The following is a 72,089-nucleotide window of genomic DNA, read 5'->3' as shown; positions in this document are numbered from 1 at the left end:
AATGTCAGCCTTTGACAGGAAATGGAAGTTTTTTCCTGTGGTTAACAATGATTTTACTGCTGATACTGCAGCTTAAAATGTGACTCTATTAGCACAGATGGCTTTGTGTGAGGGCTGTCAAACCATTAAAAAAATCACCATTAATCACAATTTTAATTGCACTGTTAAACAATAAGAAAATACCGTTTATTTAAATATTTGTGGATGTTGGGGGGAAGTGCGTGTGTGTGTCTGTAGTGGGGTGGAAGTGTGTTTGAGAGAAACCCTGTGTGTGTTGGAGGAGTGTGTGAGAGAGACAGAGTATGTGAGAATGTGGGTGAGAGAGAGAGAGAGAGTGTGTGTGTGTGGGGGGGGGGTGGAAGGGCGGGAGACAAGAGTGTGTGTTGGGGTTGGGTGAGAGACAGTGCGCTGTTTCTTTAAGCAGAGCACTCACCAGCCTGAAGGCTTGTTCAATCAGCAGCAGCCACAGGCTCACTGTCCCTCCACCCCAGCTCAGCGGAGATCCTGTACGTGGGTGGCGGGGGGGAGACACTGATAGGGTGACCAGCTGTCCTGATTTTATAGGGAGTATCCCGATTTTGGGGTCTTTTTCTTATAGGCTCCTATTACCTGCCACCCCCATCCCAATTTTTCACACTTGCTGTCTGGTCACCCTACACACTGATATCAGTCCCCCCACTCTGCACTGCAGACAGGTTCCAGGTCCCGAGCACCTTGGCCAGGGGCAGCTCCAAGGTGTGTGTGTGGGGGGGTGGGCGCACACGGGTAGGAGCAGCAGCGGCTGCAGAGGGCAGCAGAGCAGAGCAGTGGGGGCGAGGAAGGGCTCCCCTGCTCCAGAGGCATCCCCCTGAGCATGGCACCCTAGGTGGTGGCCCAGTCCACCCACCCCTAAGCCTGGCTCTCCTGAGCCAGCAGCAGCAGCAGGCAGGCTCCCCCTGTTCCCCGACCCCAGCTCAGGGTGACCAGGTACATGATCGGTCTGGAGCAGCTTGGCCCAGGGCAGCTCCATGGGAGAGGGGCGGGGGGCACCTCTTCCCCAGCGGCACACGGTGGTGCCCCCCTGAGCACGGCACCCTGGTGTGCAATTAGCGCTCTTAAAAATATAATGTGTTAATTTGTTTTGCATTAATCACATGCATTGACTGCGATTAATTGACAGCAGCTCTACTTTGTACCCAAGTTCCTCCCTCCTGGGCAGAGCAGCTCTGTTAGATTCACACAGTCAGGGCTTCCAGCTGGTGGCTGCTCCTAGCACCTCTCATCCTCACTGCGGAGAGGATCCATGGTAAGATGATACAGCCAAAGACTGTATCCACGGACTAGTGGGAGGATGGTGAGAGTCATGTTCAAGGCCACCAAACCTTCCGGTCTCTGCAGCTCCCTAGAGTTCTTTGGGGGGTCAGAAGGAAGGATACTACCATGGAGGAGGCTGATCCTCCATTTCACACAGGATGGGAGATCTCTCTGCAGAGGGTATCCTCCCATTTGCCAATCTTGGGAGCATGGTTGGACTTCCAGTTATTAAGTCCTTATCCCAGAAAAACACTCCTCACTTACAGCAGTGCAATCCCATTGATTATGGTCCAGTCGCACTTCTTCTTAGCGTATGTGCAAAGTGCCTCAGATCCACCGCTGGTTGGGTCATTAGCTTCCCTGACTTGGTGCTGATGGGGAGTGCAACGTGAATGCTGACCCACGCCTCCCCCACACTGAAGTACCAGGGTAGGAGAATGTGGCTAAATGAGAGTTTTAGCAAAGAAAAGGCTGAGTAAGAATTTGGTACATTCTGATTAAGGAATCAGATTTAAAATGAAGTTCTCACAAGATTTCAGCCCCTTCAGTCTAGGAACAGAAACTAGCCCCTGTCCATTTGAAATCAAAGCAAACATCACAGGGTGGGCACAGATATGGGGATTTGAATTTGAACCCCCACCAGCTCCCAAAATTCAAAACGGTTCAGATTTGAGGTTTCATTTTATGTACTGCAGGCTGAATTAAGAATCCTGCTGCTGCTATGAAGGGCTTGGCGATTACTGCATCTTTGTGCTCACCTGAGTGGGGCTAGCTGTGCTGGCCACCCTAAAGGGGGCAGGGAAGAATGAGGAGGTGGGGCAATGGCCCTGCACCCTCTGTGCTGGCCAATGGAGATGAGTGCATGCTTTAGGGGTGAAGCAACAGGCACATGCCCCCCGCACATCAGAGATCCCAAAGAGGTACTGGGCAAGCCTGCTGCCTGCTCTACACTTAAAACTTAAGTCAACATAGCTACAGCGCTCAGGACTGTGAAAAATACACATCCTTGAGTGCCAGAGCAATGTTGACCTAACCCTCATTGTAGGCACAGCTAGACTGACAAAAGAATGCTCCCACTCTACACTACAAAGTTAGGTTGATGTAAGTCCATTTGTGTTGACCTAGTTATGCATGTGTCTACACTTAAAATTTGTCTCCCACAAGTACAAGTGGCATACTATACTTCCCTGAGCAGTGCAGAGCCAGGGTTGACCTACAGAGGTCAATGCAATGCAAGTATAGATACTATATTAGTTGTGTAAACTCTAACCGTCCTCCAACATGTAGTCCACAATGCTGCTGTTTTTCCATGACAGTGACTGCTATGGGCACAATTTTGAACTGCACTGCCCTGGGGTCACAGAGACCACAAGCCCATGCCCTCCTCCCCCTTTAAAACTGAGACAATAAGGGTAAAACAGAGATGGTTAAAGGATCAAGGAACCCCACGCTATGGGCATGGAGACACTGAACAATAGTCTCTGGAACTCAAGAAAATTCAGTCTATTCCTTACACATCCAGCCTCCTTCCCAGGCCTGGATGTGCTGTGGTGATACCATGGGTAAGACACATGCTCTCATGGTGGCCACATGCTCTCAGTTTCTCGGTGGCAGTGATCCTACTCACCACTATCATCCCCTCCATCAGGTTTACATCACCCCTCTGAGTCCAGTGTTCAAGGCCCTCTTGCCTGGCCACATCTCCCTCTGTTGGGCCCGCTCTGCCCAGGATCCCCATCTCCTCCTTCCTAGCTGCTCATTGTGCTTGGTTTCAGTTTACTTGCTGCATGGAGGGCCTTCCACTATCCTGGTTCTGGTCCCGTGGCTCTCCACTGTAGCTCAGTTCTGGCTCACTATCGATGTAGCTGGTCTCCAATGCTCCTGCTCCCCCAGCTCTGGGCTGCTGTTCCAGCTCCCCTAACTCAGCTCTACTTTGGCCTGGCAGCTCCAGCTCACATGGAGGACGGGCCCTGGGCTCTCAACTCCCTCATTGGCTTGCCACAGAATATCAGGGTTGGAAGGGATCTCAGGAGGTCCAACCCCCTGCTCAGTCCAACTAAGAGCAGGACCAATCTCCAACTAAATCATCCCAGCCAGGGCTGTCAAGCCTGACCTTAAAAACTTCAAAGGAAAGAGAGTCTACCACCTCCCTAGGTAACAAATTCCAGCCCTTGACCACCCTCCTAGTGAAAGTTTTTCCTAATACCCAACCTAAACCTCCCCCACTGCAACTTGAGACCATTACTCCTTGTTCTGTCATCAGCTACCACTGAGAATAGTCTAGATCCATCCTCTTTGGAACCCCCTTTCAGGTAGTTGAAAGCAGCTATCAAATCCCCCCTCATTCTTCTCTTCCGCAGACTAAACTATCCCAGTTCCCTCAGCCTCTCCTCATAACTCATGTGTTCCAGTCCCCTAATTATTTTTGTTGCCCTCTGCTGGATGCTTTCCAATATTTTCACATCCTTCTTGTAGGTTGGGGCCCAAAAAACTGGACATGGTACTCCAGAGGAAGCCTCACAGATGTCAAATAGAGGGGAATGATCACGTCACTTGATCTGCTGGCAATGCCCCTACTTATACAGCCCAAAATGCCATTGGCCTTCTTGGCAACAAGGGCGCACTGTTGACTCATATCCAGCTTCTCGTCCACTGTAACCCATAGGTCCTTTTCTTCAGAACTGCTGCCTAGCCATTTGGTCCCTAGTCTGTAGCAGTGCATGGGATTCTTCTGTCCTAAGTGCAGGACTCTGCACTTGTCCTTGTTGAACCTCAGATTTCTTTTGGCCCAATCCCCCAATTTGTCTAGGTCCCTCTGTATCCTATCCCTACCCTCCAGCATATCTACCTCTCCTCCCAGTTTAGTGTCATCTGCAAACTTGCTGAGGGTGCAATCCATGCGATTCTCCAGATCATTAATGAAGATATTGAACAAAACTGGCCCCAGGACCGACCCTTGGGGCACTCCGCTTGATACCAGCTGCCAACTAGACATGGAGCCAATAATCAGTACCCGTTGAGCCCAATGATCTAGCCAGCTTTCTATCCACCTTAGAGTCCATTCATCCAGCCTATACTTCTTGAACTTGCTGGCAAGAATACTGTGGGAGACAGTGTCAAAAGCTTTACTAAAGTCAAGGAATAACACGTCCACTGTTTTCCCCTCATCCACAGAGCCAGTTCTCATCATAGAAGGCAATTAGATTAGTCAGGCATGACTTGCCCTTGGTGAATCCATGCTGACTGTTCCTGATCACTTTCCTCTCAGTGCTTCAGAATTGATTCCTTGAGGATCTGCTCCATGATTTTTCCAGGGACTGAGGTGAGGCTGACTGGCCTGTAGTTCCCCGGTCCTCCTCCTTCCCTTTTTTAAAGATGGGCACTACATTAGCCTTTTTCCAGTCATCCTGGACCACCCCCGATCACCATGAGTTTTAAAAGATAATGGCCAATGGCTCTGCAATCACATCAGCTAACTCCTTTAGCACTCTCAGATGCAGTGCATCTGGCTCCATGGACTTATGCTCATCCAGTTTTTCTAAATAGTCCCAAACCACTTCTTCCTCCATAGAGGGCTGGTCACCTCCTCCCCATGCTGTGCTGCCCAGTGCTGACCTTGTTCGTGAAGACAGAGGCAAAAAAGCATTGAGTACATTAGCTTTTTCCACATCCTCTGTCACTAGGTTGCCTCCCTCATTCAGTAAGGGGCCCACACTTTCCTTGACTTTCTTCTTGTTGCTAACATACCTGAAGAAACCCTTCTTGTTACTCTTAACATCTCTTGCTAGCTGCAACTCCAAGTGTTATTTGGCCTTCCTGATTTCACTCCTGCATCCCTGAGCAATATTTGAACAAATGACCAGGGAGGAGTATACAATCTTCCACTTCTTGTAAGCTTCTTTTTTGTGTTCAAGATCAGCGAGGATTTCACTGTTAAGCCAAGCTGGTCGCCTGCCATATTTACTATTCTTTCTACACATGGGGATGGTTTGTTCCTGTAACCTCAATAAGGATTCTTTAAAATACAGCCAGCTCTCCTGGACTCCTTTCCCCCTCATGTTATTCTCCCAGGGGATCCTGCCCATCAGTTCCCTGAGGGAGTCAAAGTCTGCTTTTCTGAAGTCCAGGGTCTATATTCTGCTGCTCTCCTTTCTGTCTTGTGTCAGGATCCTGAACTCAACCATCTCATGGTCACTGCCTCCCAGGTTCCCATCCACTTTTGCTTCCCCTACTAATTCTTCCCAGTTTGGGAGCAGCAGGTCAAGAAGAGCTCTGCCCTTAGTTGGCTCCTCCAGCACTTGCACCAGGATATTGTCCTCTACACTTTCCAAAAAGTTCTTGGATTGTCTGTGCACCACTGTATTGCTCTCCCTGCAGATATCAGGGCGATTAAAGTCTCCCATGAGAACCACAGCCTGCGATCTAACTTCTGTTATTTGCTGGAAGAAAGCCTTGTCCACCTCATCCCCCTGGTCCAGTGGTCTATAGCAGACTCCCACCACGACATCACCCTTGTTGCTCACACTTCTAAACTTAATCCAGAGACTCAGGTTTTTCTGGAGTTTCATACTGGAGCTCTGAGCAGTCATACTGCTCTTACATAGAATGCAACTCTCACCTTTTCTGCCCTGCCTGTCCTTCCTGAAGAGTTTATATCCATCCATGACAGTACTCCAGTCATATGAGTTATCCCACCAAGTCTGTTATTCCAATCACATCATAATTCCTTGACTGTGCCAGGACTTCGAGTTCTCCCTGCTTGTTTCCCAGGCTTTATGCATTTGTGTATCGGCACTTAAGATAACTTGCTGATTGTCCCGCTTTCTCAGTATGAGGTAGGAGCCCTCCCCTCTCAGGCTGTCCTGCTTGTGCTTCCTCCCGGTATCCCACTTCCCCACTTACCTCAGGGCTTTGGTCTCCTTCCCCCAGTGACCCTAGTTTAAAGCCCTCCTCACTAGGTTAGCCAGCCTGCTTGCGAAGATGCTCTTCCCTCTCTTCGTTCAGTGGAGCCCGTCAGTGGGTGTTCTTGGAACACCATCCCATGGTCAAAGAATCCAAAGCCTTCTCTCCGACACCACCTGCGTAGCCATTTGTTGACTTCCACAATTCGATGGTCTTGTCCATCCTCCCTGTGGAAGGAAAAGGCCTGGGTAGAGAACAGCACTTGCGCCTCAAACTCCTTTATCCTTCTTCCCAGAGCCACAGTCTGCAGTGATCTGCTCAAGGTCATTCTTGGCAGTATCATTTGTGCCCACGTGGAGAAGCAGGAAGGGGTAGCAATCTGAGGGTTTGATGAGTCTCTGCAGTCTCTCCGTCACATCATGAATCCTGGCAAGCAGCAGACTTCTTGGTTTTCCCAGTTGGAGTGCTGGCCTCTCTCTGTTGGCCCTGGGGACCAGTCAGTCCCAGGATCCTGGCTCCTCTTTGACCCTTTGTCTTTCTCCTGGAATTTGGAGATGCCCATCCAAAAAACCAATTAAGTTTCAGTAAGGGGCCAACAGCCCCATTACATACGCGAGGCACACCACAGAAATGGGAGAGGGCAACAAGAGAGCTGGTGTTCCTCTGCGGATCTCCTGCTTTTACAGTGACCCCACTAACACCCCAAAAACCACTGGAGGAGCCCAAGATGGAGACCCCTGCTGTGAACAGTGGAGGAGGAGGAAGAAGGGGGAGATGCAGCAGAGGACTCAAACCATGCCAAGAGCCAGGAACTGTTTGAAACTCCACAGAAGGCTAGCTAGTGCCCTCAGGTGAGCACAGAGGAGCCTGCTGATGAAGGAGAAGGAAGCATGGGTAAGTGTGTACATGCATTCTTCCTTGCAATTATTTTTTTTGCTTTTCCTCCCTCAAACTTCACTGCCCTTCCTACCTCCCCCCTCACCTTTGTGAGGTGCTGGTAGATGTCCTAAGGCAGCAAGCTTGCACCTATTCCTTTCCTGGTTTGGCATTTGTTTACATGGGTCCAGAAACTCCTGACAGAGGAGTTTTGTAACCATTATGTACAGGATTATTAGGCAAGGGAACAGGTACAAACCAATGGGCTGGAATGGAGCTGGGAAATTTAAGGGCATTCCACAACAGTGAAACAATAATGCAATCCCTTCCCCCACCTCCAGATGTGCCTAAAACGTTAACCCCCTTCCCCAAGGCCAAACCCCATTGGTGGTGCACATCAAGCTGAGATGCGCCAGCCTGGTGAGTTGTGCTGCTCCTCTGATGGCTGCTCACTTTGGACCTTTGGCCTGGTGGGGAACATTGCTCTTCAGCTACTTGGCCTTCACCTTTAACCTAAAGATCATTCTAAACTTCAAGGGTGAACTCCAAACACTTTTGGCTTGGAAAAAACATTTGAGGAGCATCTAGACTAGTGGTGGACAACCTGTGGCCTGTCAGGGTAATCCACTGGCAAGCTGCGAGACAGTTTGTTTACACTGACCATCCGCAGGCACGGCCGCCTGCGGCTCCCAGTGGCCACAGTTTGCCATTCCAAGCCAATGGAAACTGTGGGAAGCGGCACGGTCTGGCCGCCGCTTCCCGCAGCTCCTATTGGCCAGGAACGGTGAACCATGGCTGCTGGGAGCTGCAGGCGGCCATGCTTGCAGACGGTCAACGTAAACAAAGTATCTTCTGGCCCACTGCAGGTTGCCCACCACTGATCTAGACCACCCATTATACAATCAGTTTACTCAAGGTAAAATACTCTAGTGAAGTCCAGCCCTACAAGGCATGATAGAGCCATGGAAAAGCCAACATAGTGAACTTTAGTTAATAAATAAACTCAGCAGTACAAGAAGACTTGTGTATTCACAAAGTATTGGAACATCAGTTTCCAACAAGAGAACACTTCTGGCATTAGTAAGAGACTGTAGAATTAATTCTGCTGCTCCTGCAGCCTTTCAGGCAGGGGCAGTGAATCAAGCCATTCAACTATCACTACATTCATTTAAAAAATAGTTTAGGACTCCCACATTCTTGGCCTCCTTCCCCAACATGCTTCATTTGAGGTGATGTTCTTTCACACATGGAAAATATTAGGTTTATCTAAGATATGAAAGTCATGGGCAGTTTTAAGCCCACTCCAGTAGGAGGCGAATGTGGTTGACCACCAATACAGAAAAAAGTCAGTGATTCATGTCTATTTAGGGACTTTGAACAGATGGAGTAATTGTGGCTATGTCAGGGTGGGCTGATTTAAATCAAAGTGATTTAAGTCAACTATTTTAATCATGATTTAAATCAGCAAGTAGGAAGCCTTGATTTAAATGATCAAATTTAATCATCTTTTGCATCTGTACTTTAGTTGTTCACCTACAGAAAGGTTGATTTGCACTGGTTGGTAACCATTAAAGCATGTTGATTTGCAACTAAGCATTGCCTTTATGTAACCCACACATCTCCTGGCGGTGGTGTTCTTTCCCCTGGAGTGGCACTGAGACCACTTAGAGATTAATGAGTCTGCTACAACCTTTGCTAAGAGCCATGTGGCTTTTAGCTCATGCAGTAGAGGCTCATACACTAAACTCCAGAGATCCCAGGTTTGATCCCGCTGGCCAATAACCAGGGTTTGTTGCTGTTACATTTACACTAAATTTGGTGCTTCCTTTTGCTAACCTGGAAGATACACTCTATCACATGTATTTAAGACTTGCTTAAAATAGCTTAACTTTCATTTATTCAGATTCTTAATCTTATTATGTTTTAGAAGATGGTAAATGATTAATTTCTTATTTACTAGATGATTTTCTTTATTATGATTTGTATCACATTTTATTGGGATAGAAACTCATTCAATTAAAATGCAGAAAAACATCATTTTAATTTTTATATTTAATAAAACTACCTTAGAAGTGCTTGATGCATAAGAAAAAGAGTTTATCAAAGCTTCTTTTGCATTTAAAATTAACCAATTTAATAAACAAAGGAAGTGTTATGTATGGTTAATGAATTGAAAAGATTGTTTCTGGTCACCATGTCCTGGAAGATTTTAGAACTAGTAGATCTCACCCTCTCATCTAGTTTTTTTTATTCATAGATTGGAAGAGGAAAACAAGCTCTCCTGCTTTTTCAATTCCGGATCGCTGTCTCAACTTTGACTGCACTAGACATTGAACTGAACTAGTTGAATAAACTGAAATAAAGAAAATATTCTTGTCGAAGGAGCTACTGCTGTCAAAAGCTGGTTTTGCACTTAAACTCTGCTTCCAAGCGGTTAGCCAGTGACTTCCATCAGTTCAGTGGTTTGACTTTCTTTAAAACTGAGCAGCAAGCACGTACTGCTTAATATTATTTTCTGTATTAAATTTAAATGATTAATAGATTAGAGTAAATTTAGGCCTAACCTTAATTTAATTTTAAATAGGTTTATTAAAAAACAACCCTGTATTTGATTTAAATTAAAAAAACCCAATTAAGTAAAATAAAACTGATTCTTTGTTTAAATCATTGATTTTTATCCACCCTGGGTTGTATGGGCTTCTTAGGACCTCGAAGAATCAAACTGGACCTCAAAACTGTGTTTTAGCCATGTCAGTCCTAAACAAAGGGAAACAAAGTGGGTGAGGTAATATCTTATATCGAACCAACTTCTGTTGGGGAGAGACAACCAACAGAAGTTGGTCCAATAAAAGATATTACCTCACCCACCTTGTCTCTCAAGAGCGAGTAACACTTTAACCTCCAGTTGGTGAGATGATTTAAATGATGGTCAAAGCAATATTTTCAGGTAGTTCATCCAAATGCTTTCCCTAATGCCAACATCACTTTCCTTTTGCCTGGATTAGGCCACTGCCACAGTAGCTTTAGGCCACTGCTTTTTATCCATGTTCCTACTTCATTCAAGCAATGTGTCAGGAAGGGACTCACCATTTCCATGTACTTTCAGGTGGTGATAAAGCTGAGTGTCATCTGTAAATTGCTGCATGTAAGCCTGTATTAGCTCCCAGTCTCCCCAAAGTCTTCGTGTGGATCCTGAATAAGGGAGAGGATATGCTAAATTCCCTGTGTGACTCTGCATAGATGGGTCCTTGTAGAAGCAAAGTTGTCTTTTGGGGTCTGCCAACAAGAAATGAGCAGAGTCCATTTAATGCAACTCCATCTAAACTTGACAGCAGTAGTAAGAGAGTGAGCATCATATCATGGTCCATGGTGTCAAAGGCTGCTAAAAGATCCAGCAGAACGAGTATTGACATTTGACATCATTATCCATCATTCAAATTTGACATTGTCAGCTCAGGATTAAACAGAGACTGTGAATGGCTAGCCAACTACAAAAGCAGTTTCTCCTCCCTTGGTGTTCACACCTCAACTGCTAGAAGAGGGCCTCATCCTCCCTGATTGAACTAACCTCGTTATCCCTAGCCTGATTCTTGCTTGCATATTTATAACTGCCTCTGGAAATTTCCACTACATGCATCTGACGAAGTGGGTATTCACCCACAAAAGCTTCTGCTTCAATACGTCTGTTAGTCTATAAGGTGCCACAGGACTCTTTGCCGCTTTTTCTTGATTGGAAGGGATACAAATTACTTAGCAGACCTGGCTGGTGGCAACTTGCCACTTTCAGTTCTAGGAAGAGAGAACTTAATAAAAATGAATGTCTTGCTGAGAATTTTGAACTGTCTCCAAATCCCTCCATCATACACACTTTATGCTGTTCTTTTCAATATAACGGGATATTTTACATGACTTTATATGGACAGGGAAAGGAACTCAGGATCAGTTAGACAATTTATGTCCAAATAACTGATGAGCATCCAACTGAAACAATTGGTTGCAAAAGCGTATGACTGGAGCAGCCTATTGCTTATAGTTTTACATGCAACTGTCCACTCTTGAAAGAGTAAGTAACTGGGAGCTATACGTGCTCAGCACCTTTGCAAATCTGGCCACTCAGTTAGATGCTTCTCAGGATCAAGGCCTCTACTACAAACAAACACCAACCAACCAGCTAAAACACAACTTTCAAGAGTTGACAGTTGTATGTACAACTATAAGCAACAGGTTGCTTCAGCCATGTGCTTTTGTAACCAATTGTTTCAATTGGATGCTTGTCAGTTTCAGTAATTGATGGTGGTTGCTATCTGCCTTGTGCATTTCACATGCTTGGCCAAGTTCTCTGCCAGATCTGATCCAAACCTCAGAAATTTTCATTCTGACAGGAGTTCCAACAGTTTGAAAATTTCTTAGCTCACATTGAAATGAAAAATTAAAATTTCCCCAAGATAAAAATTCCCCAATATTTTTAGTAGAAATAGCAAAAACATTGTTCCAATAATTCAAAATACTTTGTTTTGACCTTATCAAAATGAAGCATTTCCGTAATTTTTCATCAGCAATTTTGACAAAATTGATACATTCCTGTGAACTATTTCAGGTTAGTTGGATTGGCATTTTTTGGATGGAAAACTGTTCTGCTGGAAAACAGTTGACCAGCTGTCTTCTGTGCATCTGCCTCTTCTGCACACAGGAGCTGAGGGTTATGGCTCCTTGATTCTCTGCCAGGCCTAAAATTAGGGCAAATGTGGGGCTATAGCAGCTAGCTATAATCTAACAAAGGGAGCCAATCTGGAAACAGCCAATGTATGTCTGCATTTCTGTCCAGCAGAAGCAAAAAGGAAGAAATAGTTAAAAGGTTCCTGAATAATATCAGAGAGAAAAATCAAGATAGCTGACAAAATACATTTAAAGGGATTTTACTTTGCAATGGAACTCACTACACCTGACTAAATGATTTCACTGGGAAGGGCAAAAATCAGAGATAGGGATGCATATGGTGTTTCTGATCCAAAATCTTGAACAGAATGTAGATGGCAGTTTTGAGCTTAATTTATCATGAAGGACATCTCATGGAATAAAAAAAACACTGGAATGACTGGCTTAGGCACATTGCTTAAATACATTATAAGCAATCTGGATCATCTCTGACAGCTTTCATCTTGCCTCTACCATTCACTTCCTATATTATTTAGTTTCAAAGACTCTGCGGAACAAAACAAGGAAAACAATTCTTTTATGGAGCCCAAAATGCAGATGAGCTCTCATTGTTCTTTTCAAAATCTTGTACAGACTATGGTACAAGAACCACCAAATCTTAGAACATTTCATGAAAAGATACATAGTAATATCAGGGAATGGACACAACTCTAGGTTTCAGTATATCGGAGTCTGGTGTGCTCACAAGAATAATTTCAATCTTCCCTCCATGTAGCATGGCCCCTTTTTGGTCCTTCCACAATCTGGCCCATTTTCTTCTTCATCTGACTGCTTTCACACCACAAACAGATAGATGATCTCAAAGGAGTTGTACTGGAAACATGCAGCTTCCCAAGAACACAGCTGTAATGTCACGTGATGGTCACCCTTGTGGTAAAGCTGCTTTTAAGAAGCTCAAACCAGGAATTGATGGCAGAGATTCTCACAGAAAAACAAATCAAGGACACGGTTAAAAAAGCCTAGTGGATCAAGTATGTCTATAGTGTAGTTCCATGGAAGTGAATGGAATGACATCAGGGACGGATGTGGTCAAATAGCTGGAGTTAACAATTTGATATAATTTTTTTTGAACAAATGAGAGATGTGCCCATTTAGTTCATCTGGGATATTAATAAGGAAATACGGGCCCAGGACCAGCATAGAATAAAAAATAAAATTAGCAGTCTCCTAGTTACTCATCTGAAATGCCTCATAAAGAAAAGTGCCTATAAATCTGTTTAGCACGTTCATATAAGAAAGGAAGTAATAACCATACTGTACATGCAATAAAAATATATTTTCATGGTGAAAAAGATGAATTCTTAGCTGAACATCCATCTCCCTAGCAAAGTTTGATTCTTTTAAGAGACATATTAACTACCCTCAAAAATGGGATTCCCAAGGAGGGCACAGTTCTGCCCTTAATCAAAACTTATTAAACTCAACGGGGTTATACAGGTGTAAAGGAGGGCAAAATATGACTAAGAATGTTTGTAACAAATGCACGTGTAAATGTTCCTTGAAAGATTTTTAAATGAATTGAAATATGCCTTGCAAATATCACCATTTACACCAAATGGAGGTGTGTTTTTAAATAAATACATGCAAATATAAGGTTCATATCCTACTTTTTTATGGCAGGCACAAGTGAGCCTCTTTTCAGATTTTCCAGGAGTCCTTTTTCCTAGTCCCCAACTTGGGCTGATTCTAGTGTCTTAAGCACTTTTCAGTTACAACAGCTGCAGATAAATCCCACGTACATTTTTTATGCCATCCACCCCCAAATTAATTGTGTTCAAATTTTTGTTTGTGTTTTAAACTCAAAGGCTTTCTAAGTGTTTCAATTAATCGTTTCTGGCAGACTAATCTGGATGCATGGATAGACTGGCTAATAGATTATTAATATCCTTACAGTCCTAAAGTTGGGAGCACAGTGGGTGTGATGGGGTTGGGACTCACCACTGCAGTGCCTCCCACCAGCACATCTGGGAATTAGCTCTGTCCTCTGCAGGGCACCCTCTGCTGGTGGTGTCCCATCCATCTCTCACTCTGCTGGCATCTGGACCCACATTGCTCCTCACTCAGCAGCGTCCTCTTCAGGACGCTGCCCTCCAGCAGTGCCCATTGCTCCAGTCTAGCCCCCTTCCAGGGGTTTGGTGTTATCAGCAGTCCACCATCTGCACCTGCCGTAGTGGCCAGCTGCAGCCTCAGAGTCTAGCCCCTTTGTTGCAGGGGCCAGTGACAGCCTGGATCAGGCCACGCTCCTCTTCAGCCCAGTGTAGCACAAGGGGGATGGGGGGGGTCCCACCCCAGGGACCCTCTAGCGGCAGCCTCTCTGCCCTCCATCCCTTCCCTTGCCCTGCTATTGTCCTTGAGCTGCTTCCCCTGTGGCCCTATGCACCTGCCTGGCCCTTAGTAGCTAGGCCAGCAGCCTGGGGTTTTCCTTGGCCAGAGCTCCCCAGCTCCTTCTGCCCTTCCCCAGCACTGCTCTAGCCTAGGTATTACCTTTCAGCTCAGGAGCCAGTCCTCCTCCCTTGCCCACCAGGGAGAGACTACCTTGCTCTTTGCTAGGCAGCCTTTATATAGGGCCTGTGCCGGCTCTGATTGGCTGCCTCTCCCCCTGCCCTGATTGGCTCTCCCCAGGCATTCTCTGATTGGCTGCGGGTCTGCACAGCCTCTCTGGCCTGGTTCAGCCCTTCTTCTCAGAGGGGTGGGGCACCGCCCTACCACAGTAGGACAGGGGTTTTTTGTCCTACTTAACCTCAGCAGTGTACTTTTATATGAATACAAGCAGTGGAATTTTTTGATGAAGAAAGATAGTTAATTCGTTAAGCATTAGTTAATAATTGAATCCTGATTTCTTTATTAATTTTCACATATTTTGCTTTTCCATGGGAATCACAAATTTTGTTAACAAGTGCCAAGAGAAATATCTTCAGCTTGTAGGCTGCAGAACATGTTTTACCATTCAGTTAATTCATGACAATAATTTGGAAGGAGTCTAAGATGGACACAGCTGGTGTGCAATCAGTGCCTCATTATTAACTGAGCAAAATATGACAGTAATCCCAAATTAATTTCTGAGAACTATCCATGCAAATTGCTTTGCAATAACCCATAATAATAATGTAAAAAGGAATTGCTACTAATATACATATTTGTAATCTTTCGTGTACCGTAGTGCATATTGAATTTAATAAATATGTACAAAATATTATGGACATGTACAATAGAAGTAGAAATTCGCATTGGAAAAGTGACAGTTCTTATAGATTGTGATTGGAGCCCTGCAAATATTAGGATTAATTTCTCTATTCCTAGGGCCCAATCATACAAAGATTCATATAAAAGCTTACTTTAAGCACGTGTGTAGCCGTGTTGAGTTCAATAGGATTTCTTCCATGTGTTATGTTCACACCATACGCACAGAGAAGTTTGATAAAAACTTGGAGTGACAAAGCTTCACTTTCTCACCTATTATTGTTTGTATTCTGGTGGTTTTTAAAGGACTCTCAACCAAGATCAAGGCCCCATTACACTATGCCCTCCTAAGATCTGGCACAGCAGCTGTATTCTGCTCTCTGTATCAGCAAGATCTCTGGCCTTGTTTTCGTTAGGGAAAAAACCCATAAAAACATAAATCCTCTTGCTGCAAGATTACAACATAACTCTGTTTTATTTCTTAGAATTCACAATGATAACACAGAAGAACCCAAATGCAGAGAGAGAAAAAACAGGTTGCTCCCTAAGGCAGTGAGGCACAACTCACCCACCCTTGCTTTAAGCTGGCTCTTTCCAGACTGGCTATCTGCTGACTGACTTTCCAGACTGGCTATCTGCTGACTGACTCAGATGACCCAGATCACATGTCTTCCCTAAGAGCTCTTTAGCCTGCAAGCAGGACCACGAAATCCATCACACTTAAAATGATAGCTCATTAACTTATCAATTTTTAACCAGCTTCCAGTATACCACAACGGGCTTAACGTTTAAGCATATTCTTAAACCTTTGCAGGATTGGAGCACTAGGGTGTGATCTAAAACCCACTGAAATCAATGGCAAGCCTTCCATTGACCTTGATAGTCATCAGATTGGATTATGCCCTTAACGAGCATTCTGTTGGATGGCTCTGAAACGATTTGAATAACTCAAATGAAAACAAGGGTAGGCCCCGGCATTCCTTACTTCAGCATAGGCCCCACAACCTGTGTAGAGGAGGAAGAAGGCCTCAAAGGTAACGGACTGGTACAAGAAGAACCCAATTACCAATGACTGTGCAGACCAGGGTTTAACCATCACTTCTGAAATGGAGCTGACCATAGTTTGTTCTGTCTTCATTTGAAGTTAAACTCTGCTCAGGACTAGTTCCGTTACAGCCATTGCTGACACCCATTGTCAGCAACGGGTAATTCTCCTAATGCAGGCAAGATCTTTGTGAACTGCAGAACAGTGAAGCACAGTGCCTCTGTCTCTCTACCTTCTCAAGAGTTGATGGAAGCAGGGACGCAGCTACTGGATCTGCAACCAGATGGATCCACTGACCTCCTCCACTAGGGAGGAAAGCAAAGGAGGTACAGATAATCTTGCATCTCGAGGCTGCAAGAACTCCCATGGAGCAGCAGGGGAGCCATGCCAAACCTATGAGAAGGATTCCTTTCCCAATCCCCCAGCTCCTGCATGGGATTTCTGCACTAAAACTCTTTATTCAGTCTTTTCACAGTGTTCAGGATTTGCTACTCAGTCCTTAGTCACAACAACCTTTCATTGAAGTCAGATAATATTTAGAAGGCATTTTGAACAAGAAAAGCACAATATGAATATGATTATTAACTAAAACTAAGATTGCTATTTTTAAAAGCAAATTTCATATAAGCTTGCAAGTAGTATAGGTTTGTCCTACACTAGTATATACATGTAAAAGTGTAAAAATATAATTCGGCAAGCCCAAAAAGAATTTGAAGAGCAACTAGCAAAAGATACAAAAACTCATGCTAAACATTTTTAGGTACATCAGAAGCAGGAAGCCTGCCAGATGATCTGGAAAAGAGAGTAATAACTGTCTTGCAGATAATAACTATAATAACTAATTTGCAGATAATAACTATCTTGAGTAATTTTGTAAGTCCAAAGCTGACTGCAAAGCGTTACAAGGGGCTCTCTCAAAACGGGGTGACAGGGTAACAAAATGGCAGATGAAATTTAATGTTGATAAATGCAAAGTAAATGCACATTGAAAAGCACAATACCAACTATACATTTAAAATTATGGGGTCTAAATTCGCTGTTACCACTCAAGAAAAAGATCATGGAGTCATTGTGGATAGTTCTCTGAAAACATCCATTTCATGTGCAGTGGCAATCAAAAAAGTGATGTTAGGTGCCATTAGGAAAGGGTTCGATCAGTGGTACTCATACTGAGGCTGGCGAGCTGCAAATGTGATTTAATGATCAACCAACCAGAATGCTTTTACTATGTTCTTAAACAATTGTAGTTGATAAAATAATAATACTTGGTCAGTCATTTTGCTGTGAGAATAATAGATAGATAGATAGATAGATAGATAGATAGATAGATAGATAGATAGATAGATAGATAGATAGATAGTAAATGAAACAATGAATTTACACTGCTGTGTCTCTTTTGGGTAACACTGATCACTAATTTGGCTCCTGAACCACTGAGATCTGAGTATCACTGGGACAGAAAATAAGACAGTAAATATCATAATACCATTATATAAATCCATGGTACACCCACATCTTGAATATTGCACACAGTTCTGGTCACCCTCTCTCAGAAAAGATATATTAGAATTGGAAAAAGTACAGAGAAGGGCTACAAAAATGATTAGGGGTATGGAACAGCTTCCATATACAGAGAGATTAAAAAGACTGGGACTGTTCAATTTAGAAAAGACACAACTAGTAAAGGTCTATAAACCCATGACTGGTGTGGAGAAAGTGAATAAGAAAGTGTTCTTTACCCCTTCACATAATACAAGAACCAGGGATCACCCAATGAATTTCATAGGCAGCAGGTTTAAAACAAACATAAGGAAGTATTTCTTCACACAATGCACAGTCAACTTGTGGAACTCATTTCCAGGGGATATGTGTGAAGGCTAAAAGAATAACTGGATATAAAAAAGAATTAGATAAGTTTATGGAGGATAGGTCCTCAATGGCAATTAGCCAAGATGATCAGGGACACAACCCCGTGCTCTGGGTCTCTCTAAACCTCTGACTACAAGTAGCTGAGACTGGATGACAGAGCATGGATCACTCAATAATTGCCCTGTTCTGTTCATTCCCTCTGAAGCATAGGGCACCAGCCACTGTCAGAAAACAGGATAGTGGACTAGATGGACCATTGGTCTGGTCCAGTATGGCCATTCTTACATTCTTATATAACCAAATGGTGCATATGCAAAGATAACTTGGAAAACCAACAAAATTTTCAATAGCAAATGTAAGTTCCAACAGCAAAATACTGTATTAAGCACTGTTAAGACTTATTCTCTCCTTGAGCCATGCCTGTGTACTGAGATTCACATCAACATTCATGAGAACAACATGGACATTGAATAATAAATGATACTTATAAATAAACAACAATAATAATATATAATACATTTAATAATAAGTAATACCCCTACTTAGCATTTTACATTTTCAAACCATTTAAATAACTTGGGGGTCAAATTCTGCTCTGCTTTGTGCCTTGTATTATCATTTACAGTTGTCTGCCCTCCTAAGATCTGGCACAGCAGCTATACTCTGCTCTCTGTATCAGCAAGATCTCTGGCCTTGTTTTCGTTAGGGAAAAAACCCAACTTTCTGTAACAAAAAAAAAAAAGTTTGACAGAAATTTTTTGACTAGCCCTACTTAGAAGCATAAGTCTCAGTGAAAGCCCATGTGACTCGTGCTCCTAAGTCTCTTAGGTTCTATTGAAAATTCTACCTAATATCTCTTGTTTTTTCCACTAGTGTCACCCAACCTTGCATCATCCCCTACCCAAGGTTGTGACTTTATGGCACAAGCTCAATCTGAATCTAATTGGGATGTGTTGACCTAAATACTCCTTGGGTGATCTCTGCAGGAGGATGAACCTCCTATGTGATAAGTGTTACTTTCAAATTTGAAAATGTGTACAGAACAAAATCACAGAAGTCTGTCCCCTGATACTGCTGTAATGTCCAGCTACTGTAAGTTAATTGGTCTCCCCGATCCCAGTGGAAACCTACATTTGGTGAAACTTTCCTCTAGATATGCAATTTTCTCTGTTTACTAAATATAACTCATGATGGCAAGAACATGAAAATAAAGTGTTATTTATTTTGCAAGTCCTGGCTGAATAGTGTATACCTTGCATTGCTCTTAGGAAAATGCCACCATGCAATTTGATGTTAAAATGCCATTTTATTCTGGTAAGCGACCGTAGGGTTGGCACTCTGATGTTCCATTTTCACGGTCTCACAATGATTTCCATGCATGCTGTGTACAGGTAAAAAGGTATTGTTTCTGCCTGCCAGCCCTGCAAACTCAGCATGGGATCTGACAGTGAAGCTGTTCTTTCCTTCTTGTCTACCATCATGGCTAATTACACCCAGAGTTACCCCTGTGCAACCCTTTGGGTATGTCTGCACTTGGAGCTGGGGGTGTAATTCCAAGCTTGAGGAGACCTACTTGGGCTAGTTTTAGTCAAGTTAGCACACTAAAAATAGTAGTGTAGCCATGATAGCATGGGCAGCAGGGAACCATGGGAGGAACTAGCAACCCCGCATACAAATCTGCCCAGATCCTACACGTAGTCGAGTGGCTAGCCTGAGCTGCTGCCCGTGCAACCACAGCCACATTACTATTTTTAGCATGTTAGCTCAATGAGAGCAAGAACAAGTATGTCTCCTCAAGCTGGGAATCACCCCCCCCCCCCCGCTCTGAGTGTAGGCATACCCTTAGTCTTCAGATTCCACCCTCAGTAACATCTGGCAACCACCGGCCTTCAGGGGGTTTGCCCAGATGTGGCTGATTGAAAATTTACAAAATATTCTACTATGAGAGAAGAAGGAAGGAAATCCAGCTCACTCTCTTTTCTTTCTGTTTGTGGTGCTCGTGCTGTTAAAAGGGAGCCCTATAATTCCTTAAGGTATAGTGCTAGAGAGAGATAAAGATGGATCTAATTCCTCAGTTAGAGTTGACTGAATTGTATAGAATAAATTATTAATTACCAATCCGTTGACCAGCTTTCTAGAAGCTACATTGTACCTTTAGGCTCAGCTTTGAGCAAAGGGTGGTATGTAAATTACACCCCCACAAGGAATAGCCCCTGGAACCATTGTACTTCAGAGACATCCCTCTGAGATACAATTCCCTTCCTGCTTTTCCCTCACTCTGAGGGGGTAGTAATTTGCTGCTATCTTATACCAACAGCAAATTATGGACACCCCTCATACCGAGCTTAGCTGCATTTGCTGGTGTGTTGGAGTGGGACCCAAAACTCAAGCCATTCCCTTCTACTAACTACCTACATACTTCAGGGGGTGGGGGATGGGGGTGGGGGGCAGGGCACACTGGTGGAATGACAAATAAGCAGTTCTCTTACTCCTGTGTTCCTGGACCCAAGATTCAAGAAGGCTGTGTGTCGGCATAAACTGGCTCCGACTTCCTCTTACTCCCCTCTATATGCATGCAGACCAAGTCACAATCTATTCTTTTTGTGTATTCTTTGTGCCGTAGCACCTAGGGGCCCCAGTCTTGACTCATAGATTCTCAAAGGTTATAAAGCCAGAGGAACCATTGTGATGATCTAGTCTGACCTCCTGTATAACACAGGCCAGAGAACTTCCCTGGATTAATTCCTCTTTGAACTAGATTAGAGCACATGTTTAAGAAAAACATCCAATCTTGATTTAAAAATAGACAAGGACCCTATTGTGCTAGGTGCTGTACAACCACACTGTTTGTGGAGTAAAGTACCTGAGTACCCTTCCTGGTTTTATTACTGTGTATTGGTTATTTATTTGTATAGTGCCACTATGTCCTTTCACTGAACAGTTTGACTGCATCCTCCTCCTTCAGTTACTCCACAGTGATAGTTTTTGGAGTAGCAGCCGTGTTAGTCTGTATCCGCAAAAAGAAAAGGAGGACTGTAACAGAGAAAGAAAATAAATTATTGGCAGCTATAACAAGGCTCTAATCCTGTCGCAGTGCTGTTGTGCTCTCAAACAATAACAGCAAAGGAGTCTGGGGAGTCACCAGAGCCTAGTGATTGAGTGGTAGCCCCATAAAATCAAAATTCTCTTAGTTTTTATTTTATCTAATTTGTGGATCTGACAAAATCTAGCTGAGAAAAAAATTAAATGGAAAAAAAGAAGAAAGTGCTGAACCACATCCTCCATGGTAGCTCAGGTGCACTTGATGCTTTTTATGTCTGGGGTTGCTCTGAGCTGGTCCATTCCCCCAACACTGGTTAGAGAAGCTGGAAGGTTACTCTAATCTGCACTAGCTGACAATTTTAATAGCTCCAGCCATGACCCCTTTGACCGATCGTGCCCCCTGTTCCAGCCATAGGGAGGGAGTGCATAGGTGGCTTTTCAACACAGAAGAATCTTTACACACAGGAGAAATCACGTTCAAGAGCTGGATCCACAGGGTTTAGGGCTGTTTCCTGCCTCCGCAGTGATGTAGAGTGGCTAGAGGATGGTCCAGGATCGGTGCCAAACCATGCGCATTTGCATGTGTAGACGTCACACATTTTATGGAGATTACGTTGTTTTGCACATTTTCAAACTCAGCTCACAATGTGAATGCAGAACAAGTTTAAAGGAGAATCGTTTGAATATTTTTATATTTTTCCACTATGTAATTGCAGAAATTCGGATAGTTTTCAGGTAGGTGGCATTCTTCTAGGCACAATAACAAGCATTTTGCAATGAAAGAAATTGCTGCTTCACCTTGTTTTTCAACAGATTGCACCTGTAAGAGGTAATGGTGGTGGCTGTACATCCCGCTAGATGCTGTGCTGCACTGCAGATAATGTCTCATCTTTTGCAATGTATTCAGTTGCAATGCAATGCAATGCAGTTGGATGCCCTGCATCTTGATTCATTTCAGATGCTACAGAAATCTATGTATTAATCATTTTTAGGGCTGTCGATTAATCACAATTAACTCACACAATTAACTCAAAAAATTAACTATGATTAAAAAAATTAATTGTGATTAATCACAGTTTTAATTGCATTGTTAAACAATAGAATACCAATTGAAATTTATTAAATATTTTGGATGTTTTTCTACATTTTCATATATATTATATTCTGTGTTCTTACTTTCAGGAGCCATTGTAAACAAGAAGCCGGTAGCATTATCTCCTGCAAATGTAAACAAACTTGTTTGAGCAATTGGCTGAAGAAGAAGTAGGACTGAGTGGACTTGCAGGCTCTAAAATTTTACATTGTTTTATATTTGAATGCAAGTTTTTTTGAACATAATTCTACATTTGTTAGTTCAACTTTCATGATAAAGAGATTGCACTACAGTACTCATATTAGGTGAATTGAAAAATACTATTTCTTTTGGTTTTTTACAGTGCAAATACTTGTAATCAAAAATAAATATTAAGTGAGCACTATATACTTTGTATTCTGTGTTGTAACTGAAATCAGTATATTTGAAAATGTAGAAAACATCCAAAAATATTTAAATAAATGGTATTCTATTATTGTTTAACAGTGCGATTAATCACGCTTAATTTTTTTAATCATGCAATTAATCGTGATTAATTTTTTAATTGCTTGACTGCCCTAATAATTGCTATTTCCCCTAGATTGTTAGCTGCAGCTTCTTTTCATTATTTCAAGAAGAGTAAGTGATGAGCTAATCTATAGTACAGTTACAACTTAACATGGGAAATTAAAACAAAGACCTAAGGCTCTATGGGCACACATGGAGTACACCAATTATCTGTACTAAACAACCGTTTTCAAACCACTTCTTCCAGTTTTGTTCTGAATATCCCAGCAGATAAAGCTGTGTCTTGGGGGTGAAACATATTGAGCTTTCCACTCTGTATTAATTTCCTTTGTCATAGCGACAGGTCTCATCACTGGTCAAAAGTAGAACATGCATGCCAAAGACAGCAAAATACTAAGCAGTGGTCATTTCCTTCACCCAGGTTACTGTTCAGCAGTTCAGAATTCTTTTTAACATGAACATGGAGACAGAGGAATGAGAACAGCATGAATAAGAAGCCAGAGTTGCCTTAATATAAGGCTGTTCTTAATTCTCATACCGTATGAGCCTGATATTGAAAGTTGCTGAAAACTGACTGCTTCACTGAAGTCACTGAAAGCTGTAGGTGCTCACCACCTCTCAAAAGCAGACCCTCTAAGACTATGTTGCTCTTCTGGGGGGACTTGGGGTAAGAAAGAAACTATGTTTCACGTCAGTCCTGTTTGCTTATTGTACACCCCTGTTTTGTAAGTCTGAAGTTAAGAAGTTTTTGATTTTCTAGCATCTAATTCATCAAAGTTTTATTGTGGACTAGGACCTACAAGCCTTTGGGAAGAATTTTTTTTTAAAGGAGAGGCCAGGACAGGGAGAAGGTGGAAGCATGGCAGACTAGGTAAAGGGGATCCAGTCAATCACAAGATCAGGGCCTCAGAAGACAAGTGAAATATGAAAGACTGGCAGAGAAGAATACAGTCAAGTATACACATACTCGTTACAATGTGTGGACACAAAGGGTAATGAGGATAAGTCATATGGCTTGGGCAGAGCAAAAAGGGTAGTATCAAGAGGTGAAAGCAGAGAATTAAGCAGCAGCTAAATTGTGCAGGGCCTTGAAGACCTTAAATTTGAGGCAAACAGTGAAGAGGAAGTCTATGACGGTATTTGCAGAGCGGATGGACACGATCCAAGCAGCAGGAAAGGTAGAAGAGTTTTGCAGCAGAATTACGTTGCAGAGTACAATCTGCCAGGAGCCTCTACCTCTACCTCTTCCCTCTCCCGCCCCCCGCTCCCCACCCAGGCACTCTCTCTTCTGCCCAGAACTTTTGAACTCCATTGTCAGTACTGGCAGTCCTGTTAAATAATAACAACATCACCTTCCCTCGCTTTCTCCTTTGTAAAGAAAAGAGGTGTATTTAAAAAAAAAATCACAACCTTAATTCATGGCATCCATTAGCATTTGCACCCAAAGCATAACAAAGCACTTGATTCTTCCTTTCAATTGCTTAACTGGAATTTATTACCAATTATGACTGCTGCTGGGAAGTGAAATAAGCAGCTAATTTAACTGCGATAATGCTTTCATCAGCTGTACTAGCATCTCTGCCCTTGCACTTTCGACACTATTAAAAATCACAGCTGCAGTTAAATCAATTGAAGCCATCTGCTCATAAGCCTAGTCTCAGCTTCCTATTGGTGAAGCCGAAACTCAATTAGCATTGCAGCTTCTGTTTGAATTTATCTTCCAATGGCTGAATACGCTAGTTCTATTTTTTTCATATAAATTATGGTAAATTGTCAAAATGTCAACATGACACAAACATCTAATACAAATCTCCAGAGCCAACATTTTCGCCTCGAAACAAGAGGAAACTATGCCAGAGCTGACCAGTGGCCGAGTGATACTGCTCCACGCTACCATGTGGCAGGTATGTACAGTAATATTATTAAGGCTGTCCCTCCAACTTCCAGAAGGCAAACTGAATGATGTGACATCTGCTATGCTGTCCAGCAGAGAATAGTAGTGAACACTGTGGAAAGACAGGCAAACGTAGGTGTGGGCCACGTGCACCACTGAAGTGAATGGGAGTTTTGCCATTAACTTCCAGAAAGCCAGGATGTCATGCATAGCTTATTTTTTGGAGCATCATCAATTTCAACTAAACCTAATGGAGGTGCAGGCATTCAGCATAGGAGTCTATTACAGGAGAGGGTGGGCGAGGTTCTGTGGCCTGCAATGGGCAGAAGGTCAGACTAGGTGATCATGATGGTCCCTTCTGACCTTAAAGCCTATGAGTCTATGAGCATCTCTGAAAATTAGGGCCATACAAAAAGCAGCTATGCACAGAATCATAGGACTGGAATGGACTTTTAGTTCGGTCATCTAGTCCATTCCCCTGCACTCATGGCAGGATTAAGTATTATCTAGACCATCCCTGACAGGTGTTTGTCTAACCTGCTTTTTAAAATGTCCAGTGATGGAGATTTCCAGCCTTCCTAAGCAATTTATTCCAGTGCTTAGTCACCCTGACAGTTAGGAATTTTTTCCTAATGTCCAACTGAAACCTTCCTTGCTGCAATTTAAGCTCATTGCTTCTTGTCCTATTCTCAGAGGTTAAGAAGAACAATTTTTCTTCCTCCTCCTTGTAATAACCTTATACATACTTGAAAACTGTTATCATGTCTTCTCTTTTCCAGACTAAACAAACCCAATTTTTTCAATCTTCCCACATAGGACATGTTTTAATCATTTGTGTTGCTCTTCTCTGGACTTTCTCCAATTTTGTCCACATCTTTCCTGAAATGTGGCGCCCAGAATGGGACAAAAAGTTGAGGCCTAATCAGTGCGGAGTAGAGTGGAAGAATTACTTCTCCTGTCTTGCTTATAACATTCCTGCTAATACATCCCAGAAGGATGTTGGGTTTTTTTGCAACTGTGTTACACTGTTGATTCATATGTAGCTTGTGGTCCACCATAACCCCCTGATCCCTTTCCGCAGTACTCCTTCCCATTTTGTATGTGTGCAACTGATTGTTCCTTCCTAAGTGGAGTACTTTGCATTTGTCCTTATTGAATTTCATCCTATTTACTTGAGGCCATTTCTCCAGTTTGTCCAGATCATTTTGAACTATAATCCTATCCTCCTAAGCACTTGCAGCGCCTCCCAGCTTGGTATTGTCTGCGAACTTTATAAGTGTACTCTCTATGCCATTATCTAAATCATTAATGAAGATATTGAACAGAACTGGACCCAGAACCAATCCCTGCAGGACCCCATTCATTATGCCCTTCCAGCATGACTGTGAACCACTGATAACTACTCTCTGAGAATGGTTTTCCAGCTAGTTATGCACCCACCTTATAGTAGCTCCATCTAGGCTGCATGCAGCAAAAGGGAGTGTAACTCCATGGGAGTTTAGGAGTTCTAAGCTCTACAGTAATTCATTAATTATGTTCCAACTCCATAGGAAAAGAACTTAGTGTTTATTACAAGATCCAAATATACTTCCTGCTTACTTGTTTTAAAAACAAGAACAAATGACATTCATTGTGTTGTAAAAATCCTCAGGAAAAGGTAGAACACAGCAGATCTTCTGTACCACAAAAACAACGAGGAGTCCAGGGGCACCAGGCTCCTCATTGTTTTTGTGGATACAGACTAACACGGCTGATACTCTGATACTTCTGTACCTCAGTTACTGTAAAGAGTGAGGCAAACAATTATATAACAATAGTTTACGTGTATTTCCTGTTTTTTTAACAGTTCCCCCCTCCTCCCCACACACACCTCCACCGCCTTTTGCAAATTAAGTCTGTCTATCACAAAACAAACTGTGAACAGGAAAAGTGTTATAAGTTCAAACAGTAAGTCCCCATGTTTACAGGGATCTTCCTGAGACTGCACAATCACTGAATCAAGAAAAAATCCAGAATCTGTACATGGCAATGAGAACCAGGAGGGCTGCTCTGAGAGAAAGATAAAGAGTTGATCAACTAAAGCCAAAAGGTGAGCAAGGTTCATTTGTAGTTGAGAGAAGTTGTTTAGTTTCATATTAAATAACATGCTCAGTCTTGCAGTTCTGACACAGGCAAAAGTCCTATTGTTTGCAACGTCCATCTGGTTTTTTAGATGTGGCAGAAGTTCTCAAACTTGAGCAACCCCCATTTTGATTTAAACATTTTTGCAGACTCCCAAGCCGGCTTCTAATTTTCCCTGGAGGTGCTCAACCCCCCCACTCAGCCCCTGCCCCCACTCTACCCCTTCCCACAAGGCCCCACCCCTGCCCCACCTTTTCCCACCCCCACTCCACCTTGGCCCCTCTTCTTCCCTACCGCTTTCCACCCCCTCCCTTGAACGTGTCCCGTCCCCACTCCTCCCCCTCCCTCCCAGTGCCTCCTGTTCCCTGGCATGTAGGAGGCACTGGGAGGTAGGGGGGAGGAGTTGATCAGCTTGGCCGATGGCCCCAGACGTGATTTGTGGACCCCCAGAGTACCCTCGTGGACCCCCAGGAGTCTACTGACCCCAGTTTGAGAACCACTGAGATACGGTATTTTTCTAAAACTGATTTTTCCATGATCTTTTCATTCTTAAACAAAACAATTCAATGTCCCTATATGTGACCCCTCCTACTGCGACCCTACACACTACTGCAATGATATTTGTGCAAAATATGCTTTGTGAGGTATCATATGGAAGTTAATAACATGCTGGTTATTAATATCATTGTAAAATGCACGTTAACCTTATTTGTGAAATTATGAATTTCGTCTGTATGATGTTACTAGAAATATTTAAGACAAGACATTCTAGCCTAGTTAAAGCTGATAAACAAGTATGTCCTAGACAAAGGAATATGGGCTTGCCTCAATTCATATATTAGCAGTAAACAAAGCTGTTGAGCTAAACCAGCAGGGGCTATCCTGTTCCTGAACTCAAGAGACGGAACATTAACATGGCTCCTGAACACCAGAGAGAGACACAGGAGACTGAATCCCCAGGAGGCCTGACTTGTAAAACAAAGACATCCCTTTGGGGATATAAGCAACAAGAAAGATTCCATCTTTATCCTTCATCTGAGGAGACAAAGAAACCAAGTGATTTTATCTCTGTGATGATTCCTGTCTGAGCCAGCCAGTAAAAAGCTGGAAAGGAGACTGTGGGTAAAAGAAACCATCTTGAACAAAGACTGTATCTTGCTAGATTAAGTTTTAGACTTTTAGATGTGTGTTTTCACCTTTATTTGCTTGTAGCCATCTCTACCTTTATCACTTTTACTTCATATCACTTAATCCATGCTCTTTTCTTAATACATTTGTTTTACTTTTAATATAAACTGGTTCAGTACTGTGTTTAAACAGACAGGTATATTTACCCCCAGTTAAATTAATAAGATGTACTGACTCTTCAACAGAGCAGCAAACTTAATATCGTCTGTGAATGCACAGTGGTAGGGGCCGTGGATTGCAGAGAAATATCTCTGAGGAGCTCAAGGGCTGGAGTTCACTGATTGTTATCTGCTAGGAGAGGTTTGGGCTCGGAGAGTCTTCAGGAATTTGCTGGTGAGGAAGACAGATTGCTGTGACAGGGAGCTGAGACACAGTCTAATCATCAGCAAAACTCACTCTTGCTGAGGCTGAGATGTAACATGGGGTATGCCTGCACTGCAATAAAACACCCACAGCTGGCCTGTGTCAGCTGACTCGTGTTTGTGGGGCTCAGGCTGTGGGGCTATCAAATTGCAGTGTAGATGTTTGGGCTCAGGATGGAGCCTGGGCTCCTGCCTCCTCACAGGGTCTCAGAGCTTGAACATCTACACTGCAATTTTATAGCCCTGTACTGAGCCCCATGAGCCCACGTCAGCTGACCCATGCCAGCCACTGGTGTTTTATTGCTGAGGAGACATATCCACAGTGGCTCACAGCTCTGAATACCCCTAGCAGTGTGCTACAGTGGCACAGTCAAACAGGGTTTACACACCACTTGCTGTTTTGACTAGGTGTAGGCTCGAAGCACTGGTAAAATAGTTTGAAGTCATTTTCAAGTGATGACACTGGGCAGAGTCAAAGAAAGGTTACAGTTTTATGTTTTTTTGTTTGTTTCGGTCAAGGAAAATAGAACAAAGGAAGTTTAAAATGAACAACAGTGAAACAGTCACTGAGCTAGAGCTGTCTAAATTTGGAAAAGGACCAAAAAGCCCTAAAGAGAGAGGCTGAGAAAGCCACAGGAGAACATCAGAAATGGGAGCAGGAGAGTCAGATCATGAATACCAAAAATGGGAAATAGGAGAGGCAAAGAGCAAGAAGAAGCACACATGCAGACCCTGGAAACAGAAGCAGCTGTCCACCAATGAGCCATGGATCTGAACGAAGCCCTGGAAAAAGAGGAGGAGAGGCTGTATAACCTGGACATGATGGAAAGGCATGGACAGATCCCACAGCACACAAGTGCTTCTCTCCACAAGGGACACCCAGCTGTGAGCAGCTGTGCCCTGCATACAAATAAGCAGACTGTACTGAAGAATATTTTACCACTTTTGAAAGGCTATTTGAGGTGCATAAAGTTCCAGAAGACAAGCAAGTCCCAGCTTTGGTTACTTAAACCCTCAGGGAAAGCCTTAAATTTATTTAATGAAATAGAAATTGAACAAGCATTGAAATATGGTGAATTTTAAAAAGCTGTGCTGCAAAGGTTCCAGCGGTGTATAGAACAAAATTTAGCAACTCAAAATGAATTACAATGAATTCGGTTTTCACCAAAAAGGTTAGTAGTGACTGGACATCAAACATAGTGAATGCCAGTGTCAGGGTTCCTTCCCCCTCTGAACTTTAGGGTACAGATATGGGGACCTGCATGCAAGACCCCCTAAGCTTATTCTTATCAGCTTAGGTTAAAAACTTCCCCAAGGTACAAACTTTGCCTTGTCCTTGAACAGTATGCTGCCACCACCAAGCGTGTTAAACAAAGAACAGGGAAAGAGACCACTTGGAGACGTCGTCCCCCAAAATATCCCCCCCAAGGCCTACACCCCCTTTACTGAGGAAGGCTTGATAAGAATCCTCACCAATTTGTACAAGTGAACACAGACCCAAACCCTTGGATTTTAAGAACAATGAAAAATTAATCAGCTTCTTAAAAGAAGAATTTTAATTAAAGAAAAGGTAAAAGAATCACCTCTGTAAAATCAGGATGGAAAATACTTTACAGGGTATTCAGATTCAAAACACAGAGGATCCCCCTCTGGGCAAAACCTTAAAGTTACAGAAAACAGGAATAAACCTCCCTCTTAACACAGGGAAAATTCACATAAAAAAAAGATAACTAATCAGCCTTGCCTGGCTTACCTATACTGGTTGCAATATTGGAGGCTTGGATTAGGATGGGTTGGAGAAGATGGATTTCTGTCTGGCCTCTCTCAGTCCCAAGAGAGAACAACCACGTAAACAAAGAGCACAAAACAAAAGCCTTCCCCCCCCACCCCAAGATTTGAAAGTATCTTGTCCCCTTATTGGTCCTTTGGGTCGGGGCCAGCCAGGTTAGCTGAGCTTCTTAACCCTTTACAGATAACAGGATGTTGCCTCTGGCCAGGAGGGATTTTATAGCACTGTATACAGAAAGGTGGTTACCCTTCCCTTTATATTTATGACAGCCAGTGAAAATGTGGTGGGATCAGAGGCTAAAATAGGGAAAGAACAAGTTAGAAATTATTTAGACAAGTTAGAGGTCTTCAAGTCACCAGGGCCTGCTGAAATACATCCTAGAATACTCAAGGAACTGACTGAGGAGAAATATGAGCCATTAGCAATTAACTTTGAAAAGTCATTGAAGATGGGTGAGGTTCCAGAGGATTGGAAAAGGGCAAATATAGTGCCAATCTATAAAAAGGGGAATTCGGAGAACCCAGAGAATTACAGACCAGTCATCTTAACTTCAGTACCAGGAAACACAATGGAGCAAATAATTAAGCAATCAATTTGCAAACATCTAGAAGATAATAAGGTGATAAGTAACAGTCAGCATGGATTTGTCAAGAACAAATTGTGTCAAACCAACCTAAAAGCTTTCTTTGACAGGGTAACAAGCCTTGTGGATAGGGGGGAAGTGGTAGACATGGTATATCTTGACTTCAGTAAAGCTTTTAATACTGTCTCACATGACCTTCTCATAAACAAACTAGGGAAATACAGCTTAGATGGAGCTACTATAAGGTGGGTGCATAACTGATCGGAAAACCATTCCCAGAGAGTAGTTATCAGTGGTTCACAGTCAAGCTGGAAGGGCATATTGAATGGGGTCCCGCAGAGATCAGTTCTTGGTCTGGTTTTGTTCAATATCTTCTTCAGTGATTTAGATATTGGCATAGACAGTACACTTATAAAGTTTGCAGATGATACCAAGCTGGGAGGGGTTGCAAGTACTTTGGAGGATAGCATTAAAATTCAAAATGATCTGGACAAACTGGAGAAATGGTCTGAAGTAACTAGGATGAAATTCAATAAGGTCAAATACAAAGTACTCCACTTAGGAAGTGTAACCCTTCTGCCAGGTGGAGCCAGCAGCTACAAGGGCCAGGTTCAGTATCTAGGGGTTTCTTTTCAAAAATACAACACAAAACCGGCTCGAGCCCTCACCCAGTGGCCTGGGACAATTACACACCACCCCCTGGGCACCTCTAAGCGGTAATACTTCCCCTCTCACAAGCACAGAGTCTGAGCGTAGCAAAAACTTTTAATAAAAGGAGAGAAGTAACTCAGCATTAATTTGCGAAAACACCGTAACTAGGGTTCATAAAGATAAACCATGAGCAAAAGACCAACCCCCAAGTAAGTTGGGCAGTGTCCTTTTCCCCTCAAGGTCTTAAGTGCAGCAACCCAAAAGTGCCTTTAACATGCTCATCCCTTCTCTGCACCCCATTCATAGTGGCTGTCCTTGGCCAGTGCAGCCCCAGTATTCAGAGGTTCATCCACAGAGTTCACCTCCCACCCTGTGTGAAAGGTCGGGGGAGGAGGAGTAAGGAGTCACCTTACACACTGCACTGCTTGAGCACTCACTTGTCACCCCAACAGCCAATTGCCACACCTCTGCAGGGCTCTGCTCTGGCCCTCTCTACCAGTTGCCCTGCTGGCCGCTTGCCACACCTCTCCACCAGCCGACCTGCTGGCCACCCACCAAGATGTTCTTCAGGGCCCCCTACTAAACACAGCTCTCAGTGGGGGAGCCTCACTGCTGGTGCACACTGGGCAGTCTCTTGCAATGGAGACACTGTCTCAAAGTAGGTCTAATACTTAGATCTAGGCATCAGTGATTTCAGCTCTGCAGCATGTAACAAGACTTTCAAATGAATCTAAATTAGCTCTTTTATTATACCATTGAGCTAAGATGGGTCAAATAGCATCTAGACCCCTTAAACAAAACCCTCTCCCTCTCTGTACTCATTAGGCTTTGGAACCCATGTCCCCTGCCTAGCAACTGCTGTTCAGGTGAGGGTGAGTCCCTCCATCTGGGTATGACAGGTACAGTTCTGCTGCCCTCAGTTCAGACAACAAGGATAACAACCTTTATTACTCCTGCCCCAATAACAAGGAGACTGGGGATCCAACACCAGCCACAAGTGATCATTTGGGCAAGCAATCCATCATGTTGAGCACCTAGGCAGGGTGGGTGTGTCCATGCAAACGAGATCAGCTCTTGAAGTCTTTTTCCACAGCTCACCACTAGATGTCAGGGGAGAGCTCATTCAGACTCTGCTAACAGAAGGACCAATCAGATGCACACATACAAAATGGGAAATGACTGCCTAGGAAGGAGTACTGTGGAAAGGGATCTGGGAGTCATAGAGGATCACAAACTAAATATGAGTGAACAGTTTAACACTGTTGCAAAACAAAGCAAACATCATTCTGGGATGTATCAGCAGGAATATTGTAAACAAGACACAAGAAGTAATTCTTCCACTCTACTCTGCACTGATTAGGCCTCAGCTGGAGTATTGTGGCCAGATCTGGGTGCCACAATTCAGGAAAGATGTAGACAAATTGGAGATAGTCCAGAGAGAGTAACAAAAATGATTAAAGGTCGAAAAAACATGACCTATGAGGGAAGATTGAAAAAATTGGGTTTGTTTAGTCTGGAGAAGAGAAGCCTGAGGAGGGACATGACAACAGTTTTCAAGTACGTAAAAGATTGTTACAAGGAGGAGGAAGAAAAATTGTTTTTCTTAACCTCTGAGGATAGGACAAAAAGCAATGGGCTTAAATTGCAGCAAGGGCGGTTTAGGTTGGACATTAGGAAAAAATTCCTAACTGTCAGGGTGGTTAACCACTGGAATAATTGCCCAGGGAGGTTGTGGCATCTCCATCATTGAAGATTTTTAAGAGCAGGTTGGACAAACACCTGTCAGAGATGGTCTAGATAATACTTAGTCCTGCCACGAGTGCAGGGGACTGGATGAGATGACTGGACTAGAGGTCCTTTCCAGTCCTAAGAGTCTATGATTCTATAATACAAGATGGGTCCTAGAGAATGTGTATAAATTGTGTCATTTGATTGAAAAAAATGAGTCAAGGAGAAGGGGACAAAGAGCTTTGAACAGTTTGATGTTTTTGTACAGGAGCAGTTCCTGAGCATATGTTCTGAAGAGGTCAAACTATTTGGGTTAAATCTCTAAAGTCTGTCCAGAAAGCAGCAGATCTGGCTGATTCCTATGTACTGGAAGAGCGTTCAGTGAGTGCAAGCCACAGAGGGAAGGGCAGAAGTCACATGTTAAGGGGGATTTTGTCCCTGGAAAGAGAGAGGGTGCCCAGGCAACCCTAGAATCAATTCCCTCCTAGAAATCACACTCACAGATCCCCTGTACAGGAGAACAGTCCAAGAAGATGTTTCAGGTGTGATTCCACTGAGCGCCTGAGGAATAATTGCCCTAAAATAAGGGATGCTAAGCCCACACTGTCCAATCCTGGTTAACACAGCTGTCATTAGCACAGAGGTGACTCCAGGGCCTCTGATTAATTTGACCCGTTGGAGATGAACATGGAATTTATTAAAATTGCCAAGGTGAATGACAAAGAATGGGTAGTGTGGAGAGACACTGGTACCTAGATTTCTCTGGTCAGGGAAAGCATGCTCAAAGAGACTTCTTAACAGTGCAGTCAACTTAATATCTTCTATGAATGCACAGTGATAAGGGCTGTGCATTGCAGAAAATCATCTCAGGATCTTGGGGGCTGGAGTTCAGTGATTGTTACTTGCTAGGCAAGGTTTGGGCTGGGAGAGCCATGAGGAATTTGCTGGTGAGGAAGATAAACTGATGTGACAGGGAACTGATACACAATCTAAACACCAGCAAAACTCACTCTTGATGAGGCAGAGAGGTAACACAGTGGCTCACAACTCTGGGTATCCCCAGAAGGGTGTTACATCTACATTAACAGATAAGCGTATTTGGGTAAGATCTGAAATATTCATTGACCTGGTGGGTAATGTGTCCAATCTCTTGGGATTGGTAGAACTTTATATATAGTGAATAAGATTTTAAATAACCCTCACAATATCTGACCTGGCTGTCTGGGTGGGAGCCCAAGGCTGGATTGTTCTAAAGGAGCTGTGTTTTTGGCTTCTGGATTAAACCAGTATGGTATCGTAGAAGCTGGCTAGGTGAATCTACTTATTAGAATAACCACCAGTTTTGGGAATTGTCTTCCCCATTCTTTTTTGCAGTTTGCCCCCATTGAGCAATCTCAGTGTGGCCCCTCCAGTGACCACAGTCACAGGAGATATCCTTCAGCTGTTGCATACCAAGGGACTGGACTCCACAGGAACACAATGACCCAGTGGTGAATTCTGCAATGGTTTCTGTGCAAACCGAATGTGGCACTGTGATTATCTGTAGAATGGGCAAGTGCTGAGAGCACTCTGCTCTCATTGCAAGTGCAGAGGTTGGAACCACAATAACCAGGGACTCCACTTACAGGGAACTCTTCTCAACTTTCCAGTGACCATCAAAAAGGGCAACTTGACATCATGCATAACAAGTCACCAGCCACGTTTGCTTTGAAGCTTGCTAATCCACATCCTTCAGGTTTCAAGCAGAATGCTAGCTTCACATAGAAAGATCTGCTGATTGTACCAGTAATGTGCTTATCTCAGCAGCAAGGATTGGCCTAAAATCAGGTGGAAGATCAATAACTGTCAGAGAAAATAAACAGCAACCATGCTATTCTCCCAGGTCAGGTATGGGCACACCCAGAGTCCAAACTGCCACTGGCTGGCAGCAGCTCCAGACATAGGATTCTATTACTGCAAATCTGTTTAGACTGTTTAAAGGGCAGCAATATAGATGTTTCATGAGGTTATCTGCCATTTATATTCTGTTGTGCTGGATGTCACTAAGGGAGTGTGACCGCAGTGGCTGGGAACACCGAACAAAGGTGAGGAGAGGTTTCTCTGTACAGCTAATGAGCAAGGGAAGGGGAATGACTGGGAAGCAGCAAAACTCTATCAGTTGACTACAAGAAATCTTTGGTTTCAGAATAGCAGCCGTGTTAGTCTGTATCCGCAAAAAGAAAAGGAGGACTTGTGGCACCTGAGAGACTAACAATTTTATTTGAGCGTAAGCTTTCGTGAGCTACAGCTCACTTCATCCGATGCACCAATGAAGTAAGCTGTAGCCCACGAAAGCTTATGCTCAAATAAATTTGTTAGTCTCTAAGGTGTCACAAGTCCTCCTTTTCTTTTTACAAGAAATCTGTTATACAGCAAGTCTGTGGGATTCAGCCTTCTGCCATCTGCTCTCCCCACTGGAAGACATCAGTCTTGTGATATTAGAAGCACAAAAAGATACAATCTCTTCCCTGCTATACTACAGACATCTGCTCTGTTAGCACTCCACAGAGTGAAAACATTCAGGCAGAAGCATATCCCTGCTTCACTGAGCTAATGAGCCCCCAGGTACTCTGCTAATATCTTTGCTGTACCATGGAGGCTGCTCACACATTGGCTGTTGCTAGGTTACCTGCAGGCTAATCACATTCTGTGATATACTTTTAGAACTACTTTGGTATAGGTGCTCACTATAGACAAGAACTGAGCTGGCAAATAAAGCATGCAGAGGAAGAGGGAATTTTCAAAATTTGATATGCAAATTCCTCTGCAGGGCTCCACCCTCAAATATATCATTTGCATATGCTAGTGTGCTGAAAAACATTCATACATTCATCATAATAACAAAATGTTCAGCCAGGCAGGGAGGCAACAGCAGCTGGAGCTAGAGATAGTGTAGGACAATGTCAAGACCTAGGACCTGGGACAAATTCAGTGAAAATAACAGGCACACTGGGGTTGGAGCGGGAGGGGAGAACCAAATTGTACAGATGTAGAAATAGATGTAATCATAGACACTCTCCCCACCCCATACACACACAATGCACTAGTGGGTGTAAAAGTATTTATATTGTTACCCCTTTTGACTTGAGCAGCTAGCCAAAAATTTGGGGTCTTGTAGGTTGTTCCATTTAGGAGAAATTGGTGAGTCAGGTATTTTCTTTGATGCAATGTCATTTATTTACAAAGATTATACATAGAGTCCTGTTTTCCTGAACATCGTAGGACTCAAATAGCAGGAGGCAATTTGTTTGCTTGTTGTTTCAAGCCTGGCTTTCCAGCCAGCACTCTGCTCCCAAAAGCTTTCTCTCTTAGCTTTCTCTCCACATTATGGCAGCACCAAAAGTTCGGGCTGCTTCTGTGGTCCGTCCACTTGTGTTGACTATCTCTCTTACACACACCCCCTTACCTAAACAAGGCTCAGCCCAGCCACAGCCCACATCATTCAAATTCCTGAGTGGCCTTGGATGTGCCTTTGTTTTTATCAGACACATGGGCCAAACCCACAACAACAGAAATATGTTGTGAAGCCCGCTTACAGTAAGCGGATTTTAGTTTCTTTTCTTGTTTAATTGCTTTGAATGTGTTGGTAATAGCAGGTTGCGGTTTTTGGGTGGGTGGGTCTTCCGCTTTTGTTTTGTTTTTTAATTTCCTGCCGGAGAACGTGATTGGCTCTCGATTGCGCAATCCTCTGCTGTGCGCATGCCCACAGAGCTAAAAGAAGCTTTAAAAGACTGCTTTGCGCGTTCGGTTTCCTTTTTCCTTTTGCTTTCGGCTGGCTTTTGCTGCTGCTGCTGCTGTGTGTCTGCGTGTGCTTGCTGCTGCTCTCCTGCTTAAATTCCACCATGCTGTCAACCCACAATATGCACAATATCACAGGGCCTGAGCAACTAGACACCCTGCCAATGGAGGGCCAAGGAGAAATTCAGAGCCCATTAACACCATGGTTTGCTACAAGTGTCTCTCCAGATCTACCTTACAAGGTGCTCCTGGAAGCTAAAAGAGGATAGTCAGAATCTTGCAGATGAGCTGTTGTGCCTTAAGATCAGGGGTGTTTGAAGAATGCGTCTCGTTATTATTATTCATTGTGCCTTGGACAAATAAAAGTCTGGGAGTCTAAGGGTATGTCTAAACTGCAATTAGGCACCCACAGCTGGCCCATGCCAGCTGACTTGGGCTAAGGGGCTGTTTAATTGCAATGTACACATTCAGGACCTCTGGGACCCTCCCACCTCACAGGGTCCTAGAGCTGTTATCTACCACCAATCTTTGAACATTGGGGAACTTGTACCATTGGACTCATTTGGTCTTTTTTTCTCATCACCAGGTCCCCAAGGAAAGTCTATGAGCATATGCAGGGAATACTTATGCTAACTTGCTTAAGCCAATGTCTTACAGGATACAGGCCTGTTGGCTCCTTGTGTTACTGCTGAGTAAAATAAAAAGCTAAGCTAGCTCTGTGGGCTACAGAGCCCAGGCTCCAGCCCAAGCCCAAACATCTGTGTTAAAACTAGGATGTGGGCAGTGTGACCTAGTGGTCAGAACAGGAGTCAGGCTGGGTCATATGCCAGGGCAGGAGGTCAGAGTCAGAGATAGGTCAGAGGGCAAACCAAGAGTCAGGCATCAGGAGGCACGCAGGGTCAGGTTACCAGGAGATAGAGGTCAGGTGCCAGGTTACAGACAGCACTTGGAGAGCATGGCTGAGGACAAGCCAGGGTCGGAAGTTGGAGTCTAGGGTCTATTATTAGCAGAGGCTGGGGCTGGAGCAGAGGCAGGCAGTCTGTTGTTAGTCTGACAGTGGCTTTCTGGCTTTCATCATGGCTTTCTGGTTTATATACTGATATTGGCCAATCAGTGGGCTGTGAGGGGCTGTCACTCAGGCCCTGCAGGGCAGTATGACCTGTCAAGTCAAGCTTTGCAGGGTCCTCCTGGTGGTATCCAGCCTAAGCCTCTAGGGGCAATACAGAGGTGTTAGCAGCCCAGATTATCCACATGGTCCCAGGTTCTAGCCCTGCAGGGTCTTACACCACCACCCCTCTTCAGGCCCTCCTTTAGGGGGGTGCCAGTCCAGACTTGTCCATGTGAGCCTTGTGGAATTCCACCATCAAGTCAGGAAGCAGACTCCCAACTGTGCTCTTCAAGGCTGTAGCCTTCCAAGTCCACCAGATAGTACAGGCAGCCACATGTTGGATGGGAATTAAGGATGGCATGCACTTTGTATTCCTCATGACCCTGGATTTTGACAGGTGGAGGCGGCAGTGTGGTTCAGTCAGGGAAGGGGTTCTTAGTGTAGGGCTTCAGAAAGGAAACATGGAAAACAGGGTATATTTTGAGAGACTGCGGAAGCTGGAGTTTGAAGCTAACCAGGTTAATTTGCTGACGTATCAGGAAGGGTCCCAGAAACTGGTGGTCCAATTTCCAGGAGGGACAATGGATCAGGAGGTGTTTGGCGGCAACCCACACCTTTTGGCCTACCATGAACATTGGAGCTTCTTGTTGCCAATGGTCTGCATGTCTCTGGTAGGCCTTTTTCACCTCTTCTAGGTGATTCCTGAGTTCTTCCTGAATACGATAGATCTGTTAGACCCAGTCAGTGGTGACAGGGTTCAGGGACGCTGCTCGTAGCACCAAGTGGAAATGTGGGTGGAACCCATGACTGGCAAAAAAGGGGTTCTGACCCATGGAGGCATGGTTGGCACTGTTGTATGAAAACTCTGCATATGGCATGAGTGTGGACCAGTTGTCTTGGTGGTAAATTATGAAGGATGTCAAGTACTGCTCCAGTACTTGGTTCACTTGTTCAGTTTGTTCATCTGTTTGGGGATGGTATGCAGTGGAGGTGGATGAGTGGATGTCCAGTAACCCGAATGCTTCACATCAGAAGCAATAAGTGAACTGTGAGCCTTGGTCAGAAACTGTGTGGTCTGGGAATCCATGGATCTGAACCATCTCGTGCAGCAGGAATTGGATGGTAGTTTTGACAGAAGGCAGGTAGTTGCAGGGGATGAAGCGGGCCATTTTGGTAAGGTGGTCCACAACTGTTAAGACTATGGGAGTCAGAACTCCCATCAGACAGTGGGAGTTCCACAATAAAGTCTAGGCTGATGACAGACCAAGACCTAATTGGAGTCTTCTGGGGTGCTAAGGTGCCAAGCAGTCTGGTTTGGAGCATCTCTGCATGGGAAATTATTGAGAATAGAATGCACAAGGCACCGTGTTGCTGTGAGAGTGCTGCCCCTAAAGCTATATTGGATGCATCTGCTTCCACTATAAATGGACGGATTGGGTCGTGGTCTGCCAAAATCAAGGCCATGGTGAAAGTGGCTTTTAGCTGGTCAAAAGCGAGCCGTGTATAGCACGGCTTTGCAAAGGAGGGAAGTCAGGGGAGTTATTAGTTCAGAGAAGTTGCTGATGAATCGCCTATAGAAATTTGCAAAGACCAGGAAGCACTGAAATTCCCGGAAGGTTCAGGGTGCTGTCCAGTTGCGGATAGCTTCCACCTTCTGCAGGACCATCTGAATTCCCACCAGGAAGATGATGTACCCCAAAAATTCATTTGGTCAAAGATGCACTTTTCCAGTTTGGTGTACAAACCATGTTTCCATAGTCTCTCTAAGACAGACTGGACAGGTGGTCAGAAAATAGAAGTATATCATCAAGGTAGATAATCATGTAGTGGTCCAGAATGTCCCTGAATACATCATTTACAAAATGTTGAAATATTACAAGGGCATTGGTTAGGCCAAACGGCATCACCAATTATTCAAAGTGCCCATATTGTGTATGAAAACCAGTCTTCCATTTCTCTCCAGGCCTTATGCACACTAGATTCAACATCAGCCAGAAGCTGTTGGAAATGAGTGGTGTAGGAGGCAGCCCAGCCTTTGCACCAGTGAAGCTTCCAGAGGGCAGCCTCCAGAGCGTGGACATGATGTGGATCATCAAAAATGGTCACAAAGGCTTTCAGGAAGGTGTCTCAGTCAGAGAGCACTGGGCTGTTCTGCTCCAACAGGGAGAAGGCCCAATCGAGCACTTCATTGGAGAGCAGGCTGACCACTAGCCCCACCTTAGTCTGGTCTGTGGGGTACACTTGGGGGCAGAGTAGGAAGAGCAGCCTGCATTGGTTCAGGAACCCCTGGAATTTCCAAAGATCCCTGTCAAACTGTTCAGGAAGCGGCACTGTGGGGGCTGGCTTAGGCGATGAGTGGTCTGTTCAGGCATGTCCTGTCACTGATTCTCCCTGTGAGTGCACTTACTGCTCGCATAGGGTGTGTACTTCAGCAGTGAGCTGCGCCACATGAGTATGAGACCAGGCTAATTGCTCACATGGTGTCTGTATTTCATGTACTCGCTGTGTAGCTTAGATCTGTAGTGTAGGTTCACCGACTGCAGATGGGTGACTAGGTCCTGAAGGTCCTGGGCCCTCAAGGAGTCCTTGGTTGGAGGTTGGCCCATCCTTTCCATCATCTGTGGGGAGGTTGGATGGATTTTCAGGGGGGAAAGTGATGTGAGCAAACTATAACAACCGAGATGTGGGTGGTCTGACCTAGTGGTCAGAGCAGGAGTCGGGAGTCAGGCTCGGTCAGAGTCTGAGACAGGCCAGAGGGCAGACCAAGAGACAGGCAACAGGAGGCAAGCAGGGTCAGGTTACCAGGAGATCATGGTCAGGCACCAGGTTACTGACAGCAATTGGAGAGCAATGCTGAGGGTGAACCAGGGTCAGAAGCCCGAGTCTAGGGTCTATTGTTAGCAGGGTCTGGAGCAGGAACAGGCAGGCAATCTGTGTTGTTTCTCAAACATCTCCTCATCATGGCTTCATGGTTTATACACTGGTACTGGCCAATCAGTGAGTTGTGAGGGGCTGCCACTCAGATCCTCTGGTGTGGTACACCCTGCTGAACCTAGGTTTGTTGGGTCCTGCTAGGGCTGTCCAGCCTAAGCCTCTAGAGGCAACGTGGAGAGGTCAGCAGCCTTCAACCCCTATAGTCCCAGGATCTAGCCCTACAGGTTCTTACAATCTATCCTGCAATTAAACAGCCCCTTACACCAAGTCAGCTGGCACAGGCCAGTCAAGGGCTTTTCATTGCAGTGTGGACATACCCTCAATAAGCATTATGCTTATTTACTCAAAAACAATTTAACTGTCTTTTGTACATTTTGTAAACTGTCTGTTGTGATTTACAGAGAAAGCTCAAAGAGAAAAGGATATTGGCCAGTTCACTACACTTTAATGAACATGTGTTATGTTTGGAGGCATTATGTTGTCTGAGTCCTGTACATTTAGAAGGCCCAAAACCAGTAACTGGACTAAATGCATGGTTTACACCGGCCATTCCTGCTTGATTGTACGTCTGTTACAAAAAATAAACACTACTGAGCTGTCAAGAGAAACACAAACTCTTTTTCAGGCCTCTTCTCACAAAACAATTAGCAATGAGACAAATGGACTTCCTGAGCTGAGCTGGACCTTCAAGGGCAAATTTCTGTTTCTCATTTAAAGCTGAAAAACAAGTAGTTTCCCATTGCATCTGTTAACTGGTTTAGTGAATTCTGTTCTTTTTATCTTCGTGTAATGGATGAAACATTTGCTGCTCATCAAACCATATTTAATTGTTCCTTAAAGCTCTCCTTGGGAATTTAAGAAGTTTGAATGTTACTGAGGAGATTAATATTTAGTTGGAGGTTAATGGTGAATTTAGTTATTCAGGCCAGAAGCCCACATGAACTCTGAACACAAAATGAAAAACGAGCTTTGTGACAGTATGGCCTCACACTGGTGTCTATGTGTGGGAGTGGATGGGTTGTGTGTGTCGGAGTGATGGCTATATTTTCCCTATATGGAAATTTCCCCCTTGTGCAGAGTGGCACCAGAAGGCCTATGCACCACTTAAACCCTATTTTGAGGGGTTTAATGGCACGTAAGTGGTGTATTGGATCTATGTGGCTCCTCTGCATAAGGGTGACGTCAATGCTTATTGTTAGGTAACTCAACAGGACAGATTTAAGTACTGGGAGGTTGAGTGCAAGAATGTGTGGGAATATGAAGTCAGAGTTAACTCTTGCATTAGAACTTCAAATGAAAATTCCCTGACTTTCAAGCATTTTCTGTTTTTTAGTATTGTAAAAGTCAATTAACTTTAATTTTTATTGAGAAATATATTATCAACCATATCTCTGTCATAATAATGGGGTTTTGTCTGGGAATCTTATTAGTGTTTTGAGCAAATCTCCCAGAAACCTAATGCCTTGCAGTCACTTCCCAAGAACCTCATTTCAAGCAGTCCAGTTTACAGTTGTGTACAGTATGGAGCAAATGAGCAGTGATATGTGAATCCATCACCCCCAAGTGTTTGGAGGTTCAATATGGCTTGGAATCCCAATAGCTTCTTTGTACTACATGGGTTTAGAGCAAGGCTGGACATGAAAAAAGGTTTTCAGGTGGAGTTTCCAGTGCTACTTGTTTATGTCTAGGCTGGAAATACAGTGAGAGAAACCTTTAATGGGGCATTTGGTAGACCTGGGCAGGAATTTTTCCATCAAATGCAGTTTCTGTGAGATTGAAATTTTCTGTTGGAAAAATCAAAGTGAAAGGTCCAGCTGCTCAGCAGCCTATCTGGCAGGCTGCTGGAGAGGTGGGATACCCAGGGCTTCCCCAACTCCTGGGGCAGCTGGCTCCCCAGGCTGCATGACTTCCAGGCAGGGGCTGTCTTTACCCATATGCAAAGTACGCAGCTGTGTAGGGCACCAGGAAACATGGGACACCACATTTCCTGGTGCCCTGCGCAGCTGCGTGCTGCTCCAGCCCCTGCCCCGCCTCTTCCCCAGGTCCCCCACCCCTGGCCCACCCTAGCCCCACCTCTTCCCACCCTGCCCTGCCTTTTCCTGCCCCTGCTCTGCCCCAGCCCCGCCCCTTCCCGCCCCTGAGGAGTGCAGCAGGGCCGGGCCTGCAGTCACCAGTGGCAGGAAGAGCAGGGACCCGGCTCCAGCCACGCCGCTGGTGAGTGCTGGAGGTTGGTTCCCCCGCCCCCCAAGCCAGCCCCCCCATCCCAGCAGAGGCCTGGGGCCCCAAACACGCCCCCGCGGGGGCACGGGAGGAGGGCTGCATAGGGCCCCAGGTAGCTAGGGACAGCCCTGATCCCAGGGCAGCCCACTGCCCCAGAAATCGGGGAGCCTAGAGATTCAGCTGCCCAGGAGTCAGTTGCCCAGCTCCCAAGACTACCTACCCAAACTTCCAGTCTCTGGGCTTCAGGCAGCCTTGCAAACTCAACAGTAGGAAGTTTGGAAAGTTCAGATAATGTTCAAATAAGCATCTAAACTATTGAATATTTGTCTGATCTGAGCTTCCACATCTTCTGACATTCACCCATCACTAGGTTTTTATAGCACAGATGAGTATTTGTTGTTTGGTTCTTTTAACTGTTCAGAAATTCTCCCTTTTACAACACAGTATGTAAAGTAGGTAGAGTATGTGGTAGTATCTTTATATAACAGAATGTTCCGTTCTTCTGAGGAAACGACTAAGGAAGAGGATATTTGCAAAGTTCTCAGAACGCAAATGCTGAAGTTGTGGTTATTTAGGGCTTGAAATCAGCAACTCTCACATGGCCCTGCTATTTGCACATTCTCCCGCCCACTCAAAAAACGCCCCCAGAAAACCCCCAACACATTAATTCAATGCTTATTATAGGTGGCACAGGTAGTGATACCTATAGCTGGGGTGGCACGACACTTCCCACTTTAAGACCATGTTTTCAGTGGCTTATAACTTTGCCAAACCTTAACTGCTTGGGCTGGAATTTTCCAGGCTGGGTGTCTGCCCCAGGTTGCATTATTTTTTTAAGACGTTTCAGCTAAAATGTTTCAATGCTTTTGAAAATGAGGCTAAGGAAAAAAATACATCATTTTGTCCATATTAAAAAATTCTGGCAACCTTTTCTTTGGACAGGTCTAGTACTCCTATGCTTTGGGATTAAGGACTTGAAATTTGGCAGAAGGTGGCCCTTGTGTCAGGGATGTGCCCTTTGCTGTCCCAGTGAAAATCTGTCCAAATTTGGCCAAATTATAATCCTCTAAAAAATCTCTGTTTGCACATTCTCAGTAGAGACTTGTTAGACTTTGGCTTCTAAATTCTCTGATGATTCCATCTGCACTGAGCATGCTTCGTCTCCTCCCAACTCCTATGTGCTGACTGGACTGCATGCATGCCATTCCCACAGAGTGACTGAATACCCTGGATTGCAGGGCTGAGCAGGACTTTCCCTGGAATTGTTCCACCTGGCTGTTGAGGGTCATTGTGGTGCAAGCCACTGGAACTGATATCAGGAAGACTGTTTCTCCCCCGGCAGGTCCCCAGGAAGCTGATGGAGAAGAAGGAGGAAGCAATCTGACTAGAATGCAAAGGGGTGTGCAGTGGAGGAGAGGGAAGAGATGTAGGGCAAAGGGACAGGGATAGGCACTCCAGGGGTGCAGAAGCTGGGAGTAGTGGGGAGTGGCAGAAGTAGGGATGGGTGGGACAGAAGCAGAGGGTGGGGGAAGGGCAGGAGCTCTGGTGGGATAAGGTGGGGTGGGGAACAGGAGCAGAGGGAGGGGGATGACGGCAGGGGCAGGAGTTTGGGGGAGGATGGGAGGAAACAGGTAAGAGCAGGGTAGATAGCAGCAGGGGAGAGTAAAGGGCAAGAGCTGGGGGTGGGAGGATAGGAGCAGAAGGGGACAGGGAGAAGCCTGGGTGACCGGGGCAGGAGGATCTGTAATGACTAGACCATCCTCCTCTACAGACTTTGGACTGAACTCATTACTCCTGAACTCCATCACAACTTTCCTTTGCTGTCTAGCAAATAGCTGGGAACAGATCCCCTTCTAGTAATGGGCCCACATGGCAGACAACAGCTTTCAACTGCTACTACCAGTTACTCTGTTAGCTCAAGTGTTAGAGGCCTACGCTGTGAATCTAAAGAGCCTAACCATGCTTGACCCATGAGTGGGCCAATATAGCTCCACATGATAAATATTTTTTCAATTTTTAAGTTTTTTAAAACGTAGAAAATTACATTAAAAGAAAAAAAAGAAAGAAAAACTAGTGTTAAAAGAAGAGTATTAAGGTTGCAAAGTCCAGCACTCAAAAGTTAGAATATGGCAGGATTAAGTTTGCCTGTGCCACCTTGATTTGGACCTCTTGTCCACATAATGATACAATCTTAAATTAGACGATCATATGCTATTTTTTCAACAGGATCCCTGTCTCATTCAGTGCACAGGATGGACTTTGGGAATGAAACAGGGTTGTATTGGGAATGAGGCTGTTTTCTGAAGGAAATGGGAAGGTGGGAGATGAATGAAGCAGGGAACTGCAGGAAGAGAAGGATGAGAAAGTCCAGAGGAGAATAACAAAAATGACTAGAGGTCTAGAAAACATGACCCCTGAGGAAATATTTTAAAAAAATGGGGTGGTTTAATTTGGAGAAGAGAAGACTGAGAGGGGACATGATAACAGTTTTCAAGTACATGAAGGTTGTTACAAGAAGAAGGGAGAACAATTGTTCTAGTTAACCTTTGAGGATAGGACAAGAAGCAATGGATTTAAATTGCAGCAAGGGAGGTTTAGGTTGGACATTAGGAAAAACTTCCTGTCAGGTTGGTTAAGCACTAGAATAAATTGCCTATGGAGGTTGTGGATTCTCCATCATGGGAGGTTTTAAAGAGCAGGCTAGATAAATACCTGTCAGGAATGGTCTAAATAATACTTAGTCCTGCCTTGAGTGCAGGGGACTGGACTAGATGACCTCTTGAGGTATCTTCCAGTCCTACACTTCTAGGATTCTGTGGTCTCAAGGCTAAGGTAATTGACTGCCATCTTGGGGAACTGGATTATATCTCTGTCTCTGTCATAAAATTCCTGTGTGATGCTGGGCAAGTTGCTTAAACCAAAATGTTCACAGTTGACTACTTACTATGTCTTCTTCATTTTCTGCATGCCTAGTTTGTGGCACCTGGGTCTAATGTGCAGAAGTGCTGAGTGCTCACAGCTGTAACTGATTCATGGAGCTCTGCTTTGAACATATACAGTGCTCTCTGAAAAATCAGGCCGCAGGCTTCTCAAATTGGGTTCCCAAAATTAGTTGACTTCTTTGACTGTAATCTCTGTGACTCAGTTCCCCAAGTGTAAAATGGGGATAATAATACCACTTCTCCTCACAGGGGTGAAGATACATTCATTCACTTTTGTAATGAAGGAAGATACTATGATGACTGCACCATAGAAAAGCCCTCAAGGAAACAAATTCTGTGTTTCGTGCAGAAGCTGGTTGGTGTGTGGTAAATAATGCATGGTGCCACACATTGAATGGTGAGGATAAAAAGAATTATTGAACAGCCACCCATTCAATCAGCACCATTCATCCTGTGCACTGAATGTGGAAAAATGTATGTAATGATGATGCAGTCATTAAGGCAGACACACAAAGGGACTGAATTATATTGCACGGGCAATTTTAATTCTGAAATTTTCCTAACTTTTTAGTGTTTGACTTTGCAACCTTAATGTAGTTTTTCAGGAAGTAATTACTACAAAAAACTTAACGTAGTTTTCTAGGAAGTAATTACTACAATTTTCATCTTTCCTTTTTAAAAAATCGTTCTTTTCTTCCTAACTGTGGGTAGGGCAGGGTTTAAATAGCTTATAAAAGTTAATCAGTACACACTGCCATTGATGTGTCAGGATCCTTGACTGAAAGCTAAGCCATTCAACAAAAACTGGGATATGTGTTTTCACAGTGCCCTTCAAGCTTTGCATTTAATTACTAGATTAGTCATTTGACATTGTAATGCAACCTACCCCAATTTTGGTCACAAATAGCAAACAATTAAATGAGAAAACTACCATTTGGTCCTTTGGTTTGGAAAATACAAAAACACTTTGGTTGTTTAATTGATTGTTGATTCTTAAAGCAGCAATGGCAGCCAAGCACCTAATTCTAATAATATGGAAGATGAAAGCAATTCCCAGAACAGACCAATGGGAAAACAAACTGCTTGACAAAATGGATTATTACATCGTATAAAGCAAGGCAACATATACTACAACCAGACGGTGAATATCTTTTGCACATCTTATCTGGTACCTGAATCTAGACAATACATGCTGATTGGAATGCACACGTTTTCCTTTGTATCTATGCAGCTGAGTTAGTACATTCAGTATTTACCATACAGATACAGGGCTTATTTGTACTAATTCCTTGTATATGTAAACAAGAACGCGTAAGGGGCAAGTTCTGTCTTTTTGTTCTGTGGTTATACTGCACCTGGCACAATGGGGTCCTGGTCCATGACTGGGGCTCCTAGGTGCTACTGCAATACAAATAATGAATAGTTATTATTATTGTACAGAGGATGTGTTCAATATTATATTAATTATTATATTATTATTATTATATTTTATTATTGGACACGTTCACTGTACAATGATCCTCCACTGTGTCTGTTGCTTCTAATGTTAGGACATATCCCTTTTTATGCACTCACATTTTCATCAACCCTCTAAATATAAGTGTTGATCCACAATAATTGCTAGATATACATTTTAATTGAGTACTTTTGGGTAACACAGTCTGTGAAGACTCTAATGACCTGATAAGCATCTAGCTTTCAGTCAGACTGCCTTATTTGTACTTCACATTTTCTCTTTTTCCTTAAAAAATAAACGTGTAATGTTAAAAAGCAATTGTAATATGTAGGGGGAAATACAAGGAAACACAATGAAATGTAAAACATGGAGTACAACTGTGTTGAAACCTTGATTCACCACCAGGGGGAAGAGTGTACCAATAAATGGCAATGGAGACAAATAATCTCTCTCTTTAACTGTATTTACATTGGTATATTGATTTGTTCAAGTCACAAAATAAGTTTAGGACGCTGTGGAGTTCATCAGTTTCCACCAGTTTGGGTAGTTTGATTTTGAAAGAGGAAAGCTTTGTGTACCACAACAGGGAGATGCCTGGAAGTAAACTGATTTATTCAAGATCTGTAGCTTAAACTAAGGACAATGGTACCAGCTAATGATCTTGTAATGGTCATTTTGCTTGTCCTACCTATTTTAGGCATGTATATGGCCTCCATCACTGTGCTGTGCTGTCCAATGTGTTTATAGAACTGGTCAACTCTCAGAATTTCCATTTTGTGGGAATCTTCAATATTTCAAAACAAACAGAACCAAATATTTTTGAAATTTTCCACAAAACAGAATTTCTGAAAAATGAGTTTCAGAAAATTTATTTTGGAATTTCAAACGTTTGTGTCAGAATTTTGAAATTTCATTTCATTTTTATACTTATTTTTACATTATTTAATGACGTCAATAGTAGTAGTGCATAATATGAACTATTAGTACTGAAGGAATATGACAAAATATAGAAGTTGAAATATTCTTTTGGTAAGCAGGGTCTGAATACGCTCTGCCCTGATAGCTAGCTGGGGTGGGGGAAACGCTTCAGGACCAGGCTGTATTTACATGAACGCACCAACTCTGCCTAGGTATCCAGCAGGCAGAGCTGTGTTGCCAAAGTGATCAACCTTGGCTGGTGTTGGGTTAAAAATCACCATAGTACTGCATTCAGGGGTAATGAAATGTTGTTATCAATGTTGTTATCCTTATTGCATGAGTAAAGGGCAGCAGAACAGTCCTGATTGAGGAGGTCACCCTCAACTGAAATGAACTAGCTAAGCAGGGGGCTCAGCTGCTAGACTCCTGTGAAAAGAAGAGGGGGTGGAGACAGGTGTCCCTGCTGGGAGGTGTGGGCTCTAGCATGGTTTAAGCTGCCCCCTCCCATGGTTCAAAAATAGAGCCACATCTCTACCCCTATATAACGCTACCCGACATAACATGAATTCGGATATAATGCGGTAAAGTAGCGCTCTTGGGGGGGCGGGGCTGCGCGCTCTGGCGGATCAGTGCGTCATGTGTCTGGCTCTGACATGCTGCTCTGAGCGGCGTGTTAAGGGTGCCGGGCCGGGGCCGAGGGGTTGGATAAGGGGCAGAGGGGGGGCGGTCAGGGGACAGGGAGCAGGGGGTGTTGGATGGTTCGGAGGCTCTGGGGGCGGGACGGTCAGGGGACGGGGAACGGGGGGGGGGTTGGATAGGGCATGGAAGTCCCAGGGGGCCTGTCAGGGGGCGGGGGTGTGGATAGAGGTTGCGGCAGTCAGGGGACAGGAAGCGGGACGGGTCGGGGGGGGGTCAGTCAGGGGGCGGGAAGTGACTATTAATAACAGAAATGCTCAAGACCAAAGCAAGTTCGATATAATGCGGTTTCACCTATAATGCGGTAAGATTTTTTGGCTCCCGAGGACCATGTTATATTGGGGTAGAGGTGTAATTAGGGATCCATTAGGAGTCTTTTGTTTTGTTAAGTGATCACTAGAGCTGAAATCACCTCTTGTGGGACAGCGTTTCTGCCCAGCCTGCTTCAGCAATGAGGTTCCCCCACTGAGAGCTGAAAATCACTAAAAGCTGGGTGGAACCTCAAGAGACCGACCTGCAGAAGTCACAGTAGAGCGGCAGGTGGCAGCAGAAGGTGACAGTGTGCAGTGCAGCAGCTGGCAGGGTGGCCAGCGGTGCAGCTGGGGGGACAGCTAGCAGAGTGGTGAGTGGCTGGCGGGGTGCCAGAAGGGTGGCAAAGCCAGAGCAAGTGCTTGGGTGGTGGAGCAAGCAAGGTGCCTTCTTTCCCCACGCTACCTGGGGTGAGAGGTGGACTCACACAGATGCACCACTGGACTCTGGGTTTTCACTGACCAAGGACAACCATTGTGACTAGGGTGTGGTGAGGGAGCAGAGATAGGCATGTTAAAGAACTTTTGGTTGCAGAACTCAAGAACCTGAGGCAAAAGACACTGCCCAGAGTACTCTGGGGTGAGTGTTTTGCTCACAGTTGAATCCAGTTTGCTGCATTTTCCCTAGTTAATTGACTTCCCTCCTTTTACTAAAGGTTTCTTTTTTACACTCAGACTCTGCTTGTGAGAGGGGAAGTGTTGCCTCCTAGGGTGATGTGTAATTTTCCCAGGTTACTGGGTCGCGGCTCAAGCCGGCTCTGTGTTGTATTATTGAAAGGGAACTCCTAGATATTGAACCTGTCTCCGGTTGCTGCTGACTCCACCTGGCAGAAGGGTTATGTATTTTTTTTAATCATAAGGGGTAGCAGCTACTTAGTACTGGTTGAAACATCAAAGTGTCTGCTGTTTGTGTTGTTATGAAATGGTTGGGCATTGTGACACAAACTATTCTGTGTATTTTAACACAAACTGTTTCATTACACCATTGGATCTAGAAAAGAAGACAATACATTGCAAGAAGTGCTAAAGAGCAGCTGCCCTAAATGATTTTTAAAATAAAATAAAATAAAATAAAACTAATAGATTATTTCAACTATTATCTTATGTCATACTATGACATGTCAGCGTCACAGTGGACATATTATGCAGTACTACTACTGATGTATCATGAAATAATGCATAACCAATACAAATAATATGAAAATGAAAAAGCCCATAACATAAAACAAAATGTAACATACAATTTTGATATTCCGACACACAATTCCAACATTTTCCGAAACTAACATTTTTTGTTCCTAATATTTTTTTCAGCAGAATTTGGCAAAATCAATATGAATTCATGAAAAAAAATGGTTTTGTTGAAACAGCTTTTTCTGACCAAAAAAATGTTTTGACAAAAAAATTCCAACAAGCTGTATGTATGTATGCTCACAACACCCCAGGCGATGGGGCAGAATTATCCCCATTTTACAGATGGGGAACTGAGGCACAGAGGGCCAGATTTTTAAAGGTATTTAGTTGCCTAGTGATGCAGATAGGTGCCTCGTGAGATTTTTCAGAAGGACCTAAGTGCCTAACTCCTAATTTAGGAGCTAAATAAGTCATTGAGATTTAGGCACTTAGAGCTGGATCCACAAAGAGATGTAGGTGTTGTGACATTTGGTATCACAACAGCTAACTTTTAGGTGCCTAGAAAACACACTGTGATCCACAAAGCCTGAGTTAGACACCTAGTTAGACCACAAAGCCTGAGTTAGACACCTAGGCTCTCTATACAATGAATAGAGAGAGATAGGTGCGTAAGAATGCAATCTGCAAAAGCCAGCCCACTAGGTGTGGAGCCGTCTAAGCTAGCAATGAGAGATACCAGTGAGAGGAGTAACTCCTCAGCTCTTCTCCTCTCATTCTATGATTCTGTGTTAAGTGTCTACACTAAAATGTCACTCCTGCCAATGTAACTCACCTGCTACGCCAACTTAACTCCACTGCCACGAGACGTGTAGCGTTCAGACCGACGTAGTTAGGTCGACCCAGTGTCAGTGTAGACACTGCATTACTTACACTAACGTTAGTACTTCCAGGAGGTGTCCACCACGATGCCCCACCTTGACCCCATTACTGTGACTCACTATTGAAATGGTCTTTCAAAGCCTCCCTGAGCCAAAGAGCTCTGCATTGATCTCTTCTTATAGCCTGGGTATCTGGCTGCTCAAAATCAGCAGAAAGCCATTCCACCGCTGCCCTCCACCCCAGCAGAAACTCTTTCCCCTTTGCTGCACAGATATTATGCAGGACACAACAGGCAGCTATAACCATTGGGATACTTTTTTCACTGAGGCCAATCTCATGAGTAGACAGTGCCAGCAACCTTTCCAGTGGCCAAAGGCACATTCAACTGTCATTCTGCACCTGCTAAGCTTGTAGTTGAAACGCTCCTCGGTACTATCAAGGTGCCCGGTGTATGGCTTCATGAGCCTCAGGAATAAGGGATAGGCTGGGTCTCCCAGAATCACTATTGGCATTTCAACATCCCTGATGGTAATCCTCTGGTCTGGAAAGAAAGTTCCTGCTTGCAGCTTTCTAAACAGGCCTGTGTTCTTAAAGATGTACGCATTTTGCACCTACCCTGACTAGCCCACGTTGATGTCGGTAAATCTCCAGTGATCCACTAGTGCTTTCAATACCATAGCGAAATGTCTCTTTCTCTTGATGTACTCTGTGGCCAGGTGGTCTGGTGCCAAACTAGGGATATGTGTGCAATCTATTGCCCCACTGCAGTTTGGGAACCCCATTGCTTCAAAACCATCCACTATGTCCTGACATTGCCAAGAGTCACAGTCCTTCATAGCAGGGGGCAATTAATTGCCCTGCACACTTGCATCACAGCAACCCCCATGGTGGACTTCCCAACTCCAAATTGATTCCTGACTGATCAGTAGCAATCGAACATTGCAACTTGCCACAGAGTGATTGCCACTCGCTTCTCCACTGTCAGCACAAATCTTATTTTGGTGTCGCTGCACTGGGAGGCAGGGGTGAGATCCAGGAAGGTGGCCTTGCATGTCTCAAAGTTCTGCACCCACTGCTTGTCATCCCATACCAGCATGACAATGCAATCCCACCCATCAGTGCTCATTTCTCGGGCCCATAACTGGCACTCCATCATCTGCAGCTGCTCCGTGAATGCTGCCAACAACTTTGAATTGTTTCTTTCCTTGTCCCACAGCTATCTAGCCTCCAAGGAATCGTCATGTTCCCTGTGGCTTTTCTGGTTGGCTTTGCAAATACTGCAGGACCAGGGGCCCCCTGCATGCAACACTCATCACAGTAGTGCAGAGCAATGCAGGATCCATGCTTCTGACACAGATGGTGAACGGCGAGGAGGGGCGTGGGTTTGCAGGGATTTTGAAAAGAGGCATGAAACATTATTGGCTGCAGATGAAATTATGGGAGGGAGAACACTGCATTATGGGATGATGAAATCATGTTCCCAGTCACTCTGCATGACTCGTTTGGGCCCATGAGGCATTGCAAAACCTTCCCAAAACACCCTGTGCTAGATGGTGGCGGGGTGAACAGTGGGATAGCTAGCTATGGTGCACTGCTTTCTGAATCAATGCAAGCACAGCTAGTGAAGATGCTCACCACAGACACATGGAGTATAGCATAGACATGCTAATGTGATTTAATTACTGTGAAGGTTGTATGCCAACGTAACTTAAGTCGACATAATTTTGTAGCGTAGACAAGGCCTAAGCACTGAAATAAGTTAGGCACTGTAATGCTGAGCGGAGCAATGCCTACATACCTTTAAAAATATTGGCCTCAGATACTACAGGGATGGGTGGATCTATAAAATCTTTAGATAGATAGACAGCTAGCTAGATAGATGCTTGTATGATGAATCATATGCTTTCTTTAGCTTAAGTAGGACATGGTTTCTGAAGCGAAGTGTGGTTATTCACCACTCTGTTTATATTTTTAAAAATAAAAACCAAAACAAAACAATTATATTTGACCTAGTTTAATTAAACTGTGGGTTGCGGTTCAACATTTGAAAATTGGTTACTAAGAATTTATACTGCTTAACAAACCACTATAAAATTATCTTTTTCTTTTCTTTTCTTTTTTTTTTTTTTTTGTGGTCCGTTCTAGAACTAATAGCACAGGCTAGAACTGTTCAGACATGTACTGTATTTCCTTGAAGACAGCAAACTTGACAGTGTAGGTGGTTTAATAATATATTAGCCAAAGGTCATATATATTTCTCTAAAAAGCATAGAATGAATGCCTCTCTTAAGCAGAAAGAAAAGGAGTACTTGTGGCATCTTAGAGACTAACAAATTTATTTGAGCATAAGCTTTTGTGAGTTACAGCTCACTTCATTGGATGCATTCAGTGGAAAATACAGTGGGGAGATTTATATACACAAAGAACATGAAACAATGGGTGTTACCATACACACTGTAACGAGAGTGATCACTTAAGGTGAGCTATTATCAGCAGGAGAGCTGGGTAATTTATTTATGCTCAAATAAATTTGTTAGTCTTTAAGGTGCCACTAGTACTCCTTTTCTTTATGTACAGATTACGAATGCTGTCTGATATTGGGGACTCTCTGTGTATCTGCATCAGACTGAAAACTTCATTTTGATTGTAAGGCTGGCCTTTCCCTTCTAAGCTGACTTTTGTCTCCATATTGAGCTAAAATCTACAGAAGGTGATAGGGAAAATTTGTGCACTTAGCACAGGGCTAAAAATAGAGGGTCATTAAACTTCAACGATTTTCCATTTAAATGGCGCAACCTTGGACAAAGAGACGGCTGCTCAGGCCTACCAGTTTTTCAAGTCAGAATGCTGGGCGGGGGTGGAAACAGTTCCATTTTATTATATTCTATATAGGTTTTTATACCACACTCATCACCTTAGCATTTGAATGCCTACCAGTAGTGCATTAAGAGCAACTTGACTAAACAGCTGTCATGTGTTGTTTGTTCTCTCATCCTCTCCCCAGAGAGAGAAGCATATGCAGTGGAGTGTCTTGTTTTGGTGGGGTTTTTATTTATTAATTATTTATATTATTATATTTATTATTATTATTATTATTATTTTATTAGAATGTTATTATTAATTATCTATTATTATTAATTATTATTCTATTAACTAAGCAACAGAGCACCTGGTAGGGGATTTTGATCACCACCTGAGAAAGGGGGGGTGGAGATTATAAAAGAAAGGGTTTCTCAATAGCCTTTCCTGTTGTTATTGCTGTTGTTGTTTTGTTTTTGAGAGAGACCATATTCTGGATTAAAAGGATGGCAGAGGGGACAGAAAGGATCCTGGACTCCTTAGAGAACTCTGCTTTAAGCCAAAAGAACTATCCAGTGGTGAGGAAACTGAGGCAGGTACATGCATACAGGTGTGTTTGTTATTTTGTCTAGATCAGTGTATCTCTTCTGCCAACTAAATAAAAAAGTAAACGTGTTTAGAATCCTGTGCAAAGTCTGCCTGTGGATCTGTTGGTGTCCCTGTCATATACCCCTTGAAAAGGTGAGCTGCAAAGCCAAAGTACCCACATGGCTGGATTTTAGGAAAGTATGTGTTTAAATTACTGGGAGCTTGAGGAGTTAGCACTGATCCTGAGGCCTAGGGGAGGTGGGCCACAGGTCCCCATTTCCCTGAAGAGGTAACAGACCCAGAGCCTGTGCCCAAAAATGTACCAGAGATACAAGTAAAAAGACAGAGCTTCAGCCTACTCAGTCCAAGGAAAGCTCAAAGCACATATGTTCATATGGATTAGGACACAACACAACATCCTGGGGAGTATCTAGCAGAGGGAGTGTTATCAAGGGCTGTTTGTGTGACAAAAGCATTAAGCATGGGCTTAATTTTAAGCACAATGTTTAAGTGGATTTCTGTTTGGCCATGCATTAAATCATGTACTTATAGCCCACTGAAGTCAAACGTTTTGCAGAATCAGGGCCTTAGGCAGTTGGCAATAGGATACAGAGCTGTCTGTAGTTCAGATCTGCACCAGGCCAGTTAGAGTTGGTACTGACTGAAGACTGTTTGGGGGTTTATGAGAAATCACAGGACTGCCACCATCACCTGCTGATAGTGGGGGTGCAGAGTGAGGGCAGTGGCTTCAGCAGATGTTACTGAGCATGCTCAGTCCATGGGAGCATGCTCAGTACAAGCCAAGCAGCAAATCTGGGGCGGCAGGTGATCTTGCATTCCCCTCTCCCCATGCATCGCCTCTGCATGGCCACCTTTGATGGCAGTGTTCATACGAAATCTAAGACTGAGCGGCTTTTGGGGCCAGATTCTCAGCTGATGTAAATCAGTGCAGCGCCACTGAAGCTGCATTGATGTGTGCTGCTGGAGTCATGAAATTGACGAGAAAGCTGGATCCTGGCCCCCCAGGAGGGCTGCTGCCCGGTCTCTGCTCCAAGCTGAGCTGCCACCCTGGCTCAGGCTGCAGCCCAGGCTCCCCACTCCCTATCCTGGCTCCCTGCTCCCAGCCAAGCTGCTGCCCACGTTCCCAGCTCCCTGCCTGGAACAGGGCAGCTGCATCGGGCTTCTTGGCTCCCCATTGCTGCACCAGGATTCTCAACTCCCTGCTCCCTGCACCTGGCGAGGAGCTCCTCACCCAGGGTCTGGTCAGCTGCCATATTCCAGGTAGGGAGCAGGGAGCTGAGAGCACAGGAGGGCAGCTGAGCTCCCAGTGGGGAGCAGGAAGCCAAGAGCCTTTCGGGGGCAGCTGGGCTCTCAATGTGGAGATCCATGCCCAGCGTCCAGTCAGCTGCCATGCTCCCAGCGGGGAGCAGGGAGCCAAGAGCCTGGGGTGGGGGGACAGCCGGGTTCCTGGTGGGGAGTGGGGAGCCAGACTACTGGCAGGGAGCTGTGTGCTGAGCTGAGAGCCCCTGGCCCCCTGCCCCTCTTAAATCAGTGGAAGTACTCCGAGGGAGGATACACACCACCATCAGAAGAAGGGCCGTGTGGACCTGAACCACCGCAGTAATTACTTCGGCGGCTGTAAGTCGACCTAACCTAAGTTGACGTAAGTTTATAGTGTAGACATGTCCTAGGTCACAGTATCCTTGCTTCATAATGATTAAGACTCATAATACAGTTACAAACCCAGCTCACATCACTCAAACAAGGGCTCCCATTACAGTCAGCAAAGTGGGGCCCACTGTGTGAGTAAGACAAGACTGTTACCTGATGAGGATATTGTTTACACACAGCAGATTTACATTCCTGGGCAATACTAGGTGAAGTGTAGAGTGGACAGCAGCTAGTGCAATTAAAAAGGGGTCAGCAAACCTTGAGCTGTTCTCTTCTTAATGTTAGGTTTAAAAATATTATACACTTATATAGCCCTGTAGCAGCCACTCAGTGTATGGAACGAACTCCCATTCACCAACACTAGTTATGGGAAAGTGGCAAAATCAGCCCCCATCTATACATAGTTTTCAAATTTTGCAGTACGTTTTGACTCCTCTTTGGAGTTTTCATCTTTTTAATACTCCCAAAGCAAAACAAATTCTGATTTGATGGTTGAATGAGTAGGTCTTCGGTGTGCTAAGAAAAGCTACTTCAGTTAGCTCAGAACGGAAATATATAGCAATAAAAAAATATATATATGATTACTTGATATTTATTTTTATCATCAAAGTTGCTAGACTGTTGTGGGCTTTTTTCTGCACATTTTATCCTTTTAGAAATTAACAACTTGTTAGTCTGTGTTGTGACCTTGTGTTGCTTAATTCATACATGCATGGGGTGAAGCACCAAACTGAAAAAGAAAGCACTAACCTATCAATGGGGCAAGATGGCATTCCAGAACGTAGAAGGAAAATTTCATAGTCAATCAGCTTTATTATTAAATCACTAGTTTAATCTGGAGTAAAGGTGATGATAAAGTATATCACACACCAGTTGTGAAAAGCTAATTTCTTTAGCCACATTCAAAAAAATGGAATGAAGTGACTACGATCAAGTCTTCCAAAAACACTTTGGACAAGGAATAATGGACACTTAACTATACATAGCAATGGGCTATGTATCTTATCTTATTCTGGAATAGCCACCGATAACAAAATGGGTGAATAAGACTTAGCCATAAGACTGTAATTCTATTAAGAGGTTCTAGTAACTTGAGCTGGATCACCTACCCTTGTTTTCAAGGCCATGGGAGGATGACTCTGAGAATCCCTTGCAAAGTTTCTTCCTGATTGTTCCCTTGAAGGGATGGGGTTGCTATCCTAAAAGATAAGCTTCAGAACTCATTCCCAGATCCCAGGGGGTGGTGGGTTCAGTGATAGATCAGGAATATCAGCACAGAAACCAGGGTCTGGCCCACCACATCAGAGGAAAACAAAGACAGAACTATTTCAAATACACCAGGCTCCAACTTTGAAAACCTAAGGGTAGTCTACACCCTGACCCAGACAGAGACAGAAATTCATCCCTTCTCTGAATTCACTGATCCTTCATAAACTCCCCACTGTAGGTTCATTATCATATAGGAACCTCTCCCCAAGCTGCTTTTCTGGTAGCTGGTTCTTTAAATTTGGGAGAGACAAGCAATTGCTGCTATATGGAAGCCATTCTGTTTCCTGGAGGCTATATCTTCCTGCTAAGTATGCTTAGCTAAGCTTATTTTCCCTTTTTCTTATTTCTGAGGAGAGGATATATCCTCACAGGCAAGAATCCCATATCTCCAATCTACCATACCATATGCAACTTGAAATGTATGTGGCATAAAATACCATTCTGTACAACTGAAATAAGCTAGTGAAGTTTTGGAAAAAATAATCCTTTAAGATAAGGTTCGAATGTAGCATCATGATATGAATCTCCTCAATGAGATAAATCTGCAACCATTTGGTTGCACTCTGGTGTTAGTTTGAAAGCAATCTCATGCATTTCTCACAGCTAGATTCTAATCACAGATACATGGTGCACTTCCCTGGGTGTCTCTGAACAGCAGCAGCAGCATGGGGGTGGGCTGTGCATGCAGTTAGGCCTTCTTACAAGATGTAGAGCAATGGATGCCATTCATGTGAAATTAGGATTCAGCCCTCAGTGTTCCTCAATATGCCATTTTTAGTTATTCAGTTTTACCATAGCAAACAAATAACTTTGTTTTACATCCCCTGTCAGCTAATTTGTTATGTTAGCAAACTTAGCACTCCGGGCGCCCTCACTTATATCGGTTTTCATTGCTGTGCATGTTGTAATTTTTTTTAAATGTTTGCTGGTTACATTTTGCTATGATGCCACCTCAAAACTTTCATATGGTTTAGAAACTCGGAATAGAAATGTGCTTGCTTACCTCAGGGTAGCAATGTTTTGCAACCCTGCCAAGATGTGTGAGGCTGTAACTGCAGGATCATCAAGCAAAGCTGCTGCTTATAATATGACTTGTCTACTAACGGGGGATGAGGACCTACAGGCTTAGCCTTAGGGGTTCTGCTAGAATTCTTTGGGCTTCTCCATAATTCTAGTAGTATATTAGCATATTTTGGTCAGGAGAGAAGGAAAGTGGCGCCCAATGAAGCTTGATTGGGAGACTCCCAACCTGAATAGTAATATGAGATTTGCACCTATCCTTCCGTGAGGAGCCCTTTTCCTTCTTCTCATCTCTCCTCCTCCCTATCCCTTAGGCCTGGGACAGACTCCATTGTTCCCCTCCCCCATTACTCCACTGATCTGTGTTGTAAAATCAATATTGTCTGTGGTTGTCAGCTCCTGCTGCTGAAGGGAGTAGGGTTGGGTTCCTCTGACTTCTGCCTCCTTAGCTTTTTCTCATCCCAGTAGAGTCATGGTAGTGCAGGATAGGATGAGTATTCAGTGCCATTGTCAAGCCAGAGGTAAATTTTGAAGGGCAGGAATTGTCTTCATAGAATCATAGAATATCAGGGTTGGAAGGGACCTCAGGAGGTCATCTAGTCCAACCCCCTGCTCAAAGCAGGACCAATCCCCAACTAAATCATCCCAGCCAGGGCTTTGTCAAGCCTGACCTTAAAAACCTCTAAGGAAAGAGATTCCACCACCTCCCTAGGTAACCAATTCCAGTGCTTCACCACCCTTCTAGTGAAAAAGTTTTTCCTAATATCCAACCCAAACCTCCCCCACTGCAACTTGAGACCATTACTCCTTGTTCTGTCATCTGCTACCACTGAGAACAGTCTAGATCCATCCTCTTTGGAACCCCCTTTCAGGTAGTTGAAAGCAACTATCAAATCCCCCCTCATTCTTCTCTTCTGCAGACTAAACAATCCCAGTTCCCTCTGCCTCGCCTCATACGTCATGTGCTCCAGCCCCTTTGTCATGTGACTAAAGGAAAAAGAGGTGGGAACGAGGTGTGGCTGTGTCGCTCTCATAGGAGACAGGAAAGATAGGAGCAGTCTATTTTTTGTAATGGTGAGACTGGTTTTACGGTATGCTTCCATATGTAGTGTTACAGGGAGGCTGCTTAAGTGTCTGTTCTTATATGTGCTTTTGATATGAAGAGAGACTCCTTTCTCTGTGTGATTTTATACTTAATTTTGTAATGAAAGGCCTGGTTTAGTGAATTTTTGTTTATATTTATGTGGCGCCTAGGTAAATACATGCTCTTCTGTTTGATTTTGATGATAATGAAGAGGTTTGAATGTTAACATGTTTTTGCCCTTGTAGACCTAGGAGCACGGAAAGAACTATGTAAAGCGGTTGTGGGAATAGTTATTTCAAGTTGGGGTGGATGAGGTCGGGTCATTGAACAAATGTGTAAATTGCTCCAGTTTACTCAAAGGCTTTGAATTCAGACCAAAACTATGGTGTTTCATTCTGTCTGGTTTTTAAGTAGCTGAAGAACAGTGATATTTGGCTGCTCTTTTTTCATGTAAAACTCCATTTGGAGAGAGTAGCCCTATGACTTTTTTTTTTCTTTTTTGGTTTTCATTACTTTCAATTTGTATATTATGCATATTCATATTTTCTTTCGTGGAAATGCGCTTTATTCTTTGCAACGTCTGTGGCAGCCTGCTGTGGAGAAGGGTGGTTCATCGACTGCCACTCTTTCCAGAATCCAGTAAACTTTCATGTGCTGATCTCCAGTCCAATCCCGTGGCTGTCTACATGCAATGAATAGCCCCTGGATGGCTCATATTCTGTAATGCTTTGAACAGTCTGGGCAGCAATGAGATTAGATAGGGTTTGGTGCTGCTCATGATGGGAGAGGCAAGTCTGGCCCTGTCAATGAGTTTCTGAAGCAGTAGTAATTCCTGGAACAACTGCTGCTGTTGAGATGCTATCTGGGCCTGCTAAATATAACTGCTGCTGGGGTCAATCTGAGCCATTTGCTTATTTCATAAGCTCTTCCACGCTCTCTCTTCTGTAGAGGGTCTCAGTCCATTTCTGGTACTGACTTGTAGCAGTGTCAGGGCAGAATGACAAAAGAGGAAATTCACTGGAGGCTTAGGTTTTCACACCCAATCAACCCCTTTTCTCAGCTTGGGCTTTATTGCAGGGGTTCAGATTTAACTCATTTACCATCAGTTTGGTGAAAGTCTCAAGCTGTGCTCTAACTGGGTACCTTTTCAAGAGGAAAACTGAAAAGTGCAAACCACACAGGTTCCTATTAATTCCCTGCACTCCCTTTCTTGACTTCTCCGCATACCATCAAACCTCTCCACTCTGAGAGTCCAACCCCTTGTTCTATGGTGAGCCTAAGCAGATTCAGCTGCACTAATTAGCTCCCATCTGCTATTGTCTCACTTGGCTAGAAATTAATTCTTCAAACCCCCAAGCCATTGTTTGGTTCAGCAGGACTTTCTTTTAGGGATGCCATAAGGACAGGGGGCAGCAGGATTTCAGGGGCCCCTCTATGGGTATCAAACGGCCTGTCCATATAGTCACAGGTCTGTATATTTTTTAAAACTATCATGGATTAAAAATAATATACTGCCGATGCATAGTGCTTCATTTGTGTTTGAAGAGCCACAGAGTGCAAATCTCCAAAGAGATGCAAATACGGTGTCTCTGGAGTGTGGTGCTGGGCAATCCACATAAACCAGACTTTTCATAGGTGGCTACTAACTGTGTGCTCTTTTTAATATAGTTTTTTTATAGATAATGTTGTTCATATAGTAGCATATGTTCCATAATGCACATTTACAAAGAACAGTGCAGCACTGCATAGTAATTTGCAGACACCTGACATAACAGAAACACTGTGAAAGCCACAAATTACTAATAAAAGATAGTAGGAGGCCCAAAATTATAGCTGTAACCACAGATATTAGATAATTATGGTGAAACAAAGGTTTGTGTTATCAGATGTACAGAGTGAGATTGATTTCATTTTCTGTTTTGATTGAAACAAAAACACTATGAATAAGGTATGGGTGAATCAGTGGAGTTCTGAACTCAAATTATTTTTGAGGTCACATGTTTTATTTGAGCTCACAAAGTCTTTTTTTCTGTAATTTGAATCCATTTTTGGTGTACAGATACCAGTGATGAGCATGACATAAACACAGACATTTGGATTATGTATTTAGATTTCTTTAAACTACATGTACAGGGACAGACTATGAAAAATAGATTCACTTTTATAATTTACTGTAATGTAAAATATATAATCGTTTTTAAGGGAAATTAGATTTTCATCTTCCCCTTTCCTACATATATTTCTATACAATGAGATGCATGTGCTATTTTACAATATTATGACAGAAAAACTTACTTCCAACAGTCTGACTGTCAATTCTATATCCATTACAATGTATAGACACTATTTGTTAAAATTGCTAATAACTAGAGCTGGTCAAAAATAGTAACTATGTTTTTTTAAAAAGAGGATTTCCAATTTTTCAGTGAAAAAATGGGGGAAAAAGTACATTTTATCCCCTCCTCCAATTTCTCTCTATTTTCCTTTCTCCTCCCCATTTTCAGTATCAAAAGTAAAAAAACGAGGATGGGTATAGGAATATAGGCCCACAGTAGGTTTGGGTGAACTATGGTTTTAAATTGAGTTGGGATATCAGCATGAGTAATAGGCACAAAGCAAAAAGAGTAAGATCTTGAGAAAGAAGCCTTGTGTTACACTTGCAGTGACTCTTCGACATACCAGTGTTATCTTATTTAAGGTTTGGACTGAAGTAATGGAAATAAAACATGGTTAATTGGGTAACAGATGCAGTAAATAACTGGGTCCATAAGAAATTCCTTCATCACCCCTTGGCTAAGGTCTGAAAATTGGCAATGACATCACTTGTTTATGAAAAAAGTAAACTCTTAAAGGGTTCATTGCTAATATCTGCCTGACCAAGTTGGAGCTGACCAATACGGGTCTAAGCACATCTGGGTTTAGCCCATTTGTAAGCATCTTGATCAAATGCCCAAAAATGTTTTGTTACTGTTTGGATGTAGTAAATTGCTTATTAGTTAGGCTTTTTAGGCATGCTTAGAACAGTTGTATAAATACCATTCAGCCTTTGGAATTAGTATAGGGATTTATGATTAAATTAGTGTCATGGTAATATCCTGCACAAATAATAATAATTCCAACCAAGTGAGTGGGGGTAAAACCAAAAAATGTTAGTGTATAAAGGCCTGGTCTACTGATAACAGTCTGCACTCGAGGCAGTCACTCCGATGATGGGAGAAGCTCTCCTGCCAACACAGCACTGTCTACATGGGGGGTTAAGGGCGGTACACCTACATCACTTAGGGGTGTGCATTTTTCACACCCCTGAATGACATAGTTATACCGTAGTAAGTGTGTAGTATAGACCTGGCCAGAGAGAGGTAGTTAGGAACGGGGAAAGACTGTACTATAATCACCCTCCTATAGTTGGAGGAGGGAATGATTCATTACCTGACCTTCAGTACCAGTAAGTGGCTGGAGATTGGTGAGGACAGGGTGCAAGCTATTGCCTTTCTAAAGCAAGGACCATGGGGGCACATGTCCCTCCTAAGGCCTGCTCAGGGTAATACTCCGTGACAGCTGCTCAGGTACCACCTCTTTTTATCCCCTCCCCCACCTTCATGCAACCTGAGGTGCTCAACATTTTTTCAGTAATTCATAAGTCTCTAGATGTGACACTGGCTCTAGGATCCTTAAATAGACCTCCCTTCTGCCATCAGTGCAGACTATCTGCAGGAGATTAAAGAATATGCAGAGAGCTGGTCAGAAAAGGGAGGACCCTGCATGCCACAGACAATTTCAACCTATCAAAAATCCGAACGCCCAAATATTTGGGGCCAATTTTTGTTTTAAACTTTGTGGAAAATTTCATTTGGCTGAAAACCCCATTTTCCATCCAAAAATAGTTTGGATGGAAAATTTTTGACCAGCCCCTAGATACACAGTCACTAATCTAAACCATTCTGAGGGCTGTGTTTAAGGTGTCATTGAACATGAGCTCCGTGCATGAAGGCCAAAAGCTGTCAGGTCAATGGGAGATATGCCCAAGTAAGGACTCCAGGGTATTGTCTTTGTTTGGGCAACTTCAGTCAAAAGAGAATTCCACTGTCTGAAATATGGAAGACATGCTAAAAGATAGAATACACAGCCTCAATGTTTCTGTAGTGAAATATAAATACTGTACACCAGTGATACTCAGACTGAGGCTCGCGAGCCGCAAGTAGCTCTTTCGTGTATATCCTGTGACCTTTTGCAGCATATGATATTAAACACTGTGATTTAATTATTAACCAGTCTAAGTTATTAACCAATCAGGATGCTTTTATTATGATCGTGTGTTTCCTTGTTCATAAAGAGCTGTTGAATATATAGTCTATAGTAAATGAAACAATGAATTCACACTACTGTGGCTCTTTAGGGTAAAGTTGATCACTAATTTGGCTCCTGAACCACTGAAGTCTGAGTATCATGGCTGTACATAGTTCTTATCAATAAGGAAGTACTGAGGTTTTCCTATCTGTACTACAAACCAGCTTTCACAGGTGGTATCTTGCAAAAGGAAATGCTCACAACCTGAACTGATGATAAGCCAATCTCTTCAGCTGACTAAAATGTTGATTTCCAATTTCTCCCCAATCATGGAGAAGTTTTCTGACAAATGGTCACAGGCAGCTTCCGGTCAAATTCACTACTGGAGATTTTTAAAAAGGTAGTTAACGAACAAAAGAAACTATAGAGGATTGTAAGTTACTTTGTGTCTAAGCACAGTACTTCTTTTTCATTTCTGATTTTGAGCACATTAAGGCCAAAGTCCTAACCTCAGCACACAGCCTGTGGTAGGAAGTCATCCTGTTCTCCCAGGCTACAGAACCACTTCTTGGCCACCACCAGGGTTTCAGGGCTAGTACCCCATGTAGTTTCTGTGTCCTCACTCCTCAGTGGAGTGGCTGGTGGATCTGTGTATTTGCAAATCCATCAGTCCAGCCCTTGTTTCTCTTCTGCCCTATCCATACTGTAGCTGTCTCTGGCAGCATATGTTCCAGATCAGCCACACAGGGCCCTGACATTCCACCAGCCCTATACAGTGGAACAACACCAATTCTGCTGCAGCTTTCTGATGGTTCTCTGGGGACCTAGGACCATGAGTCACCTTGTTACCCCCTCCCTGCACATGACTGAGTCTCGCCTGTGCCTGGCTGGGTCTTTCACCAGCCTTTCAGCCTCTCAAGCACTCTCCTCTGGGCTATGCCGGCCCTGTCTTCACCTTGCAGGTTAACCACAGGTGCGCCCCCATTCCTGAGGGCCTTTGAAGTGTTCTCCTGCGATATGCAGCCCCTGACACTGGCTGGGCTCACAGAAATTCCAGATCCTCTACCTCCGAAGGAGCCGCTGTGACCAGGGTCCCAGTGGGACCCAGCTGTGATCACTCAGTTAGGGTGAACTGCAAAGAATGGGGCAGACAATCCCCAAAAACCTGAAAAAAGAAAAGGAGTACTTGTGGCACCTTAGAGACTAACCAATTTATTTGAGCATGAGCTTTCGTGAGCTACAGCTCACTTCATCAGATACATACCGTGGAAACTGCAGCAGACTTTATATATACACAGAGAATATGAAACAATACCTCCTCCCACCCCACTGTCCTGCTGGTAATAGCTTATCTAAAGTAATCGTCAGGTTAGGCCATTTCCAGCACAAATCCAGGTTTTCTCACCCTCCACCCCCCCACACAAATTCACTCTCCTGCTGGTGATAGCCCATCCAAAGTGACAACTCTTTACACAATGTGCATGATAATGAAGTTAGGCCATTTCCTGCACAAATCCAGGTTCTCTCACTCCCTCACCCCCCTCCAAAAACCCACCCCCATACACACACAGACTCACTCTCCTGCTGGTAATAGCTCGTCCAAACTGACCACTCTCCAAGTTTAAATCCAAGTTAAACCAGAACATCTGGGGGGGGTGGGGGGGAGGAAAAAACAAGAGGAAATAGGCTACCTTGCATAATGACTTAGCCACTCCCAGTCTCTATTTAAGCCTAAATTAATAGTATCCAATTTGCAAATGAATTCCAATTCAGCAGTTTCTCGCTGGAGTCTGGATTTGAAGTTTTTTTGTTTTAAGATAGCGACCTTCATGTCTGTGATTGCGTGACCAGAGAGATTGAAGTGTTCTCCGACTGGTTTATGAATGTTATAATTCTTGACATCTGATTTGTGTCCATTTATTCTTTTACGTAGAGACTGTCCAGTTTGACCAATGTACATGGCAGAGGGGCATTGCTGGCACATGATGGCATAAATCACATTGGTGGATGTGCAGGTGAACGAGCCTCTGATAGTGTGGCTGATGTTATTAGGCCCTGTGATGGTGTCTCCTGAATAGATATGTGGGCACAATTGGCAACGGGCTTTGTTGCAAGGATAAGTTCCTGGGTTAGTGGTTCTGTTGTGTGGTATGTGGTTGTTGGTGAGTATTTGCTTCAGATTGCGGGGCTGTCTGTAGGCAAGGACTGGCCTGTCTCCCAAGATTTGTGAGAGTGTTGGGTCATCCTTTAGGATAGGTTGTAGATCCTTAATAATGCGTTGGAGGGGTTTTAGTTGGGGGCTGAAGGTGACGGCTAGTGGCGTTCTGTTATTTTCTTTGTTAGGCCTGTCCTGTAGTAGGTAACTTCTGGGAACTCTTCTGGCTCTATCAATCTGTTTCTTTACTTCCGCAGGTGGGTATTGTAGTTGTAAGAAAGCTTGACAGAGATCTTGTAGGTGTTTGTCTCTGTCTGAGGGGTTGGAGCAAATGCGGTTGTATCGCAGAGCTTGGCTGTAGACGATGGATCGTGTGGTGTGGTCAGGGTGAAAGCTGGAGGCATGCAGGTAGGAATAGCGGTCAGTAGGTTTCCGGTATAGGGTGGTGTTTATGTGACCATTGTTTATTAGCACTGTAGTGTCCAGGAAGTGGATCTCTTGTGTGGACTGGACCAGGCTGAGGTTGATGGTGGGATGGAAATTGTTGAAATCATGGTGGAATTCCTCAAGGGCTTCTTTTCCATGGGTCCAGATGATGAAGATGTCATCAATATAGCGCAAGTAGAGTAGGGGCTTTAGGGGACGAGAGCTGAGGAAGCGTTGTTCTAAATCAGCCATAAAAATGTTGGCATACTGTGGGGCCATGCGGGTACCCATAGCAGTGCCGCTGATCTGAAGGTATACATTGTCCCCAAATGTGAAATAGTTATGGGTAAGGACAAAGTCACAAAGTTCAGCCACCAGGTTAGCCGTGACATTATCGGGGATAGTGTTCCTGACGGCTTGTAGTCCATCTTTGTGTGGAATGTTGGTGTAGAGGGCTTCTACATCCATAGTGGCCAGGATGGTGTTATCAGAAAGATCACCGATGGATTGAAGTTTCCTCAGGAAGTCAGTGGTGTCTCGAAGGTAGCTGGGAGTGCTGGTAGCGTAGGGCCTGAGGAGGGAGTCTACATAGCCAGACAATCCTGCTGTCAGGGTGCCAATGCCTGAAATGATGGGGCGCCCAGGAGTTCCAGGTTTATGGATCTTGGGTAGTAGATAGAATATCCCAGGTCGGGGTTCCAGGGGTGTGTCTGTGCGGATTTGATCTTGTGCTTTTTCAGGAAGTTTCTTGAGCATATGCTGTAGTTGCTTTTGGTAACTCTCAGTGGGATCATAGGGTAATGGCTTGTAGAAACTCGTGTTGGAGAGCTGCCGAGCAGCCTCTTGTTCATATTCCGACCTATTCATGATGACAACAGCACCTCCTTTGTCAGCCTTTTTGATTATGATGTCAGAGTTGTTTCTGAGGCTGTGGATGGCATTGCGTTCCGCATGGCTGAGGTTATGGGGCAAGTGATGCTGCTTTTCCACAATTTCAGCCCGTGCACGTCGGCGGAAGCACTCTATGTAGAAGTCCAGTCTGCTGTTTCGACCTTCAGGAGGAGTCCACCTAGAATCCTTCTTTCTGTAGTGTTGGTAGGGAGACCTCTGTGGATTAGTATGTTGTTCAGAGGTATTTTGGAAATATTCCTTGAGTCGGAGACGTCGAAAATAGGATTCTAGGTCACCACAGAACTGTATCATGTTCATGGGGGTGGAGGGGCAGAAGGAGAGGCCCCGAGATAGAACAGCTGCTTCTGCTGGGCTGAGAGTATAGTTGGATAGGTTAACAATATTGCTAGGTGGGTTGAGGGAACCATTGCTGTGGCCCCTTGTAGCATGTAGTAGTTTAGAAAGTTTAGTGTCCTTTTTCTTTTGTAGAGAAGCAAAGTGTGTGTTGTAAATGGCTTGTCTAGTTTTAGTAAAATCCAGCCACGAGGAAGTTTGTGTGGAAGGTTGGTTTTTTATGAGAGTATCCAGTTCTGAGAGCTCATTCTTAATCTTTCCCTGTTTGCTGTAGAGGATGTTGATCAGGTGATTCCGCAGTTTCTTTGAGAGCGTGTGGCACAAGCTGTCAGCATAGTCTGTGTGGTATGTAGATTGTAATGGATTTTTTACCTTCAGTCCTTTTGGTACGATGTCCATCTGTTTGCATTTGGAAAGGAAGATGATGTCTGTCTGTATCTGTGCAAGTTTTTTCATGCAGTTGATAGATTTCCACTCCATACGGCTAAATGCAGTGCCTTGCATAATGACAGGTATCTACTACCCAAGATCCATAAACCTGGAACTCCTCGGCGCCCCATCATTTCAGGCATTGGCACCCTGACAGCAGGATTGTCTGGCTATGTAGACTCCCTCCTCAGGCCCTACGCTACCAGCACTCCCAGCTACCTTCGAGACACCACTGACTTCCTGAGGAAACTTCAATCCATCGGTGATCTTTCTGATAACACCATCCTGGCCACTATGGATGTAGAAGCCCTCTACACCAACATTCCACACAAAGATGGACTACAAGCCGTCAGGAACACTATCCCCGATAATGTCACGGCTAACCTGGTGGCTGAACTTTGTGACTTTGTCCTTACCCATAACTATTTCACATTTGGGGACAATGTATACCTTCAGATCAGCGGCACTGCTATGGGTACCCGCATGGCCCCACAGTATGCCAACATTTTTATGGCTGATTTAGAACAACGCTTCCTCAGCTCTCATCCCCTAAAGCCCCTACTCTACTTGCGCTATATTGATGACATCTTCATCATCTGGACCCATGGAAAAGAAGCCCTTGAGGAATTCCACCATGATTTCAACAATTTCCATCCCACCATCAACCTCAGCCTGGTCCAGTCCACACAAGAGATCCACTTCCTGGACACTACAGTGCTAATAAACAATGGTCACATAAACACCACCCTATACCGGAAACCTACTGACCGCTATTCCTACCTGCATGCCTCCAGCTTTCACCCTGACCACACCACACGATCCATCGTCTACAGCCAAGCTCTGCGATACAACCGCATTTGCTCCAACCCCTCAGACAGAGACAAACACCTACAAGATCTCTGTCAAGCTTTCTTACAACTACAATACCCACCTGCGGAAGTAAAGAAACAGATTGATAGAGCCAGAAGAGTTCCCAGAAGTTACCTACTACAGGACAGGCCTAACAAAGAAAATAACAGAACGCCACTAGCCGTCACCTTCAGCCCCCAACTAAAACCCCTCCAACGCATTATTAAGGATCTACAACCTATCCTAAAGGATGACCCAACACTCTCACAAATCTTGGGAGACAGGCCAGTCCTTGCCTACAGACAGCCCCGCAATCTGAAGCAAATACTCACCAACAACCACATACCACACAACAGAACCACTAACCCAGGAACTTATCCTTGCAACAAAGCCCGTTGCCAATTGTGCCCACATATCTATTCAGGAGACACCATCACAGGGCCTAATAACATCAGCCACACTATCAGAGGCTCGTTCACCTGCACATCCACCAATGTGATTTATGCCATCATGTGCCAGCAATGCCCCTCTGCCATGTACATTGGTCAAACTGGACAGTCTCTACGTAAAAGAATAAATGGACACAAATCAGATGTCAAGAATTATAACATTCATAAACCAGTCGGAGAACACTTCAATCTCTCTGGTCACGCAATCACAGACATGAAGGTCGCTATCTTAAAACAAAAAAACTTCAAATCCAGACTCCAGCGAGAAACTGCTGAATTGGAATTCATTTGCAAATTGGATACTATTAATTTAGGCTTAAATAGAGACTGGGAGTGGCTAAGTCATTATGCAAGGTAGCCTATTTCCTCTTGTTTTTTCCTCCCCCCACCCCCCCCCAGATGTTCTGGTTTAACTTGGATTTAAACTTGGAGAGTGGTCAGTTTGGACGAGCTATTACCAGCAGGAGAGTGAGTCTGTGTGTGTATGGGGGTGGGTTTTTGGAGGGGGGTGAGGGAGTGAGAGAACCTGGATTTGTGCAGGAAATGGCCTAACTTCATTATCATGCACATTGTGTAAAGAGTTGTCACTTTGGATGGGCTATCACCAGCAGGAGAGTGAATTTGTGTGGGGGGGTGGAGGGTGAGAAAACCTGGATTTGTGCTGGAAATGGCCTAACCTGACGATTACTTTAGATAAGCTATTACCAGCAGGACAGTGGGGTGGGAGGAGGTATTGTTTCATATTCTCTGTGTATATATAAAGTCTGCTGCAGTTTCCACGGTATGTATCTGATGAAGTGAGCTGTAGCTCACGAAAGCTCATGCTCAAATAAATTGGTTAGTCTCTAAGGTGCCACAAGAACTCCTTTTCTTTTTGCGAGTACAGACTAACACGGCTGTTACTCTGAAACCCAAAAACCTGGTGGATATTCCAATACTTAGATTTACCAAGCCAGCAAAAAACAGCTTCTTTATTACCTTACTGGTTACCCAGAAGCCAAAAACACAGTTCCCTTAAAGTGATCCAGCCTCAGGCTTTCATCCAGGTACCTAAGTCAAATGTGATGATTTCTGAAAACCTTATATCATCATATAAAAGAAAAGGTTATACCAGTCCCAAAGGATCAGACACATTACCTCCCAGGTTAATGAATGTTTCAGATCTTACCCAAATACATTCATACAGCCAATTCTTATTAACTAAACTAAAATGTATTAAAAAAAAAAAAGAGAGAGAGAGAGAGTATGGTTAAAATATCAATATATATACAGACATGAGTTCAATTCTTAAGATTCAGATTCATAGCAGAGATGGCTGTAGTTGAAAAGAGTTCCTCTACAATTTAATTCATAGATCCAATGTCCAAGGAGGGGATAGCTCCCTTTGATGGACACCCAGCCAGCCAGTTAGCTGTAAAATCCCTCTTGGTAGCTGTTCTTTACTTGATTTACCTGTAAACGGTTAAAAAGTCCTTCAGGTAAAGAAAAACAAAGTGGACAGCTGACCAAAAGAGCCAATGGAAAGGTAGAACTTTTTTAAATTGGGAAACTTTCCCTTTGTCTGTTCTTCTCTGGGCTGGAAGGACAGAGCAACTATGCTATAAGCAGCTTAAGCCAGGTATGAGCAGAAATCATCAGATCATGCTTAGAACTACTTACCTAAACTCCAAATGTGTAAGTAGATCAGAATGTTTAGTTAGACACGATTTGGGTTATTTCTTTTATTTCTTATTGGCTTGTGGACTCCTCTGTGCTTACCCCAGATGCTTTTGTTTGTTTATAACCTTTAAGCTGAACCCCCCAAGAAAGCTATTTTGGGTGCTTGATTTTTGGAATTGCTCTTTTAAAATCTAACAAAAGCCTAAGTTCCAGATGTATTTTCTTTCTCTTTGTTTTTAATAAAATTTGCCTTTTTTAAGAACAGGATTGGATTTTTGGTGTCCTAAGAGGTTTGTGCATGTTGTTTGATTAGCTGATAGCCACAGCTAATTTCCTTTGTTTTCTTTCTCAGCTCTTCCCCGGAGTGGGGATGAAAGGGCTTGAGGGTACCCCACAGGGAGGAATTCCCAAGTGCTCCTTCCTGGGTTCAGAGAGAGGGTTTTTTGCATTTGGGTGGTGGTAGTGTTTACCAAGCCAAGGTCAGAGAAAAGCTGTAACCTTGGGAGTTTAATACAAGCCTGGAGTGGCAAGTATTAATTTTTAAAATCCTTGCTGGCCCCACTTCTGCACTTGGAGTGGCAGAGTTGGGATTCAGCCTTGACAAAGGCATTCCAGCTTAGGACTGATATCTCAGTCTTTATGGCTTAAGCTTCCCCTGTATGAAGCCTCAAGCAGATCTGAGATGACAGAATCAGGACCCAAGTATCTGTTTATACAGTGTTCTAGCATCCACTTGACTATGCAGTCGTGGTTCATAAACAATAGGCTTTTGATGTAATCTTTTGCTTAAACACTATCAGTAATTAGTTACACAAATTAACATCGGGAAATTTGTCTATTAGGCAGTCTATCACAAACTTCAAAGAGACATATAGACAATGATATTATTTTACCAAAGATTCATGTAAATGTTAATATTCCATTTTGATCTCTGAATCTATAGTTATA

The sequence above is a fragment of the Eretmochelys imbricata genome, chromosome 1 (assembly GCF_965152235.1).
Source record: "Eretmochelys imbricata isolate rEreImb1 chromosome 1, rEreImb1.hap1, whole genome shotgun sequence".
Classification (NCBI taxonomy): domain Eukaryota; kingdom Metazoa; phylum Chordata; order Testudines; family Cheloniidae; genus Eretmochelys; species Eretmochelys imbricata.
This window is presented reverse-complemented; position numbering follows the sequence as displayed.